At 38.2% G+C, this 72089-nt stretch overlaps 1 protein-coding gene across 1 annotated transcript; it reads right to left on the reverse strand.

Annotated features, from left to right (window-relative positions):
* Positions 1 to 8289: 8289 nt before the first annotated feature.
* On the reverse strand, positions 8290 to 18923 carry SULT1C4 (sulfotransferase family 1C member 4). Its single transcript, XM_045771774.2, has 7 exons — positions 18536 to 18923; positions 15709 to 15834; positions 15049 to 15146; positions 14406 to 14532; positions 14093 to 14187; positions 10680 to 10860; positions 8290 to 9772 (listed from the first exon to the last, which is right to left on the reverse strand). The coding sequence occupies exons 1-7, from the start codon at positions 18702 to 18704 to the stop codon at positions 9657 to 9659; spliced, it is 912 nt and encodes a 303-aa protein (XP_045627730.1). The 5' UTR covers positions 18705 to 18923; the 3' UTR covers positions 8290 to 9656.
* Positions 18924 to 72089: the final 53166 nt, after the last annotated feature.

Here is a 72089-nt window from a genome sequence, read left to right on the forward strand (position 1 = left end):
TTCTCTTTTTCTTGCCTGATTGCTTGGGCTAGGACTTACAGTGATGTTAAATAAAATCGGTGAGAGTAGGCTTCTTGTATTTTTCTGATTTTAGAATAAAAGCTTTCAACTTTTCACTGTGGAGTCTGATGTTGGCAGTGGGCTTGTCATATATGACTTTTAGTATATTGAGGTACATTCCCTCTATACCCAATTTGTTGAGAGTTTTTATCATGAATGGATGTTGATTTTTTTTTTACCAAATGGCTTTTCTGGATCGATTGGAATGATCACATGATTTTTGTTTTTCATTTCGTTATTGTAGTGTATCACATTGATTCATTTGTGGATGTTGAATCATCCTTTCATCCTTGTAATAAATCCCACTTGATCATGGAATATGATCCTTTTAATATATTATTGAATTTGATTTGCTAATATTTTGTTAAGGAATTTAGTATCTATGTTTATTAGAAATATTGGCTGTAATTTCCTTGTCCTTGTCTGGTTTTGGTGTCAGGGTAAAATTGTAAAATAAGCTTAGAAGTGTTCCCTGATCTATTTTTTTGGAAAAGTTTGAGAAAGATTGATATGAATTTTTAAAAAATATTTGATAGAATTCACCAGTAAAGCTACCTGGCCCTGGATTTTCATTGTTGGGAGGTTTTTGATTACTGAGTCAATCTCCTTACTAGTAACTGGTCTGTTCAAATTTTTTATTTCTTCATGATTCAATCTTGGTAGGTTGTATGTTTCTTGGAATTTATCCATGTTTTCTAGGTTGTCCAGCTTGTTTGTATATTTGTTCTTAGTAGTCTCTTGTGATCCTTTGTATTTATGTGGTACTGGTTGTAAGTCTTTTAATTTCTAATTTTATTTTTATGAATTCTCTTTTTCTCCCTTTTGGTAAGTCTAGCTTAAGGTTTACCTATTTTGCTTATTTTTTCAAAGTATCAGCTCTCAGTTTCATGATCTTTTCTATTTTCTTTCTAGTTCTTATTTTCACTCTGATTTTTGTTATTTCCTTACTCTTACTTAGGAGTTAGATTGTTTATTTGAGATCCTTTACTCTTAATATAGACATTTATTTTACTATAACTTCCCTCTTTAAAAAAAAGATTTTTATTTATTTATTATTTATTTGAGAGAGAGAGTTAGAGCAAGAGAGCACAATAGGGGGAGCAGTAGAGGGAGAGGGAGAACCAGGCTCCCCACTGAGAGGGAGCCCAATGTGGGACTTGATCCCAGGACTCTGGTATCATGACCTGAACCAAGGCAGACGCTTAACTGACTGAGCCACCCAGGTGCCCCTGAACTTCCCTCTTAGAACTGCTTTTGCTATATCCCATAAATTGTGATTATTGTATTTCCATTTTCATCTGTCTCAATTTTTAAATTTCTCTTTTAATTTCTTCTTCAACCCATTGGTTTTTCAGTAATATGTTGTTTAATCTCTACACATCTGTGAATTTTCCAGTTTTGGTTTTGGTAATTGATTTCTAATTTCATACTACCATGGTCTGAGAAGATGCTTGATATGATTTCAATCTTCTTAAATTTATTTGACTTATTTTGTGGCCTAACATATGATCTGTCCTGGAGAATGTTCCATGTGTGCTTGTGAAGAATGTGTATTCTGCTGCTGTTAGATGTTAATGTTCTGTAACATGTGTTACCATCTGGTCTAATATGTAGCTTAAATCCAGTGTTGCCTTTTGATTTTCTGTCTGGATAATCTATCCACTGTTGAAAGTGGGGTATCAAAGTCCCCTACTGTTATTAAGATATTGCTTTCCATTTCTCCCGTCAGGTCTTTAATATTTGCTTTATATATGAAGGGGATTTTATGTTGTGTGAATAAATATTTACAAACATTATATCCTCTTTTTGGATTGACTCCTTCATTTTTATGTAATTATCTTGTCTCTTTTTACACTCTAGTAGCTTCAAGTCTATTTTGTCTACGTATAGCGTCCCTTTTTCTCTTCTTTTCATTTGCATAGAATATCTTCTTTTAATCACTCTACTTTCATTCTGTGTATCTTAATATTTTCTTTACTTTAAATTTATGGTAAGAATACAGTATATAATACATATAACATGCAAAATATGTGCTAATCAATTGTTTAGGTTATCATGAAGGCTTCTGACCAACAGTAGGCTCCTAGTACTTAAGTTTTGGTGGAGTCAAAAGTATACATGGATTTTCAACTGTGCAGAGAGTTAGCACTCCTAACCCTTGCATTATTCAAAGGTCAATTATCACATTGTAGATAAAGCAAAACTGTGGAAGCATTAAAAAAAGCACTGGCTTCCAGGAATTTGGGTTGGGGGAATGGATGAATAGGCAAACTGCAGAGGATTTTTAGGGCAGTGAAAATTCTCTGTATGATACTATAATGATGGGTACATGTCATTTTACATTTGTCCAAACCCATAGAATTCACAACACCGAGAGTGAACCCTAAGGTAAACTATTGACTTCGGGTGATTCTGATGTGTTAGTGTAGGCTCATTAATTGTAACAGATCTATTATTTTAGCAGATGTTATGCATGTGTTTGAGTAGAGGAGTATATGGGAAATCTCTATGCCTTCCTCTCAGTTTTGCTATGAATCTAAAACTGCTCTAAAAATTTTTTTTTAAAGTAAAAGGAAATAGGTTTCCTGGTTAGTGTTTTCAGAAAGAATATATGATTTACAGGAAAGGAGTATTAATTTAATCAAGAAATGCTTATGCTATTATTCGTGCTTTCTTTTTTGTCAGAATTTTGACATTTTATTAGTCTTTCAAAAAAACCATCCAAAATCTAGCCTTTAGTTTTGTGTATTTTCTAACTCTAGTCTCTTATTATTTCCTTTTGTCTACTTATGCTTATTTTGCTTTCTTTTTACAGTTTCTTTGGTTTTGGACTTGATTTTAATCTTTCTTCCATTCCTACTTAACCCTCCCCACCCCCAAGTATGCATTTAATATGAAACTTCCTTTGAATACTATTTTAGCTGGATTAACAATTTTGAATTGTGGAGTCATTTTCTGGTTCAGTTTTATATGTGGTTTAATTCCTATGGTTATTTTTATTTTTAATTGTGATAAAATATATGATATAAAATTTGTATCATCTTAACTAGTTTTAAGTGTAAAATTCTATAGTGTTAAGTATATTCACGTTGTTGTGCAACAGATATCTAGAATTTTTGTATTTTAAAAATGAAACTCCATTCCCACTGAACAACAGCTCTACATTATTCCTCCTTCCATCTCCTGGAAGCCACTATTCCACTTTCTATTTGTATGGGTTTGACTAGTTTTAGATACCTCATATAAGTGGAATCGCATATTATTTGTCCTGTTGTGATTGGCTTATTACATTTAACATAATGTCTTCAATGTTCATCTATGTTACAGAATGTGACAGGATTTCCTTCTTGTTATTTTTTAAGGCTGAATAATATTCCATTGTGTGCATATATCACATCTTGCTTATTTATTTATCAATTTATGGACATTTGTGTTGCTTCCACTCCTTGTCTATTGTGAAAAGTGCTGCAGTGACCATGGGTGTGCAAATACTTCTTTGAGATCCTGATTTCAACTCTTTTGTATATGCCCAGAAGTGGGATTGTTGGATCATATGTTAATTCCATTTTTTAATTTTTTAAGACCTGCCATAGTATCTTTATAGCAGCTGCATCATTTTACATTCCCATCAAGAGTTCACTAGGGTTCCAGTTTTTCCACGTCATCACCAACACTTATTATTTTTTAACTTAAATTCAATTAGCCAGCATATAGTACATCATTAGTTTTGAATGTAGAGTTCAGTGATTCATTAGTTGCATATAATACCCAGTGCTCATCACATCACATGCCCTCCTTAATGCCCATCACCCAGTTACCCCATCCCCCCACCCAACTCCCCTTCAGCAACCCTCTGTTTGTTTCCCAGAGTCAAGAGTCTCTCATGGTTTGTCTCCCTTTCTAATTTCTTCCCATTCAGTTTTCCCTCCCTTCCGCTATGATCCTCTGCACTATTTCTGACATTCCACATATGAGTGAAACCATATGATAATCCATCTTTCTCTGGTTGCCTCATTTCACTTAGCATAATACCCTCCAGTTCCATCCATGTTGATGCAAATGGTAGGTATTCATCCTTTCTGATGGTTGAGTAATATTCCATTGTATATATGGACCACATCTTCTTAATCCAATCATCTGTTGAAGGGCATCTTGGCTCCTTCCACACTTTGGCTATTGTGGACATTGCTGCTATTTACATTGGGATGCAGGTGCCCCTTCGGATCACTACATCTGTGTCTTTGGGGTAAAAACCTAGATGTGCAATTGCTGGGTCCTAGGGTAACTCTATTTTTAACTTCTTGAGGAACCTCCATACTGTTTTCCAGAGTGGCTATACCAGCTTGCATTCCCATTAACATTGTAGAAGTGTTCCCCTTTCTCCACACCATCACCAATATTTGTTGTTTCCTGTCTTGTTAATTTTAGCCATTCTAACTGGTGTGAGGTGGTATCTCATTGTGGTTTTGATTTGTATTTCCCTGATGCCAAGTGATGTGGAGCATTTTTTCATGTATCTGTTGTCCATTTGTATGTTTTCTTTAGAGAAATGTCTGTTCATTTCTTCTACCCATTTATTGACTGGATTTTTTTTTTGGAGGGGTGTTGAATTTGATAAGGTCTTTATAGATCTTGGATACTAGATTTGATATGTCATTTGCAAATATTTTCTCCCATTCTGTAGGTTGCCTTTTAGTTTTGTTGACTGTTTCCTTTGCTGTGGAGAAGCTTTTATCTTGATGAAGTCCCAATAGTTTATTTTTGTTTTTGCTTCCCTTGCCTTTAGAGACGTGTGTTGCAAGAAGTTGCTGCGGCCGAGGTCAAAGACGTTTGATTCCTTGATTTCTCTTTCTTTGGCTTTATTATCAGTGTATAGAAATGCAACAGATTTCTGCATGTTGATTTTTGTATCCTGCAACTTTGCTGAATTTGTGTGTCAGTTCTAGCAATTTTTTGGTGGAGTCTTTCAGATTTTCTACATAGAGTTTCAGATCAGCTGCAAATAGTGAAAGTTTGACTTCTTCCTTGTTGACTTGGATGCCTTTTATTTATTTTTGTTGTCTGATTGCTGAGGTTTGTCTCTATGTATTTTTTGATTTCCTCTTTGATTTCTTCATAAACCCATTCGCTGTTTAGTAGCATGTTGTTTAGTTTCCAAGTGTTTGTGTTTTTTTTTCCCAGTTGTTTCTTGTGGTTAATTTTTAGTTTCATACAGTTTTATTTGGAAAAGATGCATGGTATGATTTCAGTCTTCTTAAATTTATTGCAACTTGTTTTGTGGCCTAACATGTGATCTATTTCTTTATATGACTCTGAGTTACTGTCTAGTGTCCTTTCATTTCACCATGCAGGACAGATCTATTGGTAACAAATTCCTCAGCTTTTGTTTATCTGGGAATATTTTTAACTTCTCCTTCATTTTTGAAGGATGGTTTTTCTATTCTTATATATAAAAATTATATACTCTTTATTCTATTCTTCTGGGACTGTATTAAAGGACTTCCACATTGTTCTTGATGATCTCTCATGAGTCCTTTAGGCTCTTTTTGCTTTTCTTCATACTTTTTTCTTTTTGCTCTTCTGACTTGTTTTCTTCAAGTTCATTGATTCTTTCTTCTGTTTAAGTTTTTTTTTTTTAAAAATAGTTTCTGTCTCTTTCTTGATATTCTTATTTCATTCATGCATTGTTTTCCTGATTTCATTTCGTTGGCCTTCCTGTGGTTTTTTTTTTTTTTTTAGCTCATTGAGCATATTTAAGATGGTTATTTTGAATCCCTTGTCCAGTAATTCATAGATAATCTGCTTATTCCGAACTTATTTCAGGAGATTTACTGTGTTTCTTTGATTGGCCATGTTTCTTTATTTCCTTTTATACATTGTGATCTCCTGTTGAGATTTAGGCATTTGAAAAAAACTGTCACTATTCCAGTCTTTATAGATTTGCTTTGTACAAGGGAAGGGCTCTATCAATCAATCTAGCAAAAAACTCTGGGGATCTCTCATGCCTTTTCTGGGAATATGACTTCTCTGGTCTTGTTTGTATACTTTCCCAGTTAAAGGTTTTTTTTTTGTTGTTTGTTTGTTTGTTTGTTTTTTAAATTAAGGACTTGTAATCTCTTTCTCACCTTGGTATCTTTCATACTATAGCCTCTCTGGTGCTGTGGAAAACTGTGGTATTTACCTTGTTCTCAGTGTCTTTCGATTTGGCATTCAAAGTATACTGCCTTTTTCATTAGTGCTCTGAGTCTGGCAAGACAGAAACCATTTACTTTCTAATTTCCTATTTTATTATGGTGTTTCTAATCATAGGGTGAGTTTTTATATCTCTAACACTGGATTTAAGTTTGAATTGGTGTGAAATGTATTTATTTGTATTTTTATTTTATTTATTTATTTTTATTATTATTTTTTTAAAGTGGGCTCCATGTTGGGCTGAGATTAAGAGTTGGATGCTTAACTGACTGAGCCACGCAGGTAGGGTAGCCTGAAATGTATTTATTTTAAAAATTATGTTTCTATTGGTACTTTACTAATAGACAGGAGCTAGGTAGCATTATGATTCATTCACACCAAATTGTCTCTTAACATTGGTAAGAATATGTATTCTTTTTAATGTTTTATATAGAATTATAATACTGATTTTTCTGAGCTACTTTACTTCTTTCATCTCTATACATGCAGTTTGATCTTCTTTAATATTTTCTTGATTCAAACCTAAACTTCCTCCACAGGGGTTAAAAGTTATTGCTCCCATGTGCGAAAACAGAATGTGTGGGGCGGCTGGTGGCTCCATTGGTTAAGTGTCCAGCTCTTGATTTTGGCTCAGGTCACGATCTCAGGGTAGTGAGATCAAGCCCCATGTTGGGTTCCACACTTGGCATGGAGCCTGCTTAAGATTCTTTCTCTCCCTGTGCCCGACACCCATTCTCTCTCCCCCTCAAACAAAACAAAACATAACAAAACAAAACAAAACAAAACAAAACAACACAGAATGTGTACTCCATTGGTCGATTCTATGTATCAGAAGGATTACAAAGCCTAAATGCATTATGTAATTTTCTGCTGAAATGGAAATAATGCAAACTAGATCTAGAACGTAATATGCTAATCACTAGTTTTGAAAGACTGAAGGGGAGAGGCTAGTTTGAATTGAGGCTAGTTTGAGTTGGTCTGTTTGGGGCTAGGGCTAAGTAACCAAAATATACAGATTGGTTTTGCCTGCCAAGATTATATAGGTGGATTGGAGGACAGTAAGAGGTAGCAACATGAGTGCAAGGTCAAAAGTCCAAGAGCCATGGGCTGACACAAGCCCCCTTCCCCTGAGTTGTCTCTGTGAGGCAGCAGGGCAGGGCATGGATTTTGGTGTCCTGGAGGAGTGGTGGTATGGGGGGCAGAACTGAACACAGCCACAAAAGGCACTGCAGAATAAGGGCCTGCAGAAATTTTACCCAATTTCGGAGGAAACTTAGAGATATAACGTATGAAGGACAGATTTCAGACTGGACACATGTGGTGGATGACAGGTGGGAGGCTGTTGTTGGCTTAAGGCTCTGTCTACTTCAGAGCATGTAGACCGTGGGAATGCTTTAGCTATCCAGTAGACTATGGTTAAGCTTCACATGATCATGGAGGGGAATGGCTGACCGTTTTTTGCCAGTCTGGTTGGTTTTGGATCAGGGTCTGAGTTGGGCAGCCTTTAGTTAGCAGTGATAATGATGAACCTGTGATGAGACTGTGGCAGGAACAAGAAGGGAGAGGCTCTATTTTGAACAGTTAAAAATGCAGATTTTGGAAGCATTGGAGCCATGTTTGAAACTAAATGCCAATATTTCTTATTTGAGTAACTTAACTAATATCTCTGAACTTTAGTGTTAGTTTTCTCTTTGGGATAATAATGCCACATTCAAAGGATTGTTGTAAAAATAAAATGTCTTATCCGATAGAACTTTCTCTGATGATAGAAATGTTTTATAATATCCAAGTGATAGCTACTAGCCATGTGTGCAAATAAGTAACTGAATTTTATTTAGTTTTAATTACATTAAATAGGTGGCTAGTAGCTAGTATATTGGACAACAGCTATAAATGATAGCTGTTATGGGGACTGCTTAAAATATAGAAAGTTAGCTTGTAAGAGTTTCCTTGACTGATATATTCTTTCAGTTACTTATTTTTTTGCTTGTCATATTTTGTTTGGTGTGCAATGAAATATATAGCAATATTTCTATCTTGAAGAAAAAACAAAAATTTTAATAAGCATAAAAGAGAATATATACATACAAGAGATATAATATACTTTAATATTAATCACAAAATAATTATACCAAGTGTAGAGGACTTCAGAAAAGCAAATGCTCGTGTTATAATGAGAACTGGGTGTTATACACAGCTAATGAATCGTTGAACACTACATAAAAAACTAATGATGTACTATATGCTGCCTAACTGAACAAAATAAAAAAAAGAAATGCAAATGCTCTCTTCAGCTTTCAGTATTTGCAGGAGGAATGAACCACTTGCACTGGTCATTGAAGCATATTATATGTTTTGGATAGGTAGAAAGAAAGGAAAGGAAATTTCAGATGGAGGCATGGTGAAAATAAAACTAGTAGTGATCAGGGCTCAGTGAGTAGGCTTATTTGCTGAACGATGGAGGTGGTTTAGAAGGTGAAATTAAGCTAGGAAAGTGATTTAGGAGATGAGACCCGCCATATCATATCATTATAGCTGCCTTTGAATTGATAGCTAAAAAGCATGGGATTTATCTTTCAAGCAGTAAAAATTCAGAATTACTGAAGTTTTTAGAGCTAAAGAGAAATATAATCAAAATCTTAGTTCAGGAAAGTAAACCTGGTAGATGTGCAAGAAACAGAGAAATGAGTTAGGAAGCTTATACTAGTATGGACAGGAGGTAAAAGGTTTCTGAACTAGAAGGTTGGATATACAAATGAGACTCCATACAGGTAAAACTGACAGATATTGCTGTGGATGCCCTGGAGGTGAGTCAAGATATGGCTCCAAGACTCAATCAGAGCATTGGCTGGAGTGAGAGAGAGACTTAAGTATATAGGATGTGGTAAGATATAGGGATAGATGTATTAGAGTAAGAATATTGAGGTGAATTGGAAAGTTTCATGGGGAAACTGTCACTTGATGGTTACTTGCCTACAAAGAAATTTCTCGGAGAAATAGTCACTATCTATATATCTTAGTGATGCATTAAAAATTAGCCTGAACCAATACTTACTCTGAAAAGTTTAGTGTTTTTTATATAAGGAATGAAGCATTTTTAATATGTCAACAGACATGATATATAGAAAACTTAAGTATAATGATAATCAACAATGATGCCATGATCGTAGCTAGTAATTATTGAACCTCTTCCTTCCACTTTGCCATCATGCTCCCACTCTCCACCTTGCCCCCAATCTCTGCTAGCTTTATCCCTACATTTTTTAGAGTGAACAAAAGCAAACACAATAAACAACTAGTCTGAGAACCTGAATCCAATATCATGTGGTCTGGATAATAAAGTTTTATTGATTATTACCAATAAATTAGGTAATAGTCTAAAAATATTTTGGTTCTTTTCTTTTTTATGACAATTGGAAGTGGAAAGTTATATTGGTATCAGCCATTTTCTTTTCATAGTCTTCATTAAATCTCTCATTCTGAGCAACAGTAAAATGATTCTTCCAGTCTCCAGTTGTCCCTGAAATAGTCATGTGGGAGAGAGTCAGTTTGCATTTCTCTACTCTTCTGTTTCTGTGTGAGTATTTCTGCTCTACTTCCTAGGGGGGCAATATTGGACAAAATATTTCTGTTGCTAATCTGTCAATTTCATTTTGAATTCTTATCTGATTTGTTGGATAGGGAGAGCTCATTACTTACTGAGTCACATTAATGGGGGAAATAAAACTACCACATTTAAAACAGCAGGCCTATGGGGATTTCTTGTCTTTTTATCCTGCCCTCTTTGCACATCAAAGTGTGGTAGGTGCTTATGCTTGTAGTTTCCATCTATAGACCCAGTGAGAAGGTCTTGTATGTCAGAGAATTCAAGGTATGGTTTTGAGGAAGAAAACCAAAAAAGAAGATCCCCCAAATTCTCCAATTGCAATCCTTGTTACGTTTCCACAGATTGTTTTTTCCCCCCATAGTGCTTACCATCATCTATTATCCTGGGTATTCTTGTTTATTTTGTTTGTGTCTAGAGTATAATATTCATGAGGGAAGAAAGTTCTGTGTTTTGTTCACTGCTCTGAACATTATCTAGAACAGTGTCTGACACATAGTAGCCACTCAATAAGTATTTTTGAATAAATCTGATAGCATAGAGCCCTTATAAATCCATTATAAAATGGATTCTTTGCCCCATCTGTCTTAATTCTGTTTTTCACCTTCTCAGCAGATCTCTGGAGAGAAAGGGAGGATAAAGGAATTGGATGTAGACACCACACCTCACTCTCCAATTGTTTTCATTTCATTTCTGGTTTCCTACTTCTTTTCCCAGAAGCATTTGTTATAGATCTTATTTTTCTTAGCCATAGAAAACTCCTTCAAAGCTGTAAAAGATTGGATAATTCTTTAAGATCATGACCAAAAGAAAATATAAAAACCTTTTCTCATGAATGGAGAAACAGAGTGGTTCATGATTTTAGTAGGAACTGACGAATAGTTTGCCATTGGATTCTGCTTCATAACATCAAATGAGGTGTGATGGACAATTTTATCTAGGACTTCATCATCTAGGTTTTTTCCAATAAATTCTGCCACCTTCTGAATTTCATGCTTTGGATTCTATGATGAGAGTCAAAAGAAAAGTGAAGATTTGACATAAGATAATTGGTTTAAAAAGAATATTGAAATGAATAAATAACAGTAACCAGTAACATGTCATGAGTTAAAATTAAAAAAAAATCTTAGGGGCACCTAGGAGGCTCAGTCAGTTAAGTGTCCAACTCTTGATTTTGGCTCAGGTCATGATCTCAGGGTTATGAGATTGAGCCCCTGTTGGGCTCCATGCTTAGTGTGGAGTCTGCTTGAGATTTTCTCCTTCTCCCTGTGCCCGTCCCCCTGCTCTCATGCAATCTCTCTCTCTGAAATAAATAAATAAAATCTCAAAAAAAAAAAACCCTCACAAATACTCAACTATCCAGAAATGACTCATTTTAACATGATGACCCATATTGTTCTCTTTTTTTTATTAACTGGAATTACTAAGCTTTTCTTGCTCTAACATGGAAGCAAAAACTGAGTGGTATTAGTGAAACATTTACTATACAATGACATGCAGTGCATGGAGAATGCTTGACTAAGAGTTATGCCCAAGTGTCCTATGCGAGTCAGTTATGGGAGTTGTCTTGGTCAGCCAATTGACTAAGAGGGAGAGTCCATAGACTTATGATAAGAACAAAGACATTGCAAAAGCATATGGGCAGACAATTTAAGGAGGCTGTCTCGTATTTCTGACATTGATAGAAAAGTCCCAGACCATCTCAGTAGTGGCAGTAAGTGGTAGGAAGAGAATAAGAGATGAGTATTTTGCACCCATGAGATACTCAAGAGGCACCTATGCCTAGTAAGTCTACTACCCAGCATGTCCAGGTGTTTATGTATCCCTGAGAGGAGCTCAGTTCCAATGTTTCTTCATCAGAAGGACACACCACTGTGGGGAGCTGTGGCTATGGGAAGTCCCTACCTCTAAAAGGAGTGGTAGGGGAGGGAAAGTGGAAAGGTTTAGCCTGACAACTGTGTCTTCTGCTTTAAAAGCTTGGATGTCAAAAGTAGTACTTAATTTGGGGCGCCTGGGTGGCGTAGTTGCCTTCGGCTCAGGGCGTGATCCTGGTGCTCTGGCATCGAGCCCCACATCAGGCTCCTCCACTGGGAGCCTGCTTCTTCCTCTCCCACTCCCCCTGCTTGTGTTCCCTCTCTCGCTGGCTGTCTCTCTCTGTCAAATAAATAAATAAAATCTTAAAAAAAGAAGTAGTACTTAATTTAATTAGCCTCACATAGACTAGAAATCAGCAAGAGTGGTGAGAATATTGAGCTTTGAGTGAGTCAGGGGACATTCCAGAATGTGATCACAGAAATATTTAAAAGGGTACTAGGGACTCTGAGGTTAGACTACCTGTTCAATAAAATTTCTTCCTGGCATTCATAATACATTAGGATGTACCTTGTTAAAAGAGCGTCATTCCTGGTGACATATCCTTACTTTGACTCTGCTATGATGCTTTTGGTAGACAAGCATCACCTACATGGAGTTTTCCTATTCTGAGTTTAATAGCACCCTTCCTTCTGTGGTGTCCTCAGTTTGTCATATCTACTCATGAAAGGGAAACTCTCCCCTTATAGCATACAACTCCCTGCCATAATATTTCTTAACTATCTAAATCTAGAATTCTGTGAGTAGATAACTCTCTACACTAAAATAGGGGTATGTCTGACTTTTCCTGTTTGAAAAAACTAGAGTGGAATCTAAGCAACAACAAACTCATAGACACAGAGAAGAGACTGATGTTGCCAGAAGTGGGGAGTGGGGAGTGAGAATGGGGGGGCAAAATGGGTGAAGGTGGTCAAAAGATAAAACTTCCAGTTCTAAAATAAGTACATCCTGGGGATGTAATGTACAGCATGGTGACTGTGGTTAATAATACTGTGTTATATATTTGACAGGTGCTAAGAAAATAGATCTTAAAAATTCTCATCACAAGAAAAAAATTCTGTAACTATGTGTGGTGATAGATGTTAACTGGACTTGTTGTGGTGTTTATATCACAATAAATACTAAATCATGTTGTACACCTGTAACTAATACAATGATAAATGTCTATTATATCTCAACTAAAAAAACAGAAAAATGATTCTGTTTCACTCTTTTGATTTTCTGTAGAAATAACTCTAGATGAGGCCCAGCAGTGATTGAACTTAGGAGTTGTGCATCTAAACTAATGTGTCCACAAATCCCCTAGGTATCTTACAAAGTGCACATTCTGACTTAGCAGGCCTGATGTGGTCCTGAGAGCCCCAAGCAGCTAATCTGTGAAGCACCTTTTGAGTACCAAGGCTTTCAATGATAAATTGAAGAACAAAGACTGTAATTTTAGATCCCTGTATTTAGTTAAGCCACAGATAGTATTTAGCATATTATCATTTATAATATAATGATAGTATATCATTATATATATTATATAGTATAGTGATACTATATCATTATATAGTAACTCCCATGAACATCATCTTATTTAGTCCTCATAGTAGATCTTGGAAGAGTATATATTACTATCTAGTTTTTGCACTTAGGGAAACTAAGTAAGTCTCTAAGATGTTAAGTGTCCTCACCAAGAATAATTGCCAGTAGGTGGTAAAGCCAGAACTTGAATTCAAGAATTTTGAATCTAAATCATTAGTATTTTCCATTACACCCTAAATTCTTTTTTTTTTTAAAGATTTTATTTATTTATTTGACAGAGATAGAGACAGCTAGCGAGAGAGGGAACACAAGCAGGGGGAGTGGGAGAGGAAGAAGCAGGCTCATAGCGGAGGAGCCTGATGTGGGGCTCAATCCCAGAATGCCGGGATCACGCCCTGAGCCGAAGGCAGGCGCTTAACCGCTGTGCCACCCAGGCGCCCCACACCCTAAATTCTTAAACTATTTCTTAAAATTATTATGTTTCTCAAGTACTAATGAAAAAGCCTGAAATGTACTAAAAAATGTTTTCCTTTCTAAACAGAATTTTAAGATAGACATGAAAGGGAAAAAAAGGTATCACTCATGTTTTGCCTGTCTGGAAAAGGTATACCATATGGGATATGCTCTGGGGAACACCAGGAAGTTGGAGGTGAAACTACGTGATAGGTAAACTCATGATATGCTATGTGTGTTTTGATGCTACTCACAGCAGCAGCCAATGAAATGCAGCATTTTCTATTCCCTGTTTCAATCTGTGAGTCCCCAGTGTGGTCCATACATTTTGACTTAAATGTCTTATGGTCCAATAGGAACACATTAGATAGCATTGCCTCTCACCTTCTTCAGGTCCTCATAGAAGAGGTAGAGAATGCGGTGTTGGTCTTTGGCTTTCCACCATCCTTTCACATGGTCATGCCAAGAACCCCAGCACACTGCAAGGAGGGATGAAAAACAGGGTAATGAATCACAGAAGCTCAACAAACAAATATTACATTGAAAGGAAAGTTCTTAAAGAGAGGGAGTGTATCACACTGATGATTTTTTCACAGGATAGCAGGCAGAGCCCTGGGTGTTCTAAGGAAATGATTCTTTCTTTTTAGAGTGTTTGAGGATTTTGAGAAAAGAAGGAAACAAAGCTGAATTATCTTACCTTTCCCAGCCAGAAAATTCTCAAAATACTCTTCCCAGGTTCCTGGAGCAGGAAGAGCTTTATTCATTCTTTGGAAATGGTAATAAGATACCATATTGTCCTTTGGATTTCTTGCTACATAGATTATCTAAGAATGGCAGGAGGAGGGAAAGAAGCAAAAATAGGATTAGACTTATACATAGTTATTGCCCACACAAATTATGTTCAAGTGGATGCATTCCATACAGATGAGATTTTCTAATGCTGTGTTCTTGTGATCTTGGTTTCTGTGGGAATTGAAAAAGATTCAAATCAATTTGTATCGATTATTATGAAGAGATAGACTCTCTGTTCTTTAACAAGTGAAGTGTTTTTTTTTTTTTGTTTTAGATTTTTTATTTATTTCTGAGAAAGAAAGAGAGAAGCAGAGGTGAGGGGCAGAGGGAGAGGGAGAGAATCTCAAGCAGACTCCTCACTGAGCATGGAGCCTGATGTGGGGCTCAATCTTAAGACCCTGAGATCATGACCTGAGCTGAAACCGAGTAAGATACTTAACCGACTGGGCCACCCAGGTGCTCCAACAAGTAAAGTGTTTTAAGAGGAAATTGAAGACCACCCTAGGGTTGTTCTAAGAAGTAAATTGTGAATTTCTTTAGCTTTTTACCTTACAGTTTTTTTCTAGGAAGGATGGTGGCAGCAAGTGGATGGGAAGATGTGTTTTCAGGGTCCGTGGTGAGGGCATTTCATTAGCTTGGTCCAAACCTGTAAAATTGATTTTTGATCACTTTCCACTATTTCTATTTGCTTCAAAATCTTGCCGCTTCCATTATTACTATTTCAGGAACAATTGAACAATTCAAGTCACCTGTGAGAGCACTATAACTGTAAATTTGATCTGAGAGACTATTTCTAGCCTGTTTTTTTTTTTAAAGCTGGAACAGTTTTTAACCATAACAAACAAGAAACTAGATAAATAAGAACCCAAAAAATTCAAACCCTTCCACCATAAGATTATCTTACTTGGGCTTATCCGTGTGGGATAAAATTATTGGAGAATAAAGCTTAACTTTTCTATAAGCAGTAACCCCATTAGAAGATGTCTGGAGTACAACAATGGCCAGACATAGTTAGAAAAATGCAAAGTCACAGAACTCATTAGTAATTGTTTGAATGCCCAGAATTTAATTTTTTCCCAGTTTTTCAAAGTGATTGTATTAATTATTTTTTCAGCTTGAATGCCTAGAATTTTGAGAGGGCTATGTGATAGTAAAAATCCTAGGTGTACATTTAGGACCTTAGTCAAATGTGGCTATTTGATATTTACCAGATCCTATGGATGGGATTATCCATTCGATGAAAGGAATTCGTATGTGAGTAGGTGCTCGTTGACTTTTCTCAATATCGCCTTCATTTTGTATTAAGTCCACTATCTCCTGAGTCCATGTTGTTCCTTATTCCACATGTAAGAGGAAGATGCATAGACATTTAGTATATTATATTTCTTAAGATATTATTATACTTATTACAGCACTTCTCTGAATTTTAAAGCTAGGTTTATAGTGGAATTCAGAAAACACCATTTTTATTTATGTCTTGTGTTATCATAATATGAATTTTTATGCAAAGGTTGCAATTTGGAGTGGATATTATATTGATAAATATGCATTCATTTTTTTGCTTGTCACAATCATTAATTTGGATTGTTATCTATTGATGTAGCTGCATTGTTCTAAGAAAGACAGAATGAAAGGTCTTTTTCAGCTGATTACAATATCCTGGAGAGTCATCACTCTGTGGTTTTCAAACTGTTTCCCAAGCGCATAGTGAGGGTCTGCCACATAGGAGGTATTTACTATGTGTTGGCTGAATGAACAAATGAACGATTAGTACCTGGGCTTGATATTGATCATTAGTACTTAGTATCCATTTTCAACGTTTTCTCAATTTTCCCCTTATCTCAGGGACTGAAAGTCTAAAACGTGTATTCCCTAGACTTCTTCACCCCTAAGATTTTGAATACTATTTAGATTCTGCTGATGAAATGCACTGGAAGGTGGAAGAGAGGTAGAGGTCATTCTTCCCGAGGTGGTGACACTGATGGCAGCTCCAACAGCTAGAAATTTTGCATAGGCCATACCAGGTTTTGCTACCTAGTGCCTTGAACCCAAGCAGCCACTGGAAGAAGGGCCTCTGTCTTCAGCCTCAGTCAGTTTCTGTGTGCTGCCTGATTCTGACTGATATAGTTCCTCCCAACTGAATCTTCATACTTTGATGAGAAACTGTTGTACCAGATATTTTGACAAATCCATGTTGGGAAGATGTTTGACAATTTTAGTATGGTTCTCTAAATCCTGGATCTGGGGCTGATTTTCCTGTATTCTCTGACACCAGCTCTCATTACGGATGCCTTTTCTCATACTGTCAATTCAGTGCTTTTGGTTCTACAGGAAGGGCATAAGTTAGGAAACAATGAAAAAAAAAACACTACATTTTATATCCTAGATGAGTTAGGTCTTTAATAATTTCTGGTATTAACTCTTTCATTACAGGATAAAGGACCAATATTTCTTTAGCTGTCTAATCAAAGAGAGAGCTATTTGTAGTTATTTTATGTGTTCACTCTGAATTTACAGCCATTTAATGCCAGCTAGCACTGGAGCAGATTCATATGTTGCTAGAGGTTTGGGAATGAGTGGAATGACTTCTCAATTCATCCTCTAGAAATCAGTGATTTTATAATATATTTTTCTTTTGGCTCATTCCCAGAGTATTTATTATTATTTAAAAAATTTAGGTGTAAACCACATTTTTCGTCTATACTTATTTCTTCTTCCCTCTAATAAATATAACCTTTATTAACGGGTAAGGTTTTAGTGATGATTAAATGTTACATTAACTGGCAAGCATTTTTTTTTGAGTGTGTTATTTAAATCATTCAAGCCCTATTAACCCTAACCCATGAAAACCTTAAATGAACCAAATCTTACTGCTCACATTTGGCAGGTGGAGAAAAGATTAATTTTTAAGCATTATATTTAAATGATGTAAACATGTACTGAAATGATGATAGAGTTGTGGACACAATTAAGACTGTGAGATGTGATTCTCACCAGTGATTACTTTTACATTCACATTAGGAAAGATTAATTCTGAACAGTCTCATGATTAAGATTAGAAAATTAGGACCGATATGAAACTGATGGATAAATAAGAGTCTGCCACCTGCTGGCAGAATCTTTTACCAGGATCATTAGAGATAAAGACTCGAAGGGTTTGAACATACAATCTCAGAAAATGCTTAGGTTTAGATTTTTTGGTGTGTGTGTACATATGTGTGTTCTGATGTGAACATCTGTGTGTGTGTGTGTGTGTGTGTGTGTGTGTGTGTGTGTGTGCGTAAGAGGAGTTATTGGCAGGGAGCTTGATCTTGCAAAGACCAAATGTATATGCAATCTGGGTGCGAATTGAATAGTGTATTTTTAGTATATATGTAGATGTGCACAAGTATCTGCAGAGAACTATTTTCCCCTGTTCATCCTAAACTTTTTATGATACAGTGGCTGGGCTCAAGAAGTCTTACTTCTATAGCAACTTTTGTTAAATTTATTATTGAAACAAGGAAGTAGGTTCACAACATACCACAAGGGAAGATAGAAATCGACAAGAATAGTTCTCAGACTCTGAACTGGGAGATTTTGAGGGCTTCTGGAGGCTGCTGGGGTGAAATCAGCATTGCAAGACCAAAGCTCCTCTAATTCTTCCACTAGTCAGCCTTAGGATCTTTTAGCTTACACACACAAAGCAGGTTTTTTTTTTTTTTTTTTTTAACAGGCTCTGCAATAAGAGCCTGCACTGGGAACAAACAAATCAACATATCTAGTCCGTTAGTTCTTGGCTGTTTGAATCACTCTCTCCTGGGGAAGTAAAAAAAATATGTACATTATAGGAAGAATGAAATTCTTAAAATTTTGTGCATCATTTTAATATTTTTTCTGTAGTTTCAGTTTCCACAAGTGATTTGACCTAGCCATATCAGTCTGTCCAGTAAACAATTTTCCAACCCAGATCAGTTTCTTTATTTCATTATTAGTATTTTCCCCACTCACCTTCCTGATTTTCTTCTTCACCCTCCCCCCCACCCTTCTACCTACCTGCTTTGGGATAGGTGGCAATAAGCAGATCATCAGACTTGGCTTGGAAGTTCCAGATCTGATCCCACATGTCACAGGTAGGTGTGGGTTGCAGAATCCCCTTCACATAGTCGACAGCCAGGCGCTCTGTTCCATCAAATTTAAAATCCTCCATTTTGTTTAAGGCCATTAGTGTCAGAAATCAGAGTACTGCTCCAGATAAAATGTTCCTGCTCAATCAGCACAAAGCTGAATTCTATTTATTGTACAGACAATGCAAAACAGTCTGCAGGTTCTTCCTGGACAGCCTGGGGATGGCTGGCAGTCAAGGGGGAAAATAGCTACAGATCTGCCCGCCCAAGTTCCAGGAAGCTTGGAACTACAGTTTAGGCCTTTGTACACAGGCGTTTTCTTAATGAGCTCCAGCCCGCCTCCCAGCCAGGCGATGATGTAATACCAGAGGCCCTCCCAAATCCTGGCTGCTGTATCATGTTCATGTTCAGTCCTGCTCTTCTGTGTCAATTTAACAAGAGTTAGTTGTTTATGTTTTTCATCTTTGTGTTCATAAAAAACTTCACAGATATTCATTAATTGTTTCTTCTGTGAATTTTAAGCCAATTAAAAAGTTACAGAGAATTTGCTCGTGGAATTAGATAGCAATATATAGAGTAACTTCCCTGAAAGGTTAAAGGGAAATTTCTGTGGGCTCTTGGCAAGAAGGTCTTAGTAGGTCTCTGGTTCCTTGCACAGAGTTTCAAAAACTCTTGGAAGTTCCTGAGTGATTGGAGTATATTTGGTTATTCATAATGAGTCCCTTTAGACTATTCCTGAGCTTATGCTAATGAGGTGACTCCTGGTGGGCCCCTTAGATAGTTTCAGAGGACAGGCTGGCCACACCAGAAAGATCAAGCAGGTGATTAGAGGGTCAGAACTTTCAGTCCCATCTCCAACCTCTAACAAAAAGAGAGAGGCTAGAGACTGAGTCCCGTATTGTGGCCAATGACATGATAAGACCTCAATAAAACTGCTCACGGATGCTCAGTGGAGCTTCCTGGTTGGTGAACATATTGATGTGCTTGGAAGGTGGTATATCCGGATTCCATGGGAAGAAGGCATGGCAGCTCTGTGTTCCCTCTCCATCAAGAACTTGCCCTGGGCGTCTCTTCCATTTGGCTATTCCTGATCTGTATCTTTTAGGATAAACTCCAATTGTAGGTATAGTGCTTTCGGTGAGTTCTGTAAGTTATTCATTCTAGTGAATTGTTGAACCTAAGGGGTCATGGGAAACTCCAAATTTATAGCTGGTTTGTCAGAAGTGCAGATGGTCCCAAGACTTGTGGCTGGCATCTGAAGTGGGGGCAGTTTTGTGAATAACTTTTCCTTAACCTGGGGTCTGCACTAACTCTAGGTAGTTACTGTCAAAACTGAATTGAATTGCAGAACACCCTATCGATAGGTGTCAGATAATTATTGTTGGAATATCTTTCTTGCCTTAGGCTTTTTCAGAATCCATTCTGGTTTGGGCAATCAGGAATTTCACTTTTGCTTAAAGCCCTTCTCACCCAAACCTTTACAGCATCCCATAAGGGCCTTCACCTCCTATAGGACTGCAGCCAGAAAGGCCTTTGTTCTCATCCTGGCAGGCCCTGGGCTCCCTCCTATGTTGACGCTGCCTTTGTTCTGCTGATACTGTCTTGGCTATTGCCTGGTTGGTTCTTGTTTGGTTTTTTAGCTTCCGCCAACTCTTTTTTAATGTCTTCCCTAAATGTACCCTTTCTGGAGAGGCTTTCCCTGATTTTCAGTGTCGTCTGAACTAGGTCCCTCCTATTTCCTTGCTTGTGGCACCTTCCTTTCCTTTAGAACAGCCATCAGAATTTAGTCTTGCTTATTTACTTGTTAACATTTTCCACCTCCTATCCTATACTCTTAGATGTGTAAAACACGGCTTGGGCTCTGTCTTGTCTTCTCACTCCATGCCAGCTCTATGCCTAGTGCCTAGCATGCCACTATTTCTTGAGATAAAGAATGAGTAAACCTAAGTAGAAAATGGAAGAAGTGAGTTCTCTGAGGCATCACTATTGTGGGGATTAGGTGAGCCTGGTGGCTATGGCTTGGTAGTCTAAAGACGGAAGACAGACTGACTGTATTGAATTCTATGCCAACTCCTAGTAGCTGTGGGCCTACAGACTTGTCACACATTGGGCACCAAAGATGAAGTTATACCCTTTCCTCTTCCAATTCTTCCCCAAACTACTACTACAGTATATGACTACTACTTCTACTTCTTTTTCTTCTGACTGTTACTGTTTGTTTTTTTTTTTCTGGGTTGGAAAAGAGATTCCAACTCTCTGCACTTGTTAGATGTCCCAGTTGCAAACTTTAGTAACCCATTCAGACCACAAATGTGATCCATTTGAAAAAATTATGACTGGGACTTCTAATCTGTTTTTCTAAGAAAAGTCAGAGTGCTGGTACCTCTCCTTAAATAGGTTCTTTTTTAGTGTTTTCACAAAAGGAATCTGTCTAAAATATATTTTAGTTCAATAAACTGTTATAAAAGACAACTAATGGGGGGAGGGAGTTAAGATGGCGGAGGAGTAGGGGACCCCTTTTTTAGCCGGTCCCCTGAGTCGAGTTGGATAGGTACCAGACCAGCCTGAACATCCACGGAATCAGCCTGAGACGCAGGAAGATACATCTGGATCTCTACAAATGAACATCTCCAGCGCTGAGTATTGAGGTATGAAGCAGGGAGCCGTGAAACTGCACACAGATATCGGAAGATAAACAGAAGGGGGAGGGAGCCACCGTGTTTGGGCGCCGGGAAACGGTAGCCACCTGCGCGGGGGAGCGGGCAGACTCGCGGACCGGCACCCGTGAGAGAGCAGACTGAGACCGAGAGCCGGGGAACGCACGTGACCAGTCTGAAAACCGGAGCTCCGGTGTGCTCACTGGAACCAGACTGAGACCGGGAGCTCCGGAGCGCACAGGGTCGGCTGGTGGCTGGCGGCTGGCGGTATTAGAAACACAAAGGACAGAGATGCACCGGCCCTGGAAGTGAGGGCTGTGACGCCGGGTGTGGGACGCTCATCCCGGGACACTGTAGGGTTTAGCAGCACCAACAGAAGCAGAGTTAAAGTGGCCAGAACATCAGTGGAGAATGGTCCGTGATCCCTCTGTTCTGAGACAGAGGCTGAGATTCGGCAGCTGCTGCTCTGACTCTCAGAAGAGGCACAGCAAACCGCCAGGGAAAGCTGCCAGAGAACAAAAGCCTGGAAATACCGGCTCACAGTGTGCCCATCCCTATCCCCCCTTGCAGGGACACGGAGACTCTACCCAAACAGGGTTGCCTGAGGATTGCCGTGGCAGGCCCCTCTGCCAGAAGGCAGGCTGAAAAATCAAGAAGCCCACATCCCTAAGATCCCTATAAAACAAGGGTGCAAGGCCTGGGTCCTGGTCAATAATTTGGGCTCTGGACAACCCCGCAACCTCTCTTCATCAGAATGACGAGAAGGAGAAATCCCCCCCAGCAAAGAAAAGACAATGAGTCTGTGGCCTCTGTCACAGAACTAATGGATATGGATATAACCAAATTATCAGAAATGGAATTCAGAGTAACAACGGTCAAGATGATGTGTAGACTTGAAAAAAGTATTAACGAAAATGTTAATGAGAATATAGACTCTCTAAGGGTGGAAATGAGAGCGAACCTGGCAGAAATTAAAAATTCTATGAGCCAGATGCAGTCAAAACTAGAGGCTCTGAAGGCCAGGATGAATGAGGCAGAAGAACATATTAGCGAATTGGAGGATGGGTAAGTAGAAGAAAAAGCTAAAATAGAATCTGGACTAAAAAAAAATCCATGCTCAGGAATGTAGGTTATGGGAGATTACTGACTCAATGAAACGTTCCAATGTCAGAATCATCAGCATCCCCAAGGGGGTGGAGAAAAACAGAGGTCTAGAAGAGATATTTGAACAAATTGTAGCTGAAAATTTCCCTAATCTAGCAAGGGAAACAAACATCCGTGTCCAAGAGGCAGAGAGGACCCCTCCCAAGCTCAACCACGACAAACCTACGCCACGTCACGTCATAGTGCAATTCGCAAATATTAGATCTAAGGATACAGTATTGAAAGCGGCCAGGGCAAAGAAATTTCTCATGTACCAAGGCAAAGGTATCAGAATTACGTCAGACCTGTCTACACAGACCTGGAATGAGAGAAAGGGTGGGGGGGGGCATTTTTAAAGCTCTTTCAGAGAAAAACATGCAGCCAAGGATCCTTTATCCAGCAAGGCTGTCATTCAGAATTGATGGAGAAATAAAGACCTTCCAGAATTGCTAGTCATTGACCAATTTCGTAACCATGAAACCAGCGCTACAGGAGATATTAAGGGGGGTTCTATGAAAGTAAAAAGGCCCCAAGAGTGATACAGAACAGAAAGTCACAATCTATACAAACAAAGACTTTACTGGCAACATGGCATCATTAAAATCATATTTCTCAATAATCAGTCTCAATGTAAATGGCCTAAATGCTCCCATAAAACACCACAGGGTTGCAGATTGGATAAAAAGACATGACCCATCCATTTGCTGTCTACAAGAGACTCATTTTGAACCTAAAGATACATCCAGACTGAAAGTAAAGGGATGGAATACCATCTTTCATGCCAATGGACCTCAAAAGAAAGCTGGGGTAGCAATTCTCATATCAGACAGATTGGATTTTAAACTAAAGACTATAGTTAGAGACACAGAAGGGCACTATATTATTCTTAAAAGATGTATTCAACAGGGCAAGCAGAGAAAGACAATTATCATATGGTTTCTCTCATCTATGGAACATAAGAACTAGGAAGATCAGTAGGGGAAGAAAGAGAAGAAAGGGGCGGTAATCAGAAGGGGGAATGAAGCATGAGAGACTATAGACTCTGAGAAACAAACTGAGGGTTTCAGAGGGGAGGGGGGTGGGGGAATGGGATAGACTGGTGATGGGTAGTAAGGAGGGCACGTATAGCATGGTGCAGTGGGTGTTATACGCAACTAATGAATCATCGAACTTTACATCAGAAACCAGGGTTGTACTGTATGGTGACTAACATAATATAATAAAAAAACATTAAAAAATAAAAAAATAAAAGACAACTAATGGAAAGTGAGCTGAGTTTGTATTGAATAAAATTTAATTGGAATTGCATTCATTCCTTGAATCAATATTTAGCTTAGGTTCATTAAAAATGCCTCATTTGTTATGCAAGCCTTCAAACTAAAACAGGAAGAAGGAACAATAAAGCCATAATCAATAAAACTTGACATCCAGACTGTGCTGGGATTGAGAAACATCTGTGGTTTACTCATAACTTGTTTCCATTCTACCTTATTCTATTTAGATTGCTCTTTTTTTCTTTTTAAAGTAGGCTCCACACCCAACATGGAGCCCAGTGTGGGGCTTGAACTCACGATCCTGAGATCAAGGCCTGAGCTGAGATTAAGAGTTGGACACAACCAACTGAACCACCCAGGTACCCCTCTATTTTGATTGCTTTATGGATCTTTGTAATACTCTGTTCCAGAAGTAAGCAGGGAAATAAATGAAACTGAAATGAATTGTATTAATACTTGCTACTTTAATCAGCTCCAGAGATTGGGATTGGTTATGAACTCTAAGTGAAGTAAGGATGTAGGAATCTTTAATCTCAGATAATTCCTTAATACATAAATGCAAGAATTCTTTATATTCTTGGAAAAATAAACTGTGTCAAAACACAGAACCCCCAGTTACATTTGAATTTCAGATAAATAATGAATGAGTTTTCAATATAAGTATATCCCATGCAATATTTGGGACATATGTAAGCTTAAAAAATTATTTGTTGTTTGAACTATAAATGTAACTGGGTGTTCTGTATTTTATTTGGAAACTCTAGGTAGGCAAGAAGATGTAGCTAAATCTAACTTCAAAACAGAAAAACTCTGGAAGCTTAATGAGTGGGATTAGAAAGATGACTGAACTAGAAAGCCTTTCAGAATCCCACATAAGCTGAGTCACCTCCAGACTCTTTTCCACTGGTTTGTGGGCAAATGTGTACTGTTTGCACTTCCTAGTTATTAGCATCTTTGTAGGTTCCTTTTCTAGGCCTGGAGATTTACTCAGCTTGTTTTGTGGAGATGGCACTGCTTTGTAGGTGACTATGGGTAAGGAAATGACACATAAAAATTTCAGTATGAAAAGCAGTGAATAAACACAAATTGGTATAAGTCCAGTGTCTTAGGTGAGACTTTTATGTGTGCTTGGCCCTGACCTATCCTTATTAGTGTTGAGGGATTTAGGGCCAGGGAGAGAGAGTGGGCACATATGGGCCTCTTCATACTGTGTTTCATGAGAAGCTTACTTCATTGTGCTACAGCATATCGCAATACAGCGTGTTTTCTAATATCCAGTTTACTCAAATGAGAAAAGAAAGAAAAGTATCTTGGTGCCAAAAAAGGGGTCTTTGAACTCCCAGCATCAGTGAAGAAGGGCAAGAATGGCAGGGAAGCAGCTATAGCTAATGTGTTAGAAATCCTGATTGACTGGTAAGGTCCCTAAAGGGGAAGGGGCACCCTTATCTCTGAAACAGTTTGTGAGAACAACAGGGAGACATCCTTCTCAGAACCGGGGGCTGCTTTTGCTTGTCAGTGTTCCCAGGTCCTGAGGCAGTTTCCTTTTTTTCTGTGAAACAGTCACCGCCTGCCTCTGTTCCCAGCAAGTGGAGAGCGAGTGGGGTGTGCTCTCCCTGCCTTCCTCTTTGCTCATTTGAAAATAAGCACACAGGCTCTTTCTCTTTTCAAGCTTTAATGTTCATTGCTAAAAGGAAACAAAAGGTTAACAAAAGATAGCCAGTGGGAGATATATAGAATTGATAATTTTACTGGTCTCTCTCTCCTCACTTCCCTGCTGTGTCTGTCTAAACCCTCATGTTTCTCCTGGACCAGAATTTAGCTGCTTTCAGAAATGAGAAGATCAGAGGAGGCAGTAGTCAGCATTAACAATGGGAAGAAAGGATGGAGACTGAGAGCAGACTTTGGCCATTGATGAAGGTATCCCTACAGATGAAGAGGGGAGGAGGAATTCCCATTTACTAAGTACCTTCCATGTGTAGGATCTTGTGACTGCCTTAATGGAAAGACACAGTCTCTGCTTTCAGGGAATTTGCAGTCTGATGCAGAGGTAGATATGCGATAAGGCAATTAGAATATAGTATGATACTTACTTTAATGGGGGTATGGGTACAGTGTTCTAGAGCATTGGAGAAGGAGCACTGAAGTCAGACTGGACTTCCAGAGAGGTCTTCTGGAATAAAGAAGACATTTAAACAGGCCTAAAGGATGAACTGAGGTTGGCCAAGTGACAGAGAGCAAGGTGACCTAGGTAGAGGAGCTTGCACAGAGAGGTAAGGTGTTTTCTGGGGGAAGTGGGCAGCATTGCTGGAGGGAAGGGGGAGTGCAAGGAATGGTGTAAGAGGAGAAGGGCAAGGGCCAGTCTTGCAAGACCTTAGATGTTGCAAAGGAACTTAAGTTAGATACTGTGTAGATAAAGGGGAAGCTATTAAAAAGTTTTCAGGATGGCAGCAAATGTCATATTTAATCTTTGTGCTAATAGTTTCAGGTAGGAAGTTGTGTCTCTAATTTAGGTGGAAAACTTGAAGTAAAATGAGGGCCTCAACTTCAGAGGGTAGTAAAGGGTAAAGTGAGGACTCCATTCCATTTGTGTCTGACTGCAGAGTCCAGGCACTTTCCATTTCACAGAGCTCTACAGTCTGAAGATGATGACTGTGGGAGGAAGTGATTTTTTCTAAAAGCATACCTACTAACACGCAGGTTAGTGTTGGGTCTGGCTGTCACTGCCTCTAGGAAGAGAAGAAAGGTCATTCAGCCCTCTGGTCCACGCTGTCAGCCTCCAAGGCTCTAGCATGGCAACTTACAGTTATAACAGTAAAGTCAACTGCACATTTTAGAAAGGCTTAAAATGAAAATCAGTATTTACATGTTAACTTCCAACTCTCTGGAGTGTTTGCTTAGAGAGAACGACTTATTTGAGGAAGGGCCTGCATAACCTGTCTGTTGGTTGGAGGCACTGTCTAACAATAAAATGAAAGTCTGCAAAATGTGGCCACAAAAAGTCTTTAAAGATTGGGATAGTTGGTTGAAGTCGCACATGCTATATGATTATTACAGGTTGGAGTCACCAATAGTAGCATTTTAATCCCTGGCAAGGTATTGTGAATATTTTGCCATTGATATAACCAGGCCATGTGATGCAGGAGTGTGCCAAAACTAAAGACCTCTGTGGAATTCACTCTTCCCTTGGGTTCCCAAAGTTTGAAACTGTCGACTATTAGCAACAACTCTCTGGCTGGTGGTAATTGGTTCAGATCTCAAACCACAGGGAGCTTTATTGAATGAATATAAAATATTGAATGTGAATGCAAAACATATGAATCGTCTTTACACTTGTGCCCTGGTCTAGGCAAGCCTTCTGCAAAGAAAGGAATGCCAAAAAAGTTGCTAATATTACTCATGAAAATATTAATCTCATGCTGAAAATATGGTGTCCCTAGTTTTTATCAGAACTAAATAGCAGAATCAATGAAAATTTGTTCTAGTATTTTTTATTTTTGCATCATTTACAAGTACTTCATTTATTATGACACAATTCCATCAACAGCCACTAAACATAATAAATTTGAAATGTTTCAATACTTACTCAAATACCAAAGTAAGGACTTTATTCATTCTTATTCCTTCCTCTTCTCTGCTCTCTCCCCTTTTCTTCTTGTTCCCTCTCTTCTTTCAGTACTTCTTATCTCTGAAGTGGATGAATCACCTCTTGGGCCTTTACTGAATTGATTATGTTGGGATGTTTACCTGTCCTGATGTCTCCTGTTGCTGGTCTCACAGCAACGAGGTGAGTTAAAAATTAATAGGGTGTTTTTGAGGACTGTTTGATTCCCAGGTATATCTCATTATGTCCTCAGTCTGTCCTATTACTTAAGAGAATATGTAGGGAATTGGGAGAGCAATAAATAATGGCTAAATAAGAGGTAATGTGTCAGAGACTTGGTAAATAATATCTCATATTTGTGTAGTGCTTTGCATCATCTCTGTGTTCCCACATATCCATATGAAGGTATGCTAGCATGGGTCTTGGGGAACAGCAGAACATGGCAAACTAAGGGGAATTCTAAATGGCAGATGTCCATTAAGGGGGGAGAATACAGGCAAGGAAAACTGATCCTCTACCTCACCGCTTTCTGCTGGTTATGATGAGACTGATGGGTGTTAGATTCAGATTGCCTGATGAGCATCTCAGTGTCCATGCCTACTACCCATCCAATGTCTATGCCTACCAACCATGCATTTTCTCTAATAAGACTTTTTCTAATAGTCCCAGGAATGATGGAAAGTGGTAGAGATGGAGGTATCAACATAGAGGGTAGAAAGAATTGAATTAATGGTTCATGGAACTCTGTCATCATTGGTCCATGCAAGGCTTCTCTCTCCTATTTTTATCCTTATCCCTCCTCCTCTTTGCCCTCCTCCCATAGAATCCATGACATTTAACACGTATCTTGTGGTCTGTTAAATGTTCTTGAAAAATGAATATTTTTGGTTTGAGTGTATTTTTTAAATTTATATAAACTATATTGGCTTATATGTATCTTATTCAGTTACTTAATTTTTTCCTCTAAGCACAATATTTTAGAGATATCTTCATACTGCTATGTGTAAATCTATTGCTTGTAATTAATTGTTTTCTGGTTTCCCTGAATGTGTGTCACCACATTTTACCCTATTTACTGTCCTGGCACTGGCCACCCAGATAACCTTCAACTCCTAGCCAGAAAAAAAAAAAAAAAAAAAAAAGAAAGGCACAAGGAATATAAACATGAATATCTTTATACACGTTCCTTTATGGAATTGCTTAAGCATTTATTTGGGATATATACTAACGAATTTCTGGGTCAAACAATGTTTGTTTACTTATTTTGCATAGGTATTGCTAGATTTTTCTTCTGGATAGCTGTACATGTGTACATGTCACCAGCTGTATGTTATTTAACTTTCTAATTTTTGCTTGTTTAATAGATATGGAGTGGTAGGTCACTGTTTTTACTTGTATTAATTTTTTAAAGATTTATTTATTTATTTGAGAGAGAGAGTGTGTGTGCAAGCTGGGGGAGGGGTAGAGGGGGAGGAAGAGAGAATCCTGAACCAGACTCCCTGCTGAGTGTGGAGCCCACTCGGGGCTTCATCCCAGGACCCCGAGATCATGATCTGAGCTGAAACCAAGAGTCAGGAGCTTAACTGACTGAGCCACCCAGGCACCCCACAGCTTCAGTTTTTAAGCAATTTCTCAGAATGCTTTAATTTTATTTCTTTATGACAAAAAAGGGGAACTATTTATTTTCCTTATTTCAAAAATAAATTACATTGGTTAAGAAAAATGTAGAAAAATACGAGCATACAGACAAGTGAGAAAGAAAAGTTGAAAATCAGGGTTTGTCTTTGAATCCCTTGCAGCAAAACAGCTGCTGGAGGAAGCAGTCTTCTTCTGATCATCGAGCAGCTCTGGGGGTTTGAAGGGGTGGAGGAATGACTCTCAAGGGATGCTACTCTGTCTATAGATATTTTCATCAACAGCTCACTGCAGCATGGCTCATGGACTGCTCTGTCACTTGAAGGATACTGGCATGGGTGGTCTGGATTGTTGTCACTGATTGTCACTCTTTAGGGGTAGGCAATGATGGTCCCTAGGAAAAGCATAAGACCAATGCAAAAAGATTAGCAGCTTTCCTCTACCAGTTCTCCCTGTCATTGCTTCTTCCAGCCACCCTTCTGCTCCAGGCTGCTGCCCATCCCAAACCCTCACCCCAAGTGAAGCCAGCAAAGAGTGTCCGCTGGGCTTCTCAGGACTGTAGAGTTTGTCCCTGTAATGCACATGTCCTTTCACTTCAGTTTTCTGCAGAATTGGTTTTGAAGGAAGTAGTTAGCAGGGACCAGGTACCTTTGGGGATAGTTCGTAAGCTAATGACCTAAGGAATTCATGGAAAAACAAGACTATAACTGCTATTAGGCTTAACAATAACCAACATTTGGCAAGTCTACAAACATGTTCTTAATTAATGGTGTTAGGTCTACATTTTTTTTAACAAGGGCTTTAACATGTGCGTTTGAATTCCAGTTTAGACACTTTCTGTCTGTGAGGCCTCAGAAAAAGTATTTAATCTTCTGAGCCTCAGTTTCCTTATCTGTAAAATGGGAATAATATTACCTATCTCATGTGTTGCTGGAGATTCAAGATTCATCTGAACTTATACATATTTAAACACCATAGTGTGTGACACATAAACTCCTTATACAATAATTCATTTTATATTTGGTGTAGAGTACATCCCTCTTCTTTCTTTAGTGAGGGAGCACTCAAGATAGGTGCTGCTTTCTGTAGATTCCTTGATTTTCACAGTAGGTTTGGCTATTCTGAGCTTACTGGGATATCTGGCTTTTACAAGGCAGCATCCGTATCCCAGCTTTTATTCCCAGGACTATAAGATCTTTAGTTGGCATTCTGCTATATTCTTGAGCTCATCCTCAAGTTGAAGTGAGTGTTTAGTTGTTATTATTTTATATCATCAAGTCTGGCTTATGTCCAGGGCTAGAAGAATGAACATTTAACCTGATAGAGACAAAGTCTCTGGGGCAAATTTTCTCTCCATGAAGCGTCTGCTGCTGTCCTATCCCTAATGCTGGGGAAGGGGCCAGGTGAGGTTGGGAAGCCAATCCTACCAAATGAGCAGAAAATAGCTACTGTGTATTCGTTTTGTTTTAGATTATTATTTCTTAAAAAGTATAACAAAATCTATATGGATTATTAATTGCACTGAAAACAAAATGTTCTTCAACTGTATTGTAGCTGGTCAATGTAAATAACGAGGTTGTGTTTATGACCGGTCTTGATGTCTAGCTTTACTTCTGTGAGCTCTATGTGGAAAGACAGAGAAGTACCAGCCATTTTTTCCCACAGTTTGCATTCAGTTATTCATTCTGAACCACTAAGTAGTGATTTTTTTCCCTCAGCCTCCAGTGGTACTTAAAACATGCCAACAAATGATACTTTACCATGATAATACATGTATAGAAAAACCTGAAAAATGTATTCTAAAATGTTGAAGCTATCTCTGGGAGGTGGGATGATATATAATTTAATGGACTTCTGGAATTTTCTGTAATAAGTATGCATTATTTTATAATGAGCAAATTATTTAAAAGTTAAAACCGTTTATAGTTAATTATAATAGAGAACTATTTTGGAGATTTAAAGTATCTTAAAAGTTGATTTTCTCCTAACATCTTAGTGAGAAAGGGGAAGAATTATTATTATTAGACAATTTGAAAGATTGTCTTTTAAAAGAATGTCAGACACAATATATATATTAGTATTATTAATATGATGATGATGATGATGAACATCAAGAAATATGGGCCAGGGATGTTCTGTAACTTTGACCTGAATAAACACATGAGAGATCATAAGAGCCTGGCATTCTGACTCCTACCTCTGTGTTAATTGTATTTATTTATGGAGGGCACAGTTCTAAACTCTTTTCATGGAATAACTCATTTATTCTCCACAACACCTGCTTGAAGTAGATACCACTATTCTCTCCATTCTACAGATGACACAAAAGAAGAGCAGAGAGGTTGAGTAATGTGCCCAAGGTTATATCTCCTGTCAGTGACAGAGCTGGGATTTGAATACAAAAGTTTGGCTTCAAGGACAAGAGACAGCAAAATAGAAAAAGATATATACAAAATGGTATTGTATTTAGTGTGCTTTACATGTATTTTTGAGAACAACAGAATGAAAAGATATGGTTTGTCCCTGTATTTACACTTTAATTTACACTTAAAATTACGAAGTGTTTATTATATGTGAAGTATGTTTAAGGTAGTAAGGAAGCAAGAAGAAGTATGGCCAGTGCTGCTGCCCTTCTGAAGCTCATAAAGTAGTGGGGGAAGATAGCAGTGGAAACAATGAACATCATATAATAAACACTGAATATTAAATGATATATTAAGTATGTGGTCTTATCCAATGACACTGAATTACTCCAAAACAAAGAGTTTTTGGAGTTCTCACCTTAAATTTCTTGGTAGATATGGAATTAACTAAAAATAAAAGTCACATATAGTTTAGGAAAACACTTTATAAGTCCAGAAATGATAAAGTATATATGCTAGTTGTTATACTAAGAAGGAAATGACAAAAAAATAATGGTAGGCGTGCCGTGAGTTTGTTCCTAGATAGGGGAAATTCAGTTTTTCTATATATTGAGGAGGTTTTGAAACAATCTATTTTACATTGCTTCAGAAAAAGTAAAATTCCGACCTACTTTTTTGGCAGTGGATACTGCATGAGGGTTTTAGGTAAAAAAGGTAGAATGTCATTGTGATCTTTCAGGTGGTACTAAAGGCTAAAGGGACTGTGCTAGGTTATTGGAACTGGTATACCAAATCAACACCCTGGGAAGGGGCAATGCCTTAAATTACATCAGCTATGAGCACTGTGATATTTGCCCACACTTTATTTCCTTCCTTGCCTGAATTCTACATCCATACAGAAAGACATGTCAAGGATAATACAGCAACTACTGTAGCAGCTGATCTTGTCTTTCCTGTGGGCTCTAGCTGACAGATTTGACTAACTCTTGTGCTATTTGGAATATGATGAAACATTGCTCTTATAAATGGAGAACAATTGTATTGAATGTACCAGATAATTCTCAGAGAGGGAGGATTGATGGTGGAAGTTGGCTTCACTCACCTTATTTGTAGGTTCCCTGGAGTATGTCAGATCACACGTCTATTAAAAGGTACTAAATGACCCCCTCAGATTTTCAAACAGTTTATATAGTTTCCTAAATAAAATAGAAAGTGAGCACAAAAAGTAGGACTCCATTTTGGGAAGGAAAATGGCCTGTAAGATATTTGAAACATTAGGTTATATTTTATTATTTACAAAATAATGAAGCATAAACATGGAGTGAACAAAAATTTATTCCTAGAACCTTAGAATTCTATGATAAATCTGCATCTTTTAAAGTTTGAAATTGGTAGTTTAGAGCAATGAAATAGAAATGAAGAGAGTGATTTCCAGGTTCCCTTTTGCTTTAAAATTCTCTTCTTGTGTGATTTGAGTTCGGTGGTAAATTTCTGGAACAAATTAACTGAAGGATTGAACAGGGTGATGATTGTTTAAAGAAACATTTAGTTGCTGGCTGGATGGCAGGTTACCGAGAAAAGCTAGGGATGCTCAGTCATGTGGAGATCATTCCTAGTTCCATAGCAATCTTTGGTTAATTCACAGCCTGAATATGGTGCTGGAGAGACAATGGGCCTGACACCTTATAAGGATTCTGAAATTCTTTCCGGGGAGAATCTGAGTATTAGGTATATTTTTTTCTCCAAACTTATCCCACAATGATGGAGATAATAGTCACATGGAGAATGCATTTTCAGGGTCCTTGGGGAAGGCAATGCTTTTATTTGAAAGCTGCAAAAATGGTTTTGGGCTGTTGCTCCTTAATCTGTTGGCAGAATGTGAACATTTTAGAATTTAATTGAATGATTCCCACCCATTCTGGCATCCCTTTGTCTCTTCCTTCCTTCCTTCCTTCCTTCCTTCCTTCCTTCCTTATTATTATGTTATGTTAGTCACCATACAGTACATTCTTCTTATATGTATTGTAAGATACTTTACTTGTGAGGCCTTCAGGTAAGAATAAAATTATATATAGAAAACCTTGGGATTTGCATGTAAAATATTTAAGAAGTTTACTGAGAAATCTTAAAAGTCTACTGGTTTTTAGTTATTTTCATCCTAGCCAAGTAAAATATATTTATAAATCTCCTGGAGAAGACAAAGTTTTTATCTATCTATCTATCTATATGTCTATCTATCTATCTATCAATCATCTATCTCTCTGTCCATCATCTACCTATTTTTTGTTTGAGTAAAGTTCACAGATTGGCAGCCTATTGCAAAATCAGGTCATGAGATACATTTTTGGACTGTATTCAAAATCACCAATTAAAATTTGGACAATTTCACACAAAACCCTGGATTTTCATTTCCTCCAGAAAAAATGTCCCATTTTCAACAACAACAATAACAAAAAAATGAAAGGTATGCAGAGATATAATACAGTATGACTTATACACTTGAAAAAAAAATCAATGCCAACTGTACTATAAACCCAAGGTGTTGGACTTACTAGACAAAGACTTGAAATCAGCCATTTTAAATATGTTTGAAGAGCTAAAGAAAAGCATGTCTAAATAGATAAAGGTAACAGAATGGTGCCTCACCAAATAAGGAATATCAGTAAAGGTATGGAAATTATAAAAAGAAATCAAATAGAAATTCTGGAGTTCAAAAGTACAATAACTGAAATAAAAAATTTACTAGAAGGTCCCAACAGCAGATTTGAACAAGCAGAATATAAAAACCAATGAACTTAAAGATAGATTTCTATAAATTAAGGTGTTAATTATAATCCTCAGGGCAACCACTAAGAAAATAATTACAAAATGTAGAGTTAAAGAAATGGTAAGGCAATAAAAATATCTGCTTAACAAAATAAAAGGGAGTGCAGGAGAACATGAGGAATGAAAAAGATAATTCATGCTAACAGTAGCCAAAAAGAGCTGGAGTGGCTATACTCAGACAAATTAGACTTTTAGAAAAAATGTGTCATGGGAGACAAAGAAGGACATTCCATAATGACAGGAGATCAAGAATATAAGTATAAACATATTAGTACCTAACAACAGAGCCCCTAAACCTGTCAGAATTGAAGCAAGATTGGTGAAATTGAAGGGAGAAATAGTTCAATAATAATAGTTGGCAACCTCAATATCCCAATTTCAATAATGGATAGAAAAATTAGATCACCAAGGAAATGGAAGACTTAAAGAACACTACAAACCAAGTAGACCTAACATATCCATAGACACTGTAGCTAAGAGTGCACATCAAACATTCTCAAAGATAAACCATATAGTTGACCACACACACACACACCCTCAGTAAATTTAAGAGAATTGAAATAATACAAAATGTGTCCTCCAAACACAATGAAATGATATTAGAAATCAATAAAATTTACAAATATGTGGAAATTAAGCAACACATGCCTAAATAACCAATGCCTCACTGAAAAAAAATTACAAAGGAAATTAGAAAAATTTTTTGGAAATACATGAAAATACATGAAATACATAAAAACATACCAAAACTTATGAGGTGTAGTAAAAATAATGATCAGAGAGATATTTATAGCTATAAATTCCTATATTAAAAAAGAAGAAAGATCTCAAATCAATAATCTAACTTTCCACCTTAAGTAGCTAGAAAAATAAGAACAAACTAAACATAAATCAAGAAGAAGGAATGAAATAATAAAGATTAGAGTAGAGATAAAAGAAGCGGAACATAGAAAATAAAATCAATGAAATCAAAAGTTGGTTCTTTGAAAATATCAACAAAATTGGCAAATCTTTAGCTCACTTGACTAAGACAAAAGGAAGGCTCAAGTTATTAAAACCAGAGATGAAAGAAGGCCCACCTTTTTCATTACTACTGACCTCACAGAAATAAAAGGATGATAAGGGAATATCACTAACGATTGTATACCAGTAAGTTAGGTAACCTCATTGAAAAAGACAAATTCCTTTAAAAACACATACTATTGAAGTGGACTCACAAAGAAATAGAAAATATGAACAGACCTGTAAAAAGTGAAAAGAGTAAGCTAATAATAAAAAAACTTCCAGCAAAGAAAAACCCAGGGGAATATGGCTTCACTACTGGATTCTACCAAATGTTTAAAGAAAAATGGACACCAGTCCTTCTCAAACTCTTCCAAAGATTATCAGAGGAGGGAAGACTTCCCAACTCATTCTCTGAGGCTGGTAGCATTCCTAAGACTAAAGTCAGAGAAAGACATAATAAACAAATATCCTTATTAATATAGATGCAAAGATCCTCAACAAAATAGTAAATGGAATCCACTAACATATCAAAATGATTATGCACCATGACCAAGTGGGACTTATCCTATGCAAGATTGGTTCAAATATGAAAGTCAACCAGTGTAATATACAATCTTTATATAATAAAAGGCATCTCAATAAATGAAGAAAATACATTTGACAAAAATCCAACACTCTTTCATGATAAAAAAAATATATAACAACCTAGGAATAGAAAGTATGTTAGACCAAATAATGGTCCCCCCCAAAATAATCCCTGTCCTAATCCTCGGAACCTGTAAATATCCCTTGTATGAAAAAAAGGAGTTTGAAGATGTTATTTAATTAAGGATATTGAGGAAAAAAGATGGTGGAGGAGTAGGGGACCCCTTTTTCAGCTGGTTCCCTGAGTCGAGCTGGATATGTACCAGACCATCCTGAAAACCCATGGAATCAGTCTGAGATGCAGGAAGATACATCTGGATCTCTACAAGTGAACATCTCCAGCACTGAATATTGAGGTACCAAGCAGGGAGCTGTGAATCCATGCACAGATATTGGAAGATAAACGGAAGGGGGAGGGTGTTGCCGTGCTCGGGCGCCGGGAAGCAGTAGCCACCTGCACTGGGGAGCAGGCCAGACTTGCAGACTGGCACCCACGAGAAAGCAGACTGAGACCATGAGCCCGGGAACATGTGTGACCAGACTGAAAACTGGAGCTCTGGAGTGCTCACTGGAACCAGATTAAAACTGGGAGCTTGGGAGTGCGTGCGTGTCCAAACTGAAAACCAGAGCTCCAGAGTGCACACTCGAACTAGACTGAAACTGGGAGCTTGGGAGCGCTTGCACGACCTGACTGAAAACCGGAGCTCCAGAGCGCACACTGGAGCCGGACTGATAACGGGAGCTTGGGAGCGGGCGCGTGTCCAAACTGAAAACCAGAGCTCTGGAGTGCTCACTGGAACCAGACTGATAATGGGAGCTTGGGAGCGCGTGCTCAACCAGACTGAAAACTGGCTCTCTGGAGTGCACGCGAACCACACCGAAACAGGGAGTTCGGGAGTGCATGCTGGAACCGGGGGCGGCTGGTGGTGTTCAAAGCACAAAGGCCAGAGATGTGCTGGCCCTGGAAGTGAGGGCTGGGAGAGTGGCTGTGGGGTGCACAACCAGGATGCTGCAGGGTTATGGCAGAAACAGAGTTAAAGTGGCCAAGAGAGCTCATTGGAGAGCGGACTGTGAACTGTCTGTTCTGAGACAGAGGTTAGGATATGGCCACTGCTGTTCTGACTCTCAGAAGAGCCACAGAAAACAGGCAGGGAAAGCCACCAGAGAACAAAAGCTTGGAAAAATCAGCTCACATTGTGCCCATCCACATCCCCCCAAACAGGGTTGCCTGAGTATCAGTGCAGAAGGCCCCTCCCCCAGAAGGCAGGCTGAAAAATCAAGAAGCCCACATCCCTAAGGTCCCTATAAAACAAGTGCACACTGCCTGGGTCCTAGTCAATAATTTGGGCTCTGGGCAACCCTGCAACCTCTCTTCATCAGAATGATGAGGAAGAGAAACCCCCCCCCCCCAAGCAAAGAAAAGATAATGAGTCTGTGGCCTCTGCCACAGAATGGATGGTTATGGATATAAACAAATTGTCAGAAATGGAGTTCAGAGTAACAATGGTCAAGATGATGTGTAGGCTTGAAAAAATATTAATGAAAATATTAACGAGATTATAGAATCACTAAGGGCGGAAATGAGAGCAAATCTGGCAGAAATTAAAAATGCTATGAATCAAAGCAGTCAAAACTAGATGCTCTGACAGTCAGGGTAAATGAGGCAGAAGAACGAATTAGTAAATTGGAGGATGGGATGGTAGAGGAGAAAGTTAAAACAGAAACTTGGCTCAAAAAAATCCGATCTCAAGAATGTAGATTACGGGAGATAACTGACTCAATGAAATGTTGCAAATGTCAGAATCATTGGCATCCCCGACGGGGTGGAGAAAGAGAGAGGTCTAGAAGAGATATATGAACAAATTGTAGCTGAAAACTTCCCTAATCTGACAAAGGAAGCAAGCATTCGTGTCCAAGAGGCAGAGAGGACCCTTCCCAAGGTTGACCACGGCAAATCTACACCACGTCACATCATAGTGCAGTTTGCAAATATTAGATCCAAGGATACAGTATTGAAAGTGGCCAGGGCAAAAAGATTTCTCATGTACAGAGGAAAAAATATCAGAATAATGTCAGACCTTTCTACACGACTTGGCAGGCTAGGAAGAGGTGGCAGCATATTTTCAAAGCTCTATCTGAGAAGATCATTCAGCCAAGGATCCTTTATCCAGCAAGGCTAGCATTCAGAATTGATGGAGAGATAAGGACCTTCCAGGATCTGCAGAAACTGACTGAATTTGTAACCACCAAACCAGCCCTACAGGAGATATTAAGGGGGCTTCTATAAACATAAAAAGGCCCCAAGAGTGGTACAGAACAGAAATTTACAATCTATAGAAACAAAGATTTACAGGCAACATGACATCATTAAAATCATATCTCTCAATAATCACTTTCAATGTGAATGGCCTAAATACTCCCATAAAACACCACAGGGTTGCAGATTGGGTAAAAAGACATGACCCATCCATTTGCTGTCTACAAGAGACTCATCTTGAACCTAAAGATACATCCAGACTGAAAGTGATGGGATGGAAAACTATTTTTCATGCCAATGGACCTCAAAAGAAAGCTGGGGTAGCAATTCTTATTTCAGACAGATTAGATTTTAAACTAAGGACTGTAGTTAGAGATACAGATGGACACTATATTATTCTTAAAGGATATATCCAACAAGTGGACATGACAATTATAAATATCTCTGCCCCCAACAGGGGAGCAGCTAGATACAGAAGCCAACTCTTAACCAGAATAAAGAGACATATAGATAATAATACGTTAATAGTAGGGGACCTCAAAACTCCACTCTCAGCAATAGACAGATCACATAAGCAGAAAATCAACCATGAAACAAGAGCTTTGAATGACATACTAGACCAGATGGACCTCATAGATATATACAGAACATTACACCCCAGAAAAACAGAATACTCATTCTTTTCGAATGCACATGGAACGTTCTCCGAATAGACCATATACTGGGTCACAAAACAGTTCTCAACCAATACCAAAAGAGTGAAATTATTCCCTGCATATTCTCAGACCACAATGCTTTGAAATTGGAAATCAATCACAAGGAAAAATTTGGAAGAAACTCAAACACTTGGAAACTAAGAACTATCCTGCTTAAGAATGATTGGGTGAACCAGGAATTAAAAATCAATTTAAACAATTTATGGAGACCAATGAGAATGAAGACACAACAGTCGTAAACCTATGGGACACTGCAAAGGCGGTCCTAAGGGGAAAATACATAGCCATCCAAGCCTCACTCAAGAGAATAGAAAAATCTAAAATGCAGTTTTTATATTCTCACCTCAAGAAGCTGCAGCTGGAACAGAACAGGCCTAACCGATGCACGAGAAAGCAGTTGATCAAGATTAGAGCAGAGATCAATGAATTGGAAACCAGGAGCACAGTAGAGCAGGTCAACAGAACTAGAAGCTGGTTCTTTGAAAGAATAAATAGTATCAATAAGCCACTGGCCAGAGTTCTTCAAAAGAATAGTCAACAGCTTTATGCCAATAAAGTAAATAACCTGGAAGAAATGGAGGCCTTCCTGGAAACCTATAAACTACCAAGTCTGAAACGGGAAGGAATTGATTATTTAAACAGACCAATTAATTATGAAGAGATTGAAGCAGTGATCAAAAACCTCCCCAAAAACAAGAGTCCAGGGCCTGATGGATTCCCTGGGGAATTCTACCAAACGTTCAAAGAAGAAATAATACCTATTCTCCTGAAGCTGTTTCAAAAAAAAAGGAACAGAAAGAAAACTACCAAACTCATTCTATGAGGCCAGTATTACCTTGATCCCCAAACCAGGCAAAGACCCCATCAAAAAGGAGAATTACAGACCGATTTCCCTGATGAATATGGATGCCAAAATTCTCAACAAGATCCTTGCTAATAGGATCCAACAGTACATTAAAAGGATTATCCATCAAGACAAGTGGGATTCATCCCTGGGTTGCAAGGGTTGTTCAACATTCGCAAATCGATCAGTGTGATAGATCATATCAACAAGAAAAGAGTCAAGAACCATATGATCCTCTCAATTGATACAGAAAAAGCATTTGACAAAATACAGCATCCTTTCCTGATTAAAACACTTCAGGCTATAGGGATAGAGGGTACATTCCTCAATTTCATAAAAACCATCTATGAAAAGCCTACAGTAAATATCATTCTCAATGGGGAAAAGCTGGAAGCCTGTCCCTTAAGATCAGGAAAAGGACAAGGATGCCCACTATTGCCATTATTATTCAACATAGTACTAGACGTCCTTGCAACAGCAATCAAATAGCAAAAAGGGATAAAGGGTATCCAAATCAGCAAAGAAGAAGTCAAACTGTCTCTCTTTGCAGATGACATGATACTCTATATGGAAAACCTAGAAGACTCCACCCCCAAAGTACTAGAAGTATAGAGCAATTCAGTAATGTGGCGGAATACAAAATCAATGCTCAGAAATCAGTTGCATTTCTATACATGAATAATGAGACTGAAGAAAGAGAAATTAGGGAATACATCCCATTTACAATAGAACCAAAACTCATACGTTATCTCGGAATTAACTTAACCAGAGACGTAAAGGACCTATATTCTAGAAACTACAAATCACTCTTGAAAGACATTGAAGAAGACACGAAAAGATGGAAAAATATTCCATGCTCATGGATCGGTAGAATTAACGTAATTAAAATGTCTATGCTACCCAGAGCAATCTACACTTTCAATGCCATCCTGATCAAAATACCAATGACATTTTTCAAAGAACTGGAACAAACAGCCCTTAAATTTGTGTGCAACCAGAAAAGGCCACAAATCGCCAAGAATTGTTTAAAAGGAAACACAAAGCTGAGGGCATCACGTTGTCGGATTTCAAGCTGTACTACAAAGCTGTGATCACAAAGACAGCATGGTACTGGCACAAAAACAGACAAATAGACCAATGGGACAGAATAGAGAACCCAGAAATGGACCCTCGGCTCTTTGGGCAACTACTCTTTGACAAAGAAGGAAAAGAATCTGGTGGAAAAAAGATAGTCTCTTCAATAAATGGTGCTGGGAAAATTGGACAGCTACATGCAAAAGAATGAAACTTGACCACTCTCTCACACCATACACAAAGATAAACTCCAAATGGATGAAGGACCTTGGTGTGAGACAGGAATCCATCAAAATCCGAGAGGAGAACATAGGCTGCAACCTCTTTGACATCGGCCACAGCAACCTTTTTCATGACACATCTCCAAAGACAAGAGAAACAAAAGAAAAAATGAATTTGTGGGACTTCATCAAGATAAAATCTTCTGCACAGCCAAGGAAACAGTCAAAAAAACTAAGGCAGCTCACAGAATGGGTGAAGATATTTGCCAATGACACTACAGATAAAAGATTAGTATCCAAGATGTACAAAGAACTTCTCAAAGTCAATGCACAGAAAACAAATAATGAAATCGAAAAACGGGCAGAAGCTATGAACAGACACTTTTCCAATGAAGACATACAAATGGCTAACAGACACATGAAAAAATGCCACATGAAAAAATGTTCAACATCATTAGCCATCAGGGAAATTCAAATCAAAAACAGATTGAGATACCACCTTATGCCAGTTAGAATGGCAAAAACTGAGAAGGCAGGAAATAACAAATGTTGGAGAGGATGTGGAGAAAGGGGATCCCTCTTACATTGATGGTGGAAATGCAAGCTGATACAGCCACTTTGGAAAACAGTGTGAAGGTCCCTTAAAAAGTTAAAAATTGAGCTACCCTATGATCCAGCAATTGCACTACTGGGTATTTACCCCAAAGATACAGACGTAGTGAAGAGAAGGGCCATATGCACCCCAATATTCATAGCAACATTGTCCACAATAGCCAAATTGTGGATGGAGCTGAGATGCCCTTCAACAGATGACTGTATTAAGACGATGTGGGCCATATATACAATGGAATATTACTCAGCCATCAAAAAGAGCGATTTCACAACATTTGCAGCAACAGGGGGTATGGAGGAGATAATCCTAAGTGAAATAAGTCAAGCAGAGAGAGACAATTATCATATGATTTCACTCATTTATGGAACATAAGAAGTAGGAAGATCAGTAGGAGAAGAAAGGGAAGAAGAAAGGGGGGGGGTAAACAGAAAGGGGAATGACCCATGAGAGACTATGGACTCTGGGAAACAAACTGAAGGCTTTGGGGGTGGGGTGGGGGACCGGGATAGGCCAGTGATGGGTATTAAGGAAGGCAGGGATTGCATGATGCACTGGGTGTCATACGCAAGTAAAGAATCATGGAACTTTACATCAGAAACTTGGGATGTACTGTATGATGACTAACATAACATAATAAAAAATTATAAAAAAAATTAAGGATATTGAGATGGGAAGATTATCCTGGCGTTTGAGTAGGCTGTAGTATTGTCACATTTATCTCTATAAGAGAAAGGAAGAGGGAGATTTGTTTATATATGAGAAGAAGGCATTGTGCCCATGGGGTAGAGATTGGAGTGATGTGGCTACAAGCTAAGGAATGTCAGCACTTACTAGAGGTTGGAAGACACATGGTACAGATTTATCCCTATGGCCTCTCGAGAGAGTGCAGCCATGTTGAAATCCACTGAAACTGATTTCAGACTTTTGGCCTCCAGAACTGTAAGAGAATAAATGTGTGTTGTTTTAAGCCACCAAGCATGTAGTAATTTGTTAGATCTGCCATAGAAACTAAGCATGTCACAAAATCCAACACGTTTCCTGATGAAAACTTACTCAACAGTCTAGGAGTAGAAAGGAACTTGTTAAACCTGAAAAAGAGCCTTTATGTAAATCCTTCAGTTAACATGTTTTTTGGTGAAAGATTGAAGTGTTTGCTTTTAAAATCAGGAAAAAGGCACATGTCTGCTCTCACTATTTTCATTCAGCATTGAACTTGAGGATCAAGACAGAAATTAGACAAGAAAATGGCATAAAATGTATCTAGGTTGGAATGGAAGAAGTAAAACTATTTCTATTTGCAGATGACATGATCTTATATACAGAAAATCCTAAAGAATCCACAAAAAATTAGAGCTAATAAATGAATTCAGTGAAGTTACAGATGACAAGATCAATATGCAGAAAACAATTGCATTTCTACATACTAGTAATGAATAATCCAAAAATGAAATTAAGAAAACAAGTCCATTTACAATAGCATCCCAAAGAATAAAATATTTAGGGATTAAACTATAAAACATTGTTGAAATAAATTAAGACCTAAATATGTAAAGACAGTTCATGTTCATGTATTGGAAGACTTAATGTTGTTAAAATGCCATTGCTCCGCAAATTGATCTGTGGATTCAATGTAATTCCTATCAAAATTCCAACTGCCTTTTGTTGCAGAAATTGATGAGCTGGTCCTAAAATTAATATGGTAATGCAGGGGTGCCAGAATAGTCAAAATAATCTTGAAAAAGAATAAGATTGGAGGACTTACACTTTCTGACTTCAAAATATTTTGAAGCTGCAATAGTCAAGACAGTGTGATAGTGACATAAGGATAAAATATAGGCCAATGGAATGGAATTGAGAGTGCAGATGTAAATCCATGTAAGTATGGTTAATTTATCTTTGGCAAGAGTACCAACACTATTCAATGGGTAAAACCTTTTCCAAATGGTGCTAGGACAACTGGATATACACATGCAAAAGAGCTAAATTAGACCCTTATTTCACAGCATATAAAAAATTCACCCAAGTGTCAATGACTTAAATGTAGGTGCTAAAATTGTAAAATTCTTAGAAGGAAGTAAATGTAAATCTTTGTGGCCTTAGATTAGGCAACAATTTTTTTAAAGATTATTTATTAGAGAGAGAGAGAGATAGAGCATGAGTGGGGGGAGAAGCACACTCCCCACTGAGAAGGAAGTCTGACATGAGACACAATCCCAAGACCCCGAGATCATGACCTGAGCCAAAGGCAGATGCTTAACTGAGCCATCCAGGTGCCCATAGGCAATGATTTCTTAGATATGACACTAAAAACACAGAAAAAAAATTAAAAGATAGGTAAATTTTACTTTATCAAGACTAAAATATTTTTTAAGATTTTATTTATTTATTTGACAGAGAGAGAGAGTGCACATGTAGGGGGAGCAGCAGGCAGAGGGAGAAGCAGGCTCCCCACTGAGCAGGGAGCCCGATGTGGGTCTCTATCCCAGGACCCTGGGATCATGACCTGTACCGAAAGCAGATGCTTCACCAACCGACCACCCAGGCATCCCATAAACTGAAATATTTTGTACATCAAAGGATACTATCAAGAAAGTGAACAGATAACCCACAAATAGGAAAAAATGTTTGAAACTCATATATCTGAAAATGAATTTGTGTTTAGAATATAGAAATGATTCTTACAAATCAACAATAAAAAGACAACCTAATTAAAAAACAGGCAAAGGATTTTTTTGGTTTTATTTTATTTTATTTTATTTTTTTTTAGGTTTTATTTAAGTTCAAGTTAGTGGACATATAGTGTACTATTAGTTTCAGGCGTAGAATTCAGTGATTCATCAGTTGCATATAACACCCAGTGCTCATTACGTCACATGCCCTATTTACTGTCCATCACCCAATTACCGCATCCCTAACCCACCTCCCTTCCAGCAAGCCTCAGTTTGTTCCCTACAGTTAAGAGTCTCTTATAGTTTGGCTCCCCTCTGTTTTTATCTCACTTTATTTTCCCTTCTCCTATGGTCATCTGTTTTGTTTCTTAAATTCCACATATGAGTGAAATCATATGGCACTTGTCTTTCTCAACTGACATTTTGCTTAGCATAATATACTTTAGTTCCATCCACATTGTTGCAAATGGCAAGATTTCATTCTTTTTGATGGCTGAGTAATATTCCTCTGTGTGTGTGTGTGTGTGTGTGTGTGTGTGTGTGTGTGTGTGTGTGTACCACCTCTTCTTTATCCATTCATCTGTTGATGAACATCTGGGCTCTTTCCATAGTTTGGCTATTGTGGATTTTGCTGCTATAAACTTTGGGCTGTGTGTGTCCCTTTGAATCACTATTTCTGTATCCTTTGGATAAATACCTAGTAGTGCAATTGCTAGGTCCTAGGGTAGGTCTATTTTTAACTTTTTGAAGAACCTCCATGCTGTTTTCCAGAGTGGCCACACCAGTTTGCATTCCCACCAATAGTGTAAGAGGCTTCTCCTTTCTCCACATCCTAGCCAACATCTGTTGTTTCTTGTGTTGTTAATTTTAGCCATTCTGACCAGTGTGAGGTGGTATCTCATTGTGGTTTTGATTTGTATTTCCTTGATGATGAATGATGTTGAGCATTTTTTCATGTTTCTGTGTAGCCATTTGTATGTGCCTGGAGAATGTCTGTTCATGTCTTCTGCCCATTTCTTGACTGGATTTTTTTGTTTTTTGATGTTGAGTTTGAAAAGTTCTTTATGGATTTTGTATACTAGCCCTTTATCTGATACGTCTTTTGAAAATATCTTCTCCCATTCCCTAGGTTGCCATTTAGTTTCCTTGGTTGTTTCCTTTCAGGCAAAAGATTTGAATCCATGTTTCTCCAAAGAAGATATTGTTGGGGGAGGTCATGGGAAGGACATGATCACCGATTGACCTGTGAGCTAGATCCAGGTGATCTGAGGTGCTCTATCCCTTACCCTGTCCTTGGAATATTGGTTCTGCTTGCCTTTCCCACTTCTAGAGGCTGCTCCAAGGCCATAGCCTTGAGATAGTGATGTGGTGTTGAGAATACCTATACAGTGACTAAACCCAGTTAGGGCCTCTATATAAACCTTTAAGATTTGGTAGTTGGGTGTGGGGATCCATTCATCTTGCTGCTGTCCAAGACAAGTCTCATGTGAAAATTCTCTTTGCTTATTAAAACTGCCACCTACCAAAATAGAGTGGCCTGCCTCTTTCTTTGCTCTTCTCTCTCTGCCTTCTGCATTTGGAGGCCAATATCAGATTATACCTCAGAAGCTCCTGAGAAGGTTGCAAGCCAACAGATACACAAATAGCCAATAAATACGAAAGAAATCCTCCTCATCATTAGTCATTAGTGAAATGTATATTAAAACTACAGTGGGATACCATTTCATATCCATTAGGATGGCTAATTTAAAAAAAATAGAAAATAAGTGTTGGCATGGACATGAAAATTTGGACTACTCAATGCATTCTGGTGGGAATGTAAAATGGTGCAGCTCCTGATAAAGTAGTTTGATAGTTTCTCAAAAAGTTAAACATAGTGTTACCATATGACCCAGTAATTCTACTCTTAGGTATTTTCTCAAGAGAATTGAAAACACATAATCACACAAAAACTTGTGCACAAATGTTTATGGCAGCACTGTTCATAATACTCCAATGTGGAAACAACACTAACTCATCAACTAATTTATAGATAAATGATATGTGATATATCCATACAATGAGGTATTACTCAGCCATAAAAAGAATGAAGTACTGAAGCTACAACATGGGCAAACCTCGAAATATATCAAGCCAAAGAATCCAGGCAAACAATTCCTTATGTTGTGTTACTTCATTTACATAGAATGTCCAGAGTATGAAAATTCTGGCATATTAGGGTATATTCTATGAAGGTATATTAATTTTTGCTGGGAGGTGGGATTTGGGATGACTGCTAAAGTTTGTGGGGTTTCTTTTGGGGGTGATATATTTGTTCTGGAAAACAATAGTGGTGATGGTTGCACAATACAAAAACCACTGACTTTTGCATCTTAAAATGGTTAAAATGGTGAATTTTGTGTTGTGTGAATCGTATCTTAATTTAAAAATTGCAGGAAAAATGGAGAAAGTTTGAGAAAATGACAGTTGTTAATGTCAGAGTTTAAATATTTAGTGAAATAAAAAGTATGATAACGTTAGGTATTCATTTCTGTTTAGCAGAACAAATGGATAAAATATATGCATTTTTTCCTGATACCTAGTTAATCCATCTTTAATGCCAGTGCTGCAAAATTATGGCTCAAATGGATTTTATTTGGTTTAGATCTGCTAATTCTCCACTTTACCATGATGACAGATCCTAACGTTAGCCAACAGTTTACAAAACTGTGCTGCATACAAAATTAAGGTTGTATAATTTAAGGCTTATTATAGTTAACTGGAAATCTCCCTCAACATATATGTTGGAAAATCAAAGCCTTTTGAAAGGCCTCCAAGGGAAAATGGCAGAAGAACTTGTTTATTTGTGAGTCCCTTTTACATGGACAGTTCAGCAGAGCACCTATCCTTCATCACTAGGTCCTAATAAGTTTTTACCACTCCCCTAACCTCTGGGTTTTCTCCTTAATGCTATCAGCATACCAAATTCACCTTTTCCTAACATTGGCTGACAAAGTTTGAAACTTTTCAAAGCTAACTTCATTAAAGGGAACAAAAATTTTAAAACAATTCTGAAATGGTTGGTTTTTATTAATCTAAAGGAAATTCCTCCTCCATTGCCTATCACAACTCACTGGGCCCAAAGTTTGGCTCAAGCCAGATCTCACAAAAATCCCTGAACCTTGCCATCTTTGGCACAGCCTGGAAGTTCACTGATGAGAGATACCTTGGGGATCTGACTTTTGACAGAGATGCTGAGTATCCCCTTGGCACAGGTCCACAAGGTGGTGTGACTGAAATGACCTTTTCCTCTTTGCATCAGGAGTTCAGTGTGGGGCACCCCCAGTTCCAGGAAGATGGCCCACAGGACTGAGGAAGTGCCTGTCTACGCATGCCTGGAAACCTGAGGGCAGGAAGTGCCTGGGGAACAGTGTGTATGTGCCAACTGCTCCAACCCTGCACAAGATTTCATGGGATTGGTGCCTCAGTCAGGGGTATATAAGGATAGTTGGGCCATGGTTGGGAAATTGTGGGGGACACACAGGGCCATCAGGGTCTATCTTGCTCTGAAATAAAGTAGCTAATTCTCCTGATGCTAGATCTCATGGATCTCAGGCCAGATCTCATGGGATCTTGTAGGCCATCTGGGCTTGACATTGTTCGCTGAAACAGGAGGCACCTGGGAATCATGACTGCCAGATAGACTCTTAGTTTCATAAGGAAAGCAGGGGCATATGGAACCTGACAGTAACTTTTGTTTTGGGAGGCAAATTAATGCTTACAGGCTGTGTTCTTCTATTTTATTTAACACAAGTTCACTGTGGGAATTTCACAAGCCAATAGCCTATAGGGATAATGTCTTTTTCTTTCTTCTTTCTTTCTTTCTTTCTTTCTTTCTTTCTTTCTTTCTTTCTTTCTTTCTTCTTTCTTTTCATTTATTTGACGCACAGAGAGAAAGAGCACAAGCAGGGGAAGTGGCAGGCAGAGGGAGAGGGACAAGCAGGCTTCCCACTGAGCAGGGAGCCCCATGCGTGGCTCCATCCCAGGACCCTGGGATCATGACTTGAGCCCAAGGCAGAAGCTTAACTGACTGAGCCATCCAGGTGCCCCAGGGATAATATCTCTTAATAAGCAATAAGAAATAGCGTACTTCAAATCAATGATGGAGTAATCACACTATTGTTCCAGGCAAGGGGAGATTAAAGGACTAAAGTCCAAATTTATACAAGTTAGTACTCAGGAGAGATGGCTTAGCCAACCTTGGGCTGAAACCCAGCTACCAGTGTAAAAGTAAAAGTCCCTTTTACTAGATCATGTTGCTAGGAAACATGGCACTGGTGTTGACAGGCAAGATGATCTTCCAGGGGTCACTGTCAGCTTTCACCACTGTGGGTAAGAGTTGCACTTACTGTGGTGGGAGCCAATTGCCCCAAGGTCTTTGGAGAGCTATTTTAGATCAGCAAAGGCACCTTTGCAGACCTAACACTCTCTGATAGTCCTCATAAACTCTGGATACTTGTAGTCTAAATGTCCCCTTGCCATAGTTGCTTCTTCATGTTTTTTTATTGAAACGCCCACAGCAGGGATGCTTAGCACCTGAGCTACTGAGAGGATGAGATTCTGGCACAACTCATTTCATTCTTATATCGGAACAACTTTTTTTGTCTTTGTCATAATTAAAGTGGATTAAAATTGCTTCACGTAAGTTATAAACAACTGATTTGAAATTATATAAAACCAATACACAACAATCCACCCTGTGATTTCAAATCACTCACACACTAATTAATCCTAAGGGCCTAAAACCTTCTCAAAATCTAAGTTCACAAAAATGTCAATCCATCCTGTGTACATTAGTTACAATCTTAATAACAATCATATTTTAGGAGTATCTTTCCTTTCCAGACATTCTTTTACCCCATGGTTTAATGACCAGTTTAAGCAACTGTATTCCTAATATTACCAAAAGCACAACAGAGGACTTTTTCATATGGTACCATATCCAATTGCCAAACCACCAGAAGTTAAACTTTTTAAACTACTTAAACTTCCTTGACCATTGCATTTCCATGTAAAAGACATTTTTATAAAGCTTCAAGTGTAAGCTTGCATAGCACTATCAAGCACATGTTTGATTGCCATAATGTTAGAATTCAGGTTGTCATTATCTTAGGGACCGTGTGGTTTTGTTCTCTTTTTGATTCCTGCAAAGTAATTTTGACTTTATTAGTCACATATTCCAGATTTTTTAAAAAGATTTTATTTATTTATTTGAGAGAGAGAGACTTAGAGAATGAGTGGGAGGAGGGGCAGAGGGAGAAGCAGACTCCTGCAGAGCAGGGAGCCTGATGCAGGACTCGACCCCGGTACCCTGGGATCATGACCTGAGCCAAAGGCAGATGCTTAACAACTGAGCCACCCAGGCATCCTCCAGATGTTCTTTTACTTAAATCTTCTTATGTATGATTTACATTTATTAAATTAATTTTAGGAGGTTCAGTGTGAAATATTTCTCAGTTATTTTAATAGTCCCTCTATCTTTTATTGACCTTGAATATCTTTTTTCTTCTATTGTCACATTCATTTTCTGTTCTGTTTTGTGCATCCCATCATGTTGTGTTCCTTATTTTCCCGTTGACTATAAAAGGTTAGGGTAAGATTTGGCTTAGAGCATATTATCACGGTCCACTTTTCCATATTATACATAACTGGTTGAGAAGGCACTGAGGCCATAGTTGTAGATACTTTAGATATCCAAAGGTCCAGCAGTAATAATAGTATTTTAATTCCATTCCACCAACACGTCTTAGGAAAATATTTTCCTTCTATCATAAGGGGTCTTTCTGTGGACTGAAGACTTCACTCTCTTTTGATATTAGAGAACCACAGAAGTGTGGTAACACAATGTCATATTTCCCCCTTTAAATACCAATAAGCTAATTTCACAGTTGCTCAATAGCCATTAGAATGTGTCCTATCTACTTTCTTTCTGGTTGGGCTTTCTGTTATCTTAGGTGACCCGTATTGCCCTCAAGATTATACTTGTTCTCAAAATATTCCACATATCAACCAATCTTAATTGTGAGAACTGACATTCTACACTTAGAGAAACATCTTTCATATTGTTTTTTAGTATTTTATTATTTTTAGGGTTTTCTCCAACTGCTTTATGGAGAATTTCCATGGCTCTATTTACTTCTGTATGAAATTCATTTATGTTTTGTGATATATTTCTGATTTTATCCATCTGTGTGCCCAATGATGACAAAGCTGCCATTGCATGTGTGTTAAGTTGAAATTGTTTGGTTTCAAAAGTTCACAAATTTAACTTGATTTGGTCAATTTGGAATTGAGAAAAAACACTTGCCATTGCTTTTCCAATTAAACCTCTTACTGGTCCAACAAAGATCTGTAAAGTTTTCCTTCCTTTTAATGAATTTGTTTTTGGCAGAAGTTATAAGTTGGGCATAAATGAGGATGGATCAAATGGCACAATTTGGGAATCTAGATCTGGCTTGAAAGTTCTGTATTAAATTTTGAGGTATAGATTACTATTGTAGGTTACAATATGACCATGAGAGGTTTTATTAGCACAGGTTCCTATATTCTTGGGGTAGAAATTTGATGCTAGAAGCCTAGTGTATACTACCAAAGATAATGATATGTGTTATATGCCAAATATCCTGTGTGTTTTCTATATACCTTATAAGTATCCTTATTCCTTTAAAATCTAGACATGGTGCTCATGGATCTACTCTTAATTTTTTAACAGCTAAGTATGAATTAAAAAGTGTAAGTTGGGAGTATAATAAATGATCAATTTTTGACTTATTTATATTTAAAGATATAATTGTCTTATTGTCTTCACGTGGATGTGCTGTGACAATGTCTATCCCTAAAGTATCATCATTACCCATGGCTGAAGCTACATATTTAGTATTCCATATGGTAAAGTCATCTTTATAATTTAAAAGTGTTTTTTCTATGTTTTCCCAAATTTTTAAATTTAATATTTTACTTCCCACTCTTGGTTTTCACCAGTCATCTATTGATTTTTCATGTGTTCTGTTCCATAAATAGAGCACAATTTTCCTCCAACTGGCAATTTTTTGATATATTATTATTGTATTAAATGTTTTTAAAGTGATATGACCATGCTCTTGCCCCCCCATTTTTTTTATTGCTATGCCTATTTTATTTTGGAAATGATTGTGTTAACATAATGGAATTTATATTTTACATTTTTAAAGTCACAAAATTTTTTTTCAGATGTGGGCTGCAAACTATTAAGACTTACACTGAGGAAAAAATTAGACTGACCCACTTTTTAAAAAACTAAGCGTAAAAGAGACACTAGATCTAATCCCCCTGAGGCTATAAAGAACATACCTATACCAATTAATGCTAAAACATATGCTAATTAAATGAACAATCAAATCCATGCAACATTGACAGAGATTTGTGAAGACATGGGATCCAGAAATAAATAAAAACATAAAAAGCAACTGCTGACCATTAAAGCATTATTAGGAAACAATAAAATGTATGAGAACTCTCAATGACATTATATAGCGTGCTGCTACCAACGGTAATAATTTTATCTAATACTCTTACGCACATATTTTGTGTTGGGCACAATATTTTAAATATTTTATGAAATAATCTAATTTACATAAAACATAGTAAGAAAGATACTATTTTTACCCCCATCGTACAAAGATAAAGTGAAGCACAAGAGGCTAGGTGATTTGCACTTTGTTTTACGGTTGGAAAATGGCATGAGCATCAGGGATATACAAATGGGAAACATTTATAAGCTTCAGACATTTGTTGGGAATTCGTTTTGTTACTGAATCTATTGCTGCACTAAATTTAGAAGTCGCTATTTGCCCCATCTAAGCTTAAGAGAATAGTTATATTGGCGTTTCATTGCTTTTAATATAAAATTAGCTTTTAAAAACATTTACCTTTTTGCCCCCCATTTAGTGGTGCTTAGATCTACATTATTCTTTGTCCTTCCTAATGCATATATTAGTTTAGAGATTCCTGTATCATCACTAGAGGAGCAGTCTGCCTGTGGTTCACACTTGTAATATCCGTATGTTGTGTTTCACTCAAGAACATGTTGTTTGCATGGAAGTGGAGATCATTTGTAGTTTATTTCAGGTATTTTTTTTGCAGAATCAATGTGTTTTATTAAATATATTGGTTGGTATGCTTGGGTGTTTAATGTGGGTATTGTCCCCATCGTTTTCATCATTGTCATAATAAAAAATCATCATCATTATTGTCATGGTTCCTCACCTTATCCAATGGCAGAAGTCCTCTGCCATGTAGCTAAGTGATATAATACTCCATATGATATCTCTAAATGCTGTTGTATGTCCCATGAGTGTCTGTGGTTCTCTATGAGTCATTAGCATTACCATTCTTGGTCCTGCCAACTGATAAAATGAGTATGCCACAAGGGTAGAGCATCCCTGCTGTTCTACAAATGCACCTTTTGGGTCAGTGTGCAGAGAGCACATATAATCTTTTACTTGTGTATATTTAGTATATCTGGTCATATTATACCAATGTGGTGGATGAAAATTTCTTCTTATTGTATATTTAATTCTTTCAGAGCATGGGATATTAAATTGATGATTATACACTTATCTGCATAATGGTTTAAACATCTTTCCTAATATATCCTTATTAGTATGTGTATATGCAGGCAATTTTGTAATTTCTTGCAGTCATCCTTAGCCTTTTTTTCTAATACCAAATATTTGCCTTTATATTGTATAATATTTTGATCTACTGGGTAAGGACCAGAGGTATTGCTGTCAGGGTTAACTTGAGATGTTTCAGTTACAGATGAAGTATGTTTTAGAACTGGGGGCATGTAGGCTTTTCCCTGTTAAACATGAGATAATTAGCAATTTAAGCAACACATAACATCTGGGGATATCAAATGGGTGGATAACTAGTCTTCAGATTCCGAAAGAGCAGGAGCAGCAAGTTGCCCTAGTATATGAGTGACCGTGAGGTTTGTCAAGTGTCTTGGCTGTCCAAGTGCCCTTTCTGTATGCTCTGCAGCTGCTCTATGAGATAGTGTGCTAAGACACTTACTAGATCAGGAATCAGATGTGGGTTATCTTTGTCTTCACAGAGTCCTTGCCATGTGTCTAATGGTTCACTTAATTCAGTAAGCCATGATAGAGGTAAAGAATAAGGTACAAAACTTGGTTGACTTGGTGTGTATGCTGAGTTATAATAGCAAGAGTAAGTTACTAGGTCAGACCAAGCTTTGTCCTATGAGTTTGTATCTCATAGGGGGCATTTAAGATCCACATTGATTCTTACGGAGGATAATTAAAGTGGAACTTTCTGCTGCTTCATCAAACTGAATATAAGTATTCAGTTTCTCCATTGATTGAAGGTTTCCCAGAAAGTGGGTGGTGCTGATGGCAAACAGTAGGGTGGAGAGGTTGGGCTTAGTGGTGCTGGTGATGTTGGTGATGCTGGTGAGTACTCAGGTGCATTTAGATGAGAAAGATGGTGATCTATGGAGGAAATAGAGGGTGTCACAGACAATGAAGTTATATCTGGACCACAAAGTGGTGTTCTAATTTGGAACGGTAGCACAACTGCTATTGTTGGAGCTGTTGGAGCCATAGCTGCAATGAGTATGTACCCAATACTGAGCAATAAGCAAAATAGTATGGGCAGGAGGCACCATGACACAATGACCCATTTGCAATATTTATAGGGTTCAAGATACATAGTGGATTCATGCTTGCAAAAGATAGTCTCCTATACTTGCCACTCAAGGAAACTATCATTGTTACGGCCATTGTTGCCACTATTGCCCCAAGCATAGTCATCCTGCATCATGCTAGGCTAAATGTTAGGCATCTAGGGTTGATACAGTAAAAGATGGTGTTCTTCATGCCTGAAAATTTTATAAGGTCAATATAGTACTTTCATTAATTTGATGTAATATACCTTTTCCTTTGGTCACCCAGTAGGTTATATTAGTGGCAATTGATAATTTCCCCTGTACCATATATATAATTATGTTTTTTAAATTAGTACTTTTAATTTAGATTCTGAGGTATTGTGAGTGCTAATTCTTATTTCTGTGAGGGCCTGCAAAATTAATTCAATAGGAGTTTTCCCATCTTTGGAATAGCCATGGTTTTGAGATCTTTCTGTCTCCCAGATTGCTTTAGTCCTAGCTTTCATATCTAGACTGTTAGTAAACAACCTAAGCTTTTGCTTGAGCAAGGCATTATACCTTTCAGTTTATCCAGAGGCATTTGAGTTATGGGTAAGTAGAACTCCACATTATGCCCTGTTCTTTGGCCCATTCTTGTATTAGCTGTTGGTTCCCTGATCTGATTCAATAATGGTTAGGATACCATTGCAAGCAATCCGATTTATAGTGTGTGTGTATGTATATATATATATATATATATATATATATATATATATATATTATATCTAATATATGTATATACTTTTTATAGCTAATGGTCTGATATATACTATATATACTTTTTCCTGCAAGAATAAGATAATCCTATTCCTTTTTTTTTAAAAGATTTTATTTATTTATTTGACAGAGAGAGACAGCCAGCGAGAGAGGGAACACAAGCAGGGGGAGTGGGAGAGGAAGAAGCAGGCTCCCAGCAGAGGAGCCTGATGTAGGGCTCGATCCCAGAATGCCGGGATCATACCCTGAGCCAAAGGCAGACACTTAACGACTGCGCCACCCAGACGCCCCAAGATAATCCTATTCCTGACCACGTATCTACAATGATACATACATATTTTTTATTCTCTGATATAGGCAAATGTCCTATAGGATCACTTTGTTGTAATTTAGAGGCATCTGTCAGCTTTGACACTATCTGAAGTATTCATTAAGAGCCTTCAAGCTTTAAACTTTCAGCAATTCTCACATATCTTAATTTGAAATTGGAGGCATTTGGTAGGTATGTACATGTTTCTTTTCTCTCTGTTTTAGTGCTGTGTGTGCCAGCATGACCTGTTTGGTGATGTGCCTATGCAATGATCCTATCAATTGGCATATTTGTTTTTTCAGGTTTTATGTTTCATTATCCTTCTTGTTTATATATGGTTATATTTTGAATTGGTTTCCTCCTTGGGCATGAATTGTTTTTTTAAGATAAATTTTAGGTATCCTTGCCTCATTAGTTTTTCTAGTGAGTTTGTCTTCCTGGTTACTAAATTTAGTTACTTCAGAGTTGTCCTTCTGATGTGCAGAAACCTGTATGATGAATATGGAGATGTCATCCAGTTCTATTTTCTGCCACATATCCTTACACTATATGTCCTTATTTCCTGTTTTCCAGTCATTTTCCCACCATGTTTCTGTCCATGAGTCTAAGAAAAGATATACCTCATTCTGATTTCCCTTAACAGATTGTCCAGTCGCCAATTTTATGGCTTTTAGTTAAGAATATTGTGCTGATTGTCCCAGGCCTGAGCTGTTAGGGTCAGACCATCATTAGTTCTCAAGGCTGCAGCCTGGCAGCATACGCTGGATGGTGTCATGGAGGCTGATCCATCTGTAAATGATGCATTTTTGAGTGCTGTAGACCAGAGTGGTCCCCATTGCCCAACTACTCAAGCTCAGATAGGCTTAACCCTTGGAAATGCTGCCAAGCCCACTATCGGTATTGCTGAAATTTCCTGTTAATGCAGAGGGCTGACCATCCATTCATATGTTCCACTCAGAAATATACCATTTTCATGTTAGGACTGTAAGTTCAGGGGTAGGTTCCCTCTGTCAGAAGTTTGTCTTATTCATTCCAGAATAGACTATTGGAGTTTAATTACAATCGATGTATTTTCTGTTAGTGGGTCTGTATTTTGTAGGACCTCCTAGAGTGCCCAGATGAGCCTTTCCTTTTTTTCTTTTTTAAAACATTTAATTAATTAGTGTTTTGTGTGTGTGTGTGTGTGTGTGTGTGTGTGTGTGTGTGTGTGTGTGTGATAGAGAGAGAGAACAGAGGGAGGAGGAGAGGTAGAGGGACAAGCAGACTCTGCGCTGAGCCTGAAGTCTGATGCAGGGCTGGATCTCACAATCCTGAGGTCATGACATGAGCCAAAATCACGAGTTGGACACTTAACTGACTGAGCCACCCAGGTGCCCCCAGATGAGCCTTTTAATATCAATATCTATTCTCAGACCATAGAAATTTCTCAGTCCAAAACTCAATGGGTAAATTTGGGGTTGTGTGGTGTTTTTGTTCATGGTGACCATGTTGCAAAGCCTTGTGAGTATCAACATTTTAGTTTAAATTTAGTCTTCATTAGCCAGTGCCAATGTTCTGACAAAGCATTTTTCAAAAAGTAAACCCGCCTCTTGAGCCTCTGTCCATTTAAATACCTTATTCTTTCTAGTTATTTCATAAGTGGGGTTTAATATTATCCCCATATGTGGTATGTGCTGTTTGCAATATTCAAACAATCCTACCACTTTCTGGGCTTCTAAATTGAACTAGCACCATATCCTTGTATTATTACTTGGAACGATATATCTAACAACATAGTAAGATAGGATTTAGATAGGATTTATGTATTCCAACCGCAAACTCTGAGGCGGGAGTCATATATTCTGTTAAATGTAACAGCTTCAGTGTTTCAGGGACAGTGTCCAGCCATGGAACTCTGGACTGTTGCCACATTGGAGTCTTGGCCCTGCCAGAAATTGGGAGTTTATGGGCTGTGTTCTGATTTTCACATGTTGACAACTAATTTAAAGTTAAAAAACAAACAAACAAACGACACAGCACATCTGCAAGCCATATTCAAATGTTACAATTTTTTAAGTAAGGTCATCTCTCCTAAGAGGAAAGGGTCTCCCAGGGGATTGCCTCCAGGAAATTCCAGTTTGACTAGTTAAGGTTACATTCTTGCGGGGGTTGAAACTGTAGTTATGTTAGATATTAAATCTTTCTTTACTAACATCAGGCCTTAACAAAAGTAACTCGATTATGTGTTTGTGTTTTTTCTTTTTAACAATTCCCCCTTTTGATAAGACTCAGTTTAACTGAGAGATGTAATCAACATTTAAGGTATTAGCACCACCTTCAGCTACTTGTTCTGTGGTTCTTGCAGCTTTTGTTGATCCTTTGGTGGTATTCACAGGTCATGGCATTTTTGCTTGATCTCAGTGATATTCACAAGTTACAAATTTAGGTTCACAATTATTGAGTCAGTTCTTTTAATTCTTTTTTTTTTTTTTTGATGTTTCATTCTCTAGGAGATCCTCTGCTTGGTTTTTAGCCCCTGTGAACATGCATTTAAAGCTTTTGACAGAACATAGCACACCAGCGAGATTATTATGATTATGTATAAGCAGGATAATTTCCCACATTTGGAGTACACTGGAGACATGGTTCCCAAGACCCCATGCAAGGAGCCATCTTTTTAAATTAAATGGCTTATTTGATTTTATGTAATTGAGCTTCAACTTCCCCAGAAGTTTTAATTTAGGTATATTGTGTAGTCATGTAGTGTTAGTACAGTCACCACCTAGTTCAACTAAAAGATAATCATGAGCTATTTTATTATCAAGAAAACCTTCAGTCAGAGAATCTAAGGTTCTTCTTTGGGTAGTCATTGTTTTATCAATGGATTTTGCAGTATCTTCAAGAGTTAAGAGGTTTCTGATCATATTCTCATTTGCATTTAATCCTAACAAGGAAGTATGGCCCTTTACAAAGGAAGTAAATCTTGAGTCATAAATGCCTCCTGGTAGATCTCTTTTAATTTGATGATGTAAATCTCGGAGTTGACCTATGAGATGTCTTAGTTTGCTTATGAAGATTTAGAGGCACAGTTAGGTAACCTAAGAGGCATTGCCTTGCTATGTGCCAGCTGTCTAGGCATTTATAGGTTCAAAAGAATGATAACCAACACAAAGACAAACTCTGCCATGGCACAAACCATTTCCACTAAGGTGGCACTATTAATGGATGGAGAGGAGTTTTTCATGGCAAATCCAGCTTCCTGATGGGCAAAGGTTACCCCCTTTAGCAGTGGCCTGGGAGATACAGATAATGGTGTTATCTTTCCAGGCCATTGTCAGAACAAAGGAAAGAAAGGCGAGAAGAAAAAATTTTGTGTTTAAAGCATGAAGTCTTGATCCAGTATCTCTGATGGAAGCAATCTACCTTGATGTCAATTACTTCTCTTACTAGTCAGTCTGATTGGTAAATCTCCAATGCTTGTATGGGACCAAATGTCGGGTGGAACCTTTTTCAAATGTGAGATGCGCATCCAAAATTTAAGTTGCTGAATTTGACTGACATCTGGGTAGTGAAGAAGGTCTAGTCTCTTCCAAGGAGATTCAAAGGTAGTCTCTTTTGAGAGTCCAAATTCTGAAGGGAACAGGTAAGGGGGAAAAATTAACGTTTCAATTTATTCACAAAACTATATTTTATCAAATTGCTCTAAATTAGTTAACTTGAGAGAAAAAGTTTATTTAAATCTAGAAAAACAAAACATTAAAAAGTCAGCAATGTTTCAAACAAAAAAATCATAAAAATTAAAACCGTCCTCTACAGTGCATTTAGTCCCATGTTATTCATTATTCTTCTGCTTGAATCCAGTCTTTCCATTAGTTTCAGAAATTCTTACCTAGTTCAGTTTTATGTTCTTAAGATGAGCAGAAATCTGTATTTGTCAAAAGTCCTTTCTATGAATCTCTCTGAAGATGAAACACATTTGCAAAATCATCAGAGTAAAACAATAACTGTAAATGACAAAAGACTTAAGGCATAGCTAAGGATCTGTTTAGAGTTAATTGCAATGCAATTGACAAGGAAATTTTGTTATTTCTGTGATACACAGTACTTCGAGATAATAACGTAGTGGGACGTATCAGATTTCTAGGAGTTTCTTATTTTAATAACATATATAATCAAAGAAGGCTTAGTATCACTTATTTGACAATATTTTCCATGTAATTTAACATACCAAATAAACCTAACTAGTTTAATATTTCTCTTTATGAGAACAAAACTTTTGAAATGTTCAAGGGACCCTCTAGAAAAATTCAAAGTTAGAATTTGATTTCGGGAAGTTTATTGAAAAAATAAAAAGATTCAGAGATGAGAGGAAGATGGCCGTGGAGTAGAAGGACTGTTGGTTTGCCTTGTCCCATGAACACAACTAGTTAACTATCAAATCATCCTAAACACCTCAGAAATAGACATGAAGACTAACAGAACAAACTCCACTACTAAAGGGAGAGAAGAGGCCACATCAAAAAGGTAGGATGTGCAGAGACAGGATTTAAGGGAGGAACATCCTGGGTGCTGTGGGGGGGAGGGAGCTCTGGTCACAGAGAAGGGTGAGAGAGACAGAGGAGCTCACAGGGGAACACACAAGGAGGACATTTCCCCAAAGCCATTGGCTTGGAAAATGAGAGGGGCTGAATGTCATGAGTTCTTGCACCCAGCAGGGTTAAAGCCTGGAGTTTTAAAGGTCAGGGGGATTGGCTCGGATAGAGCCTTGAGGGCACTGTGCTCCTTCTGGAGAGAAGGCAGGCAAAGCACCCATGGTCAGACAGCATGGAAACAGTGATCTGAAGAACACCTGGGACACACAGAGTGGAGATTCGCTCTTCTCAGAGCATGTCCCTAAGAGACTTTATGAAGAGGATGTCCTAGAATGCCCTACAGTGCAGTGTCCCCTGTTCACTAGGACCTGGCACTTCAGGAGAGTTGCCTGTGTGTGTTGCTTATGCCCTGTTGGTGTGTCTGAGTCACTTTTCCTTTCAGTGAAGTCATCGGCACTGACCCTCTGCCTGTTGTGGACTGTGCTTGCTCTCTGTGTTGTTAGTAGGACCCAGTCAGGCCAGTTCAGGGAGGGTAGGAATGCCCACTGGGGAATTTGTTGTGATCTCTCTTCTTTCATTCATGATTTTATTTATTTCTCTTTTCTTTTTGATAAGTCTGGCTAGAGGTTTGTCAATTTTTTATTAATTCTTTCGAAGAATTCTTTCAAAGAATTTCAAAGAAAAAAAACGTGTTTTTTTTTTAAATTTCTGTATCATTTATTTCTGTGCTAATCTTTATAATTTCCCTTTGTCTGCTCGTTTTAGGCTTTATTTACTGTTCTTTTTCCAGCTCCTTTAAGTGTAGGGTTAGGTTGTGTATTTGAGACTTTTCTTGCTTCATAAGAAAGGCCTGTATTGCTATATACTTCTCTCCTAGACTGCCTTGGCTGCATCCCAAAGGTTTTGGATTGTCGTGTTTTCATTTTCATTTGCTTCCTTGTATTTTTTATTTCTTCTTTATTTTCCATTCATTTGTTAGTAGGATGTTCTTTAACCTCCATGTATTTATGGTCTTTCCAAATTTTTTCTTGTGGTTGACTTCAAGTTTCATAGCATTGTGGTTTGAAAATATGCATGTTATGATCTCAATCTTTTTGTACCGGTTGAGTTGTGATTTGTGACCCAGTATGTCATCTGTTCTGGAGAATGTTCCAAGTGCACTTGAAAAGAAGGTATATTTTGTTGATTTAGGATGAAATGCTCGGAATGTATCTGTTAAGTCCATCTGGTCCAGTGTGTCATTCAAGCCCTTGTTTCCTTGTTGATCTTTTGCTTAGATGATCTGTCCATTGCTGTGAGTGGGGTGTTAAAGTTCCCTACTATTATTGTATTATTATCAATGAGTTTCTTTAAGTTTGTTATTAATTAATTGATTTGTGTATTTTGCTGCTCCCAAGTTGGGGACATGAATATTAAAATTGTTTGATCTTCTTGTTGGATAGACCCCTTTCTTATGATTTAGTGCCTTTTTCATCTCTTATTACAGTCTTTGGTTTAAAATCTAGTTTGTCTGATATAAGGATGGCTGCTCCAGCTTTCTTTTGATTTCCATTAGCATGATAAATGGTTCTCTACACCCTCACTTTCAATCTGGGGGTGTCTTTGGTTCTAAAATGAGTCTCTTGTGAACAACATATCAATAGATCTTGTCTTTAATCCATTCTGATATCCTTTGTCTTTTGATTAGAGCATTGTGTCCATTTACAGTCAGAGTAAATATTGATTGATATGAATTTAGTGCTATTATATTACCTGTAAAATCATTGTTCCTTTAGTTTTTGATTGTCTTGAAAACTTGTTATCTTTCCTTCTATTCTGAATGACGGCCTTGCAGGATAAAATATTCTTGGCTGCATATTTTTCCCATTTAGGATGTTGAATATTTCCTGCCATGGTCTTCTGGCCTGCCAAATTTCAGTGGACATATCTGCTGCTAACTTTATGTGTCTACCCTTATAGTTAAGAACCTTTTGTCCCTAGCTACTTTCAGAATTCTCTTTATCTTTGTATGTTGCAAGTTTCACTATGATATATTGTGGTGTTGGCCTGTTTATGTTGATTTTGAGGGGAGTTCTCTGTGCCTCTTGTACTTGAATGCCTATTTTCTTCCCCAGATTAGGGAAGTTCTCAGATATAATTTGTTCAAATAAACCTTCTGCCCCCTTTTCCTGCTCTTCTTCTTCTGTGACTCCTATGACACGGGTATTATTGTGCTTTATGGAATCGCTGAGTTCCCTAAGTCTACCTTCATGATCTGATAGTTTCCTTTCCCTTTTCTTTTCAACTTCATTATTTTCCATAATTTTATCTTCTATATAACCTATTAGTTCCTCTGCTTTCATCCTCATTGTGATTATATCCAGCTGATTTTGCATTTCAGTTATGGCATTTTTAATTTTGGCCTGACTAGTTTTTAGGTCTTTTATCCCTGCAGCAAGGGTTCTTCTGGTGTCTTCTATGCTCCTTTCAAGCCTGGATAGTAGTCATATGACTGTTGTTCTAAATTCTTGTTCAGATATACTGTTTATGACTGTTGTGAGAAAATCCCTGGCCATGATTTTTTCTTGATCTTTCTTTTGGGGAGAATTCCTCCATATTGTCATTTTGTATGTTTCCTGTTCCTGAGAGTAATGCTATATAAAGAAGAGGTTTGACACCATCCAAGTCCTGGTGCTTCAGGAAGTGTTTCTGGTATATACTGTGTACACTCTGCTGTTGTGTTTTGGCTGTTCTTTCCCACAGGTCATTTCTATGCAGAGTTACTCCTTGCTTGCAGTGAGGAGTGTTTGGACCTTTGACTAGGTGTACTTTGATTTGTTTGTTAAAATAAGCCTGGTAAAGAGAAAAAGCCTGATCTGAAAAAAAGAGAAAAAGAAATGAAACAAAATAAGCAAACAAACTGACAAGAAAAAAAAACTATTAGCCTGATTCCAAAGAAAATGAAAAAAGAAAAAAGAAAAAGAAAAAAAAAGAAGCCTGATCTAAAAAAAAGAGAAAAGGAAACAAACAAACAAACAACTATAAGACTGATTCCAAAGAGAAAAAAGAAGAAAGCTTAGTCCTATTTCTACAAGGACTGAAGCTGATGCTTTGGAGCAGTCTGTGATCAGTAGACTTGATGCATGCAGAGTGCTTGTGCTGATCTTCTGGCTCACAGTCAGACCTGCCCTACTAATGATGCACTTGCAAGGTACAGGGGCATGAGGTTTGGTGTAAGGGCTCCAGACTCCACCAGGAGTGCTATGTTTCTCACTGAAGTCCAACTGTGTTGGTGGTGAGGGGGAAAATGGTGCTACCCCACTTTCTCACCCCGGAGAAGGGATCTCATGACTGCCACTGTTCAGGAAACCTTCAAAGAAAAGCAAACAATCTCTCCTCTTGTGTCCCAGGCCTCCATCAGCTCCCTGCCTGTGTTCAGGGCTGTTGGGCCCCTGGCACCACAGCTCTCCTGTGTTTTTTCTTTGGCATATGGCTGGTATTCAAAACTCCAAATCTTGAAGGAGACAACCTAATGTGGACCCACTTCCCTCCTCAGGGGTAGAGCCTCACTGCACTGAGTCTGGTGCTGTTTCATCCTGGAAAAATAGTCGGCACCCTGCCTGGGTGCCTGGAGTCTATGATGAAGCACAGTGAAAAGCAGTGACCAGGTTATCTGCCCTCTGCGTGTGCCTCTGTCCCCTGCCAATGAATGGATGCTAGCTGGCACCTGCAGGGTCTTTTGTCCTTGGGGAGGCAATATATCCTCTTCCAAATGTACTCCAGGAAGGGGAATATTCTCTTCCAGTGTGACCCAGAGGCTCCTTATACCAGCTGTCCACTCCTGGGCCTGTGTGCTCCTTTTCCCCAGGAGCACATGCCACATCTTGACTCCAGCGAAAATCATACACTTCTAAAACCTCAAAATTCGAGCTCCACATGCTGCTTGCAAAACTTTGTGATATTTGGTTCCTCTCAATTCTCCAGTCAGTGTTTTTGGGGAGGTGTTTTTCTTGCATGAACCCAACACTCTATTCTCCCCCTTTCTCTTTCTCTCTCTCTTTTTTCTCTCTGCAGAAAGGGCTCCCTTCCCATGATGGCACTGCAGCTTTTCACTCCTCCAGTTCACATCTGTGCACCTTGTACTTGCCACATTCTCTCCCTCTGACCATGCAGATTGTTCTCCTAATCCTCAGATCAATTTCCTAGGTGTTCCAAATGATTGGATGTTAATCTAGTTGTGTTTGAGGGGTGAGGCAATCCCAGGGTCCCCCTACTAATCTGCCATCTTAACTCCTTCCCCCATACCAGGGAATATGGGAGCAAGGCAGTAGTGTTAGCAAAATTTGTGCTGGGCCACTAGCCCTGTGCCAGATCCCCCAAAGTGCTGTGGTGGTTGGGAGCTGCATGCCAGTGTTGCTGGGGGTGCATGGCTTGGTGGGGCATGTGAAGATAGCTGGGCAAGGCTGGACCAGGTGCACTACAGCAGCTGTGGGGGCATGGCTCATCCTGGTGCAGTAATGTGGCTGGGGGCACAGGGCTAGATGTGGTGCGCAACAGCTGGGGACACAGCAGGGTGTAGTGTGACAGATGTGTGTAGGCACACTGTGGTAGCTGTGTACCCTGCGGCTGGTCAGGGCGCATGTGTGGCTTTAACAATATTTGCCCTGAACCCAGGATCAAGGAGGCCAGTAGGCTTGGAGTGGGTGAGTGCTCAAGAGAACTCATGGGCATGGTGCACTGCCAGTGGGTCAGGCAACAAGTGTCTGTGTAGCCCCACCTTCTGCAGGTGGCTTTGTGTTTATGCTGGGGGGGGGGCTGGTGGGAGAGGAAAATGGTGCCTGTCAGTTCTCTCATTTTTGGAGAAGCCCCCCCCAACATACTCTGAAATCAGTATGAACAAATCTGTCACCCATTTCCCCCCAGCATTGTGCAAACTGCCATTTATATGTTGCCTCTCTGTGCAGGCTACTGTCTCTTTAAGGGCAGTGACCCAGCTATCACTCACCCTCCTGGCTTGTCCAGTGTTGAGTCAGCTGACTTTTAAAGTTCTAGGCTCCAAGTACTGCTGGTTTTACAAACTCACAGAATTCAGCCCCTCTCGTGTTTCAATCCAAATGCTATGGGGATTAGTCTTCCCTGTGTGAGCTCCCTGATGCAGGGCCTGTGTCTTTGCTCTTGCTGTGTGCACAGTTCCTTCCTTCCTGTGCACAGCTTCCCTCTGCCCTTCTGAGGTTCTTAACCTTTCAGCTGCAGCTTCTTCTCATGTTTAGTTGTGGAGTTTGTTCTGCCAGTCTTAGGATTTCTCTCTGATTTGTTGACTTGGAAATGGATGATATGTAGTTGAAAACATGGGACAGGGTAAGCTCAGGGTCCTTCCACTTCACTACCTTCCCAAACTCCTTGTCCACTCCTTTCTCTCTCTCTCTTTTTTTTTTAAAGATTTTATTTATTTATTCGACAGAGATAGAGACAGCCAGCGAGAGAGGGAACACAAGCAGGGGGAGTGGGAGAGGAAGAAGCAGGCTCATAGCGGAGGAGCCTGATGTGGGGCTCGATCCCATAATGCCGGGATCACGCCCTGAGCCGAAGGCAGACGCTTAACCGCTGTGCCACCCAGGCGCCCCCACTCCTTTCTCTCTTGAATATCATTCCATTTCCTCCCGCCTTTGGGCTTTGCCATTGGAGACTTATTTCACTGGGTCTTGAAGGATGTCTGTGTCTCAGGAAATCTCTGAAATATATGTCCCTGATGTTTGAGAAGTAAATTATTAAGTAGGACAACCTTGGACTTCAGGATGATGGGGAGACAAGATTGCTAACATGGTGGCGTGCTTTGTGACCAGGGAATGGACTATTGCAAAATACCCAAGTCCTCAGGCCTCATATCCCTACTTTCCTCAGGTTTTCTGGGGGCTCTGTGCCATGTGGTTTTGTTTTTCTTTTCTATAATCCTGCTGCCAGATTCAGTCTATTTTAGTGCATATCATGGTTTGCTTGATAACACAATTTACCTATGTTCATGCTGTATTCCCCTACTAGGCTGCACCTTTCTTGGGGGAAGGAACCTTGTTTTTATCATCTTTAGATGCTCTCCACTTCCCAGCATGAGTAAGGCACTCAATACCTGTCTGTTATCAAATGAATGGAGTTGGCAATTTTGCTAATTAAGATTGAATTGTATAGAACTTTTGAAAGAAATGTTTTAATTCAAAGAAATTTATAATAGAAAATGGAAAGAGATATATAGAAGAAACAGGAATGATTAAATGTGTAGCATGTTATATATTACATGTTGGTATATTGAAATTCACCTAAATACTAAAAATCTACAGAGAAAATTAAAAAAAAAACCCCACAAATATCGATACTGGATTATTAAAGTCACATTGGGGTTAATCCAAAAAACACATCAGAAATTCAAGAACAAAGAATGTCTGTAGTGTTATGCTTTGATTCCTTTCTCTTTCTCTTTTGAATATCTACTATAGGTTTTTACTTTGTTGTTACCATGAGGCTTACCTAGGACATCTTACAGATATTATAATCTATTTTAAGATGATAACAATTTAACTTTGCATATAAGACTGTGCCCTCTTACCTCCCTCATTTTTTGTTTTTGATGTTATAATTTACATTTTTTACATTGCATCTATTAACAACTTATTGTAGCTATAGTTATTTTTAAATACTTCTTTTAACCTTTATATTAGATTTAAAAGTTATTTATATGCCACGATTATAGTTTTAGAGTATTTTGAATTTGACTATATACTAAGCTTTACCACTGTTTTTTACTTTCATATGTTTTCATGTTACTAATTAGTGTCTTCTGGTTTCAGCTTAAAGAACTTCCTTTAGCATTTCTTGTATAATAGGTCTCTTGGTGGTTGACTCCCTCAGCTCCTGTTCACTTGCAAAAGTCTGTTCTCTCCTTCATTTCTGAAAGACAGCTTTGCCCAATAAAATATTATTGGTTGACAGGTTTTGTTCTCCAACAATTTGAATACATCCCCTCATTCTTTACTTGCCTGCAAGGTTTGTGCTGAGAAATCTGTTGATAGCCTTTGGGGGTTCCTTTGTACGTGAAGAGTCTCTCTTCTGTTGTTGTTTTCAAATATCTCTGTCTTTGACTTTTGACAGTTGTGATTACAATGTGTCTTAGGGAGGACCTCTTTGGGTGAATCTGTTTGGGGACCTTTGAAATTCAGGTCCCTGGATGTGCATAACTCTCTTCAGATTTGGGAATTTTGAGCCATTATATCTTTTTTTTCAGTATTTTATGCGTATCCTTTATTTGTATAAATTATTGCAAAATATATTATCCTTTTGTGTGCACGTGTGAGAGCTTCTAGCTCTCAATCTGCTTTAATTTTTTCCAAGTTTTTATTTAGATTTCAGCTTGTACAGCAGCTGTGGGGGCACAGTGCAATATTAGTTTCATGTGTAAAATTTAGTGATTTATTACTTACATAGAACATCTGGTGCTTCTCACAACAAGTACACTCCTTAATCCCCATCACCTGTTTAAACCATTCCCCCCCTCCACTTTCCTTCAGTAACTATCAGTTTATTCTTTAGAGTTTAGAGTCTGTTTCTTGGTTTACCTCTCTTTTTTCTCCCATGTTCATTTGTTTTGTTTCTTTTTTTTTTAAGACTTATTTATTTATTTCTGAGAGAGAGGGAGAGAGAGTGTGAGTGTAAGCAAGGGAAGGAGCAGAGGAAGAGGGAGAGAGAGAATCCTAAGCAGATTCCCCACTGAACAGAGAGCCTGATGTGAGGCTTGATCCCAGGACCCTGAGATCATGAGCTGAGCAGAAATCAAGAGTCAGCTGCTTAACTGACTGAGTCACCCAGGTGCCCCCATTTGTTTTGTTTCTTAAATTCCATCAGTCAATTATATTTTTAAATAAGCTTTCTGCCCCTTTCTCTCTCTCTCTCTCTCTTCTCCATCTGGTGTTCCTGTGATTGTATATTGGTTTTCTTGATGGTATTGTATAAGCCCCATGGGCTTTCTTTACTTTTTTCTAATTCTCGTTTTGTTCCTCTGAGTGATTTCAAATGATCTGCCTTGAGTTTGCAGTTTCTGTGTTCATAGTAACAAGTCCTAAAAGCCATGAATACATCTTTGTTTTCTTTCACTCATCATCTAGGCAGCCAGCATAATGTTGTGAAAATGCAAATCTGATCAGCTTGTTCCTCTGTATAAAGCTTTTCATTGTCTATACATTGCTGTTAGGATTAAGTTCAAAATCCCAGAGCTGGTGTACAAGGCCCTGTGTGATCTGGCTCTTGCCTAGCCCTCTATTTCCCCTTGCCGCTGATTGCAGGTCATGCTTACCCTGTTTCCTTCTGCAGTAGCACCTTCTTTGTGTCTCTTCTCTAATCTTTCTGGCCATCCTTTTTCAGTGTGCTTTGCTCTGCCACTCCTCTCTCAAATCAGGAGATCTTAAACTGACGAACATCAAGAGGACTGTGCCTCTCTGTTGGGGGAAGTCATTGAGAAGATGTGACCACCAGTTGACCCATAAGCTGGACCCTGACAATTCTTTAGACCAGAAGTCAATAAATGGTCTCTTGGGGCTCTGAGAAACTTGAAACAAATTCGTTAGTGACCAACTGAAGATGTATGTGAAAATGCACTTGCACCATTGTAGGCTTCAATATGGAAAGTAATTTTGATGTTTATAAAATTTTGACAAAGTAATCTGGTTTTCAAGTCTCAGAATGACTAGAACTTGTAGGTGCCATTAGATACTGAAAGAGACAGTTTGGGAACAATGAAATAAAATGAGAGCATATTAGAACACATGGTTTCTGAGATTTCTTCAATGCCATCTTCCAATCATTTGAATAAATACTCATTACTTCAAGGCTAGGAGCAGGCCAGCTGTGTATGAGCTTAGGAAAAATGTTGTGGTTGTAGGAGGCATGGAGTAGGCAGTGTCGGGCAGCAGAAAGATTATGGGCTGTCAGGTCAAGAAAATCCGGATTAGCAGCACATCTCTTCTACCTTTGGGTGTTTATTATTGGACAAGTTGTGTAATATCTCAGAGCTACAGTGTGCTCCTCTGTACCTCCCCCTCATAACATTATCAAGGGGCTGAAAGATGCTCAAAATTGAGCTTAATAGATGTTAGTCCTCTCTGTCTTCTCAACATAGGAGCATACTGAGCCCATCCTTATCAATGAGAGATGAAGAAAATGGAAGATGAATGCAAGTCCCATAATCAATCTGTTCCTTGGTGCTCCTGGCAGGCACAACATGGGGATGACAGGACAATGGTTCTGGCACGAGATTCTTATGGGGAAAATCCATCCCTGAATATTTTCTGCCTCAAATTTACCTTGCAGTTTTTCTCCCAGAAGGATGGAGGCAGTAGTTGCATGGGAAGATGAGTTTTCAGTGTCTTTAGTGGAGGCGTTGCATTAGCTTAGTCAACTTCTGAAAAATTGTTCTGATTTATTCTTTAATTTTTAAAAAGTTTTTATTTCTCATGCAATTGATTTTGTCAGTTTTCTTCACTTTTGGCTTCTGGGTTTTATGTCATATTTTGCTCTTGTTCACTTCTAGATGATAAAAAGCATTCTTTTTTGTTTTCTTTTAGTGCTGGGTACTTTATGTTTCATTTGGTATGTTAAAATCTTTGATATTTTAGCCTTCACTTGATGCCTTATTCACTATTAAGTCCCCCTCCCTATTTCTCTCCCTGTTAACCTTCAATAATTATACTAGTACCAGCAGCAGCAAGGGGTTGTTGATACAGATGCAAATGAGGACACTGGGGCCATGTGGCAGGAATGAGGGTATACCCTGATCATTTAGATGACCTAGAGCATGCCTACTGAATTTTTAAATTGCCATTCCAATAAATTAACAACTAAGAAATTGCTGTAGAGGTCTTGAGGACTCACAAAAAAGTGTCCACAGATGGTCATTAAGATCAAACACAAATTACTTAGTATAGCCTAGAACAATCTTTGAGATCTGCCCCAGTTATTTTTGACCCTCATTTTTGCCATGTTTCCCCAAGCATCCTGGTATGATACTGACCAAGCTGTTTTGAAACGTGGCACATGTTTGGCTACTTCAGAGATAGAGAAGGAGAAAAGACAATGAACATTAGTTAAATAATTTTCCAAAGAGTTTATAAGTAGGTTTTTTTCAGATTGGATTAGAATGGATTCCTGTAGAAACAGTTGTTAAATATGGCCAGTTTCCCATGCTAGTTCACCACAGTCTTTTTAACTCCATCCTATACCTCAGATATATATACCAGGAGTAGTCCAAACAGGAGATACACACACACACACACACACACACACACATACACACACACACACACACACACACACACACACTATAGCTTAGTGGTGTAGAACATGGACTCTAGAAAAAGGATTCTGAGTTAAATCTTGGATCAGTTACCTTTTAGTTTTGAACTTTGAGCAAATCATGACCTCTCTGTTCTCAGTATCTTCCTCTGTAACATGGGTATAAAATAGCAGCTACCTCACAAAGTTGTTGGGAAGACTAAATGCATTAATACATGGAAAGTATTTAGAATAATGCCTGGCATGCTGGGCGTGGAGCCTACTTAAAAAAATAAAATAGAATAATGCCTGGCATATGGTAAGTGCTATAAAATCTTAGCTATGACTGTACTATTTATTATTTTTCCATGGAAAGTACACTATAAATTCTAACTGGACACCAGGGGTCTTGTCATTAGCCTTCCTTGACATTAGCATTGGGGTCCCACATGGGAAAGCAGGGACTCTGTTGGGGGAGGACTAGGTAGATATTCTTTGGCACTTGTAACTCACTGATACTTCATTTAATAGAGGGATAGTACCTCTCTATTGTTAGGTAGTAGGGTGAAATAAATTTCTAAATGAAGGAACCTATGTAGATTTGCACAAGAAAAGACAACTTTTATCCAGTATTTATAATTAGGTACTGAGGGAGGTGGTTTCTGTTTTGTTTTCAGTGTGGGTGACTTTCAGTGTGGTGGACTCTCCAGTCCCAAATTGTCTATCTTTATTCTTTATGTGAAGCTTACAGTTTTTAAAATGGAAGCTCACCAGAGTTTGTTCTTCTTACCTACTCCAAGAAGAATTGTTGAACGTGAATGGGAATCTGCCTGCTCTTCTCAATGTTCTGTATTAGATCTAGAATTTCCTGTGTCCAAGTAGTTCCTGAAAAAAAGTAGAAGAACTGAGAACCGATTATTGATTTTCTGCAACTTATAATTTAGAAACATCTTATGCTACAGAAAGAAATTAAATTGTCTGTCATACTTCACTTGTATTACTTGTTACATTAAATTGAAACTGTTAAGATTATTTATTCCTCACTGGAAAGTTTAAGGGAAGAAATGTGGAATTAATTTTTATATTCCATTTTAAACATATTTTAAATAATTTTAAACATATGAATACACATTGGTATTTCTAGAAAATGATAGTAAAAATAATTATTATATGTAACAATAGGGGTTAATTAAAAAAAATATTCTGCTTGAGGAAAATCACGGAAATTCCCAAATGCTAACTTTTACCATTAAACCCTGGCTGCTAATGAATAATCTTGTTCCCTTCCCACCACTGTTACTTTTTTTTAGAACCATGATGCAATGCCAGTAATATGAAAAGGAAGGAAAGGAAGGAAAAGTAAGAATTCCAAATAATCCACAAACTGGAGAAACCTAGATTGAATGAATTTCTTATTAAAAGGCAAAGAAAGTCTCATAGGAATATTAGACAGAGACGCCTACAAAAAGTTGAATTGGTTTTAAATGGAAAATAACCTTTGCTCTATTTGCGGGTACTATTTGTTTCTAAGACCTCATTCACCATCTCCTTATGGATTCTGGGGGGTTCCTCTCAGCCCCAAGTCTTCTTGGCCTGCCTCTACAGTGTTTAGCCTCCCAGAAAGTCTCTCCTTGTTTGGCTTCTGGGACTCTTGGCTGACCTGGTCTTGTGGGAGGAAGCATGGTTTGAATGTGTGGGGCTATTGAAATATATGGACTCCAATCCTATCTCTGGGATGTAGGAGTTGAGTGGTTTTGGATAAATTAAATAAACTCGCTGGGCATCAAATAGTCTTATTGGCTTTGAGAATTAGAAGAGGAAAATAAGCAGAATCTAGTTTACAGTAGGCACTAAATAAACATTGTGACCTAATTTTTTGACTGGTGCTAATATATCTAAAGGGCCAGAGCCAGGACATGTGACACCATCTTGCTCAGGTAACCCCTGAAGGGAAAGGTGCCATTCTTGTAATGGTGCCCTCATGCCAGTTTCTCCTTTCCCTAGTACCTTGATGGTGATCTCTGGGTGTGTCCTAAGGCTTCCCTTATAGATTATTCTCTGGTATCACATTTGCTCAGCTCCTAGTTGGTTCCTATATTTTAAAGATTTTATTTGTTTGTCAGACAGAGGAGAGAGAGAGAGAACAAGCAGGGGAGCAACAGGCAGAGGGAGAAGCAGGTTCCCCGCTGAGCAAGGAGCCTGATGCGGGACTTGATTCCAGGATCATGACCCAAGCCAAAGGCAGATGCCCAAACAACTGAGCCACCCAGGCATCCCTGGTTAAATATTTTAAATAAATCAGCTATTCCA

The sequence above is a fragment of the Ursus americanus genome, chromosome 7 (genome assembly GCF_024610735.1).
Source record: "Ursus americanus isolate L20-20 chromosome 7, mUrsAme1.1.p, whole genome shotgun sequence".
Lineage (NCBI taxonomy): Eukaryota > Metazoa > Chordata > Mammalia > Carnivora > Ursidae > Ursus > Ursus americanus.

What these genes read in the sequence shown, in the direction of transcription:
- SULT1C4 (XM_045771774.2), bottom strand. Translation starts at nt 18,704, where the DNA reads ATGGCCTTAAACAAAATGGAGGATTTTAAATTTGATGGAACAGAGCGC. An exon ending in TCTATGAGGACCTGAAGAAG is followed by an intron (nt 10,861 to 14,092) that starts GTGAGAGGCAAT and finishes CTCTCATCATAG; the next exon opens with AATCCAAAGCATGAAATTCA. An exon ending in TTCTCCATTCATGAGAAAAG is followed by an intron (nt 9,773 to 10,679) that starts GTTTTTATATTT and finishes TGACTATTTCAG; the next exon opens with GGACAACTGGAGACTGGAAG.